The sequence below is a fragment of the Elephas maximus genome, chromosome 3 (assembly GCF_024166365.1).
Source record: "Elephas maximus indicus isolate mEleMax1 chromosome 3, mEleMax1 primary haplotype, whole genome shotgun sequence".
NCBI lineage: Eukaryota > Metazoa > Chordata > Mammalia > Proboscidea > Elephantidae > Elephas > Elephas maximus.
This window is the reverse complement of record NC_064821.1, coordinates 179,721,257-179,793,345: the sequence shown is the minus strand read 5'-3', so window position 1 is coordinate 179,793,345 and position 72,089 is coordinate 179,721,257.

Genomic DNA, 72,089 nt, shown 5'->3' with positions numbered 1-72,089 from the left:
CAGAAGAATGAAAAATCTATCTTGGAAGAAGTACAACCAAAATACCCATTAGAATTAAGGATAGGAGACTATGTCTCACATGCTTTGGACATGTTATCAGGAGAGACCATTCCCTGGAGAAGGACATCATGCTTGGTAAAGTAGACAGTCGGCGAAAAAGAAGATGACCCACAACAAGATGAATTGACACAGTGGATGTAACAGTGGGCTCAAGCATAACCAGAATTCTGAGTATGGCACAGAACCGGGCAGTGTTTCTTTCTGTTGTACATGGGGTCACTATAAGTAGGAACCGTTTCAACAACACCTAACAACAACAGCAACATGGTAAAGAAAAATGGTGAAATAAAGGAAAAAAGAAAGCATCCATCTGTGACTCTGGTAACATTCTGCCTTGAGTTTTACAGGGCCCTGACAATTTTTTCCTATAGAGAAGGAAATATAAACAGCACACTACTTCTCCCTTAAGTAAAAAAATAAAAAAGAGAGAGAGAGATTTAATCAGTTTCTGTATGATTTATGAGGACTTAACATTCTTTGATGGAGCCCTGGTGGTGCAGTTGTAAAGAGTTTGGCTGCAAACCAAAATGTCAACATCTTGACTCTACCTGCTTCTTCTTGGAACTGTATGGAGCATTTATACTTTGTCCTATAGAGTCACTTTGAGTCACAACGGTCTTGAAAGTAATAGGTTTGGTTTCGGTTTAATATTGGTGAAGCTGGGCAGTGAAAAAGGAAGACTGAAGAATTGACACATCATTTGAATTATGGTGTTGGTGAAGAATATCGAATGGACTGCCAGAAGAGCAAACATATTAGTCTTTGAAGAACTACAGGCCGAATGCCCTTTAGAAGTGAGAATGGGAAGATTTTGTCTCACATACTTTGAGCTTGTTTTTAGGAGGGACCAGTCCCTAGAGAAGGGCATCATGATAGAGAGCCAGTGAAAAAGGGGAAGACCTTCAATGAGATGGATTGACACGGTGGCTGCAACAATGGGCTCGAACATACCTACTATTGTGAGGATGGTGTAGGACTGAGCAACATTTCGTTCTGTTATATGTAGACTCATCATGTGTGACTCAGAACTAACTCAACAGCGCCTAACCAAAACAACAATGATAATGTAATGCAGATTTGGTCAACACTGACAAAATACAAGTACGGGTGTGAATATCATTGATAGAGAGACATAAGAAATAAAGGAGGATGAAGATGAAATATGGAAGCAAAAATGCCCTCATAAAGTTAGAAGAGAAGAAATATATGCCCTATGGTTGATGGAATAAAAAGTAGAGTATGGTATTTGAAGTTTTGAGGGAAAATTAGAGATCTTATCACAAACAAAACAGAACACAAAAAAGTTGCCATCAAGTTGATTCTGATTTATGGTGGTAAGTTTGCTCAAAACAGTACCATCTAGTCAGCACTGTCTTTTACTCTCAAAAGTGTAACAGTTTGGACAATACATAATATACTTTAGTCCTAAGTAAACTGAAAGAAATGGGGAAATGTAAAAGGTGGTTTTATATAAATGCTCTAAGTTATAGCAGAAATTTAAGTTGCCGCCAGAAGACCTGACAATGAAGTTATACATGACAAGCATAAACAGTACGCATAACTCTTAGAACTGGGTATTTTCGTTTTTAATTATAAACCTCTTTTTTTTTTTTTTTTACTATTTGATTTTTCATCTGTGACAATTTTTACTTTGATAAAAAATTTAAAAAATAAATATGGTAATTTTCAAGGTTATGGAACAAATAGAACTCTCAGACACTACAAACCAAATCAAATTCATTGCTGCCGAATCAATTCCAACTCATAGTGACCCGAAAGGACAGTAGAACTGCCCCCATCAGGTTCCCAAGGAGCAGCTGGTGGATTTGAACTGCCGAGCTTTTGGCTAGCAGCCAGTCTCTTAGATGCTGCCACCAGGGCTCCTCAAACACAGTAGATAGATATAGAAAACATTACAACATGTTTGGAAAACACTTGGTTAACCCAGTATGGTTAGTTTCTACTAAAAAAAAAACCCGCTGCCATCCAGTTGATTCTGACCCATAGCAACTCTATAGGACAGAGTAGAACTGACCCATAGAGTTTTCAAAGAGCACCTGGTGGATTTGAACTGCCAACTTTTTGATAGGCAGTCAAGCACTTAACCACTACACCAATAGGTTTCCGTTTCTACTAAAGCCAAATGTAAATATCTCTTACAACCCCAATATCATAAATATGGAACACATCAGAAATAGTTACAGAATATGGACAAGGATGTTTATAGCCATATTATTATAATGATCAAAAACTTGAAACCAGACTCCATCATCTTCAAAATGGATATATAGATTGGGATAGAATGTATTCATTTAATCAAATGTGACACAGCAAGAGAATAACCAAGTTAGAACTACCTGTACTGGTATAGATTAATTTCAAGAACATAATGGAAAGAAGACAGACACAAAAGATTACATAATCTATGATGCCATTTCATACGGAATCTAATCTGTGGTGTTAAACATTAAGATATGGCTATTTTCAGGGAGAAGGCACTAATTATTGGAAGAGGACACAAGTGGTGCTCTTGTAGGCTGGTACTATGCTATTTCTTTATTTGAGTAGGGTTCACATAGGTGTTTTCATGATGTGAAAACCATACCTTGCTATAATTTTCTGTGTGTATTAAAGATTCAATTAAATCTTTACCTAAAAATACAGTACAGCAACTTTTACATAGAAGGATGAACAAAGTTTTGACAGAGTATATGTCTGGAAGGATGTTCTAATAAGCAACAAGTAGAATTGCTCCAGAAGGACAGGGGTGGAATGGACACAAATCTAAACAGAGGGAATCATGTTCAAAGATTAATCATCAAGAACAAACTACTTTTAAGTTCATCAAGGTATCAGTAGCTAGGATCTGACTATAAGACAGATGGTCTGCAAAGAAAACTCAGGGAGTTTTCCCAGAAAATATTAAACTGACAATTTACTATAAACCAAAAAAAAAACCCAAACCCAGTGCTGTCGAGTCGGTTCTGACTCATAGCGACCCTATAGGACAGAGTAGAACTGCCCCATAGAGTTTCCAAGGAGCGCCTGGCAGATACGAACTGCCGACCCCTTCAGTTAGCAACCATAGCACTTAACCACTACACCGCCAGGGTTTCCTAATTTACTATATTTAATTTTTATTTATTTATTTTGGATTAAAAAAAAAAAAAAAACTAGAGACATGGCCATCACATTCCTCCCCAGTGAATCATACCTAACCTGGAATGTATTACTGTCAACTCGGAGTTAGCGTTCTTCACTATTGGCCCTTCAATAGGTCAGAAGTCTCTGGGGAATGAGGTCGAAAGAGCCTTAAGCTCCATTTTTCACTAGCCTAATGAAGTGAGTGATAGACTCCAAAGGAGACCAGTTGACTGATTTCTTGGCAAGCAGCCATTACAAACTCCTCATTAGAGTGTCTGTACTCAATCTTTCCTCAAGTGAGGTGATCTGAATTTTCAGACTGACTGCTTATAAGCAGTCTACTCATGGGGTGCTCACAACTAACATGTCTCTATTTTCCTCTTCCTAGTGTATTACTACAGTTATGAGGTCCATATGTTTGTGTTTCTTAAAAAGAATGGCTTTTCCTGGTAAGATTAACATATAATATTTGTATCTACAAACTAATCCATCAAGCATCTTCGCTTCAGAAATTGTTTCCGAATTTTTGAACATTAGAAGGAAACGCTGATTGGTATTCTTTTTTAAATACAAGTGAAGAAATTGAGAAAATGCAATTCTTAACATCTGTGAATTTATTAGTAATATTTGGCTCGTTCATCCCCTACATGAGGCCCTGGTGGTGAAGTGGTTAAGAGTTCAGACTGCTAACCAAAAAGCTGGTAGTTCAAATCCACCAGCCACTCCTTGGAAATCCTATGGGGCAGTTCTGCTCTGCCCTATAGGGTCACTATGAGTTGGAATCCATTTGACGGCACACAACAACAACAACATCCTCTACAAGGTGCTGGAATCCTATTCAGTCCGATGAGTGAAATCTGAAGGAACATAAAGAAATATCAGTGAGCATTTCTTATGGAGCTGGTGTGTTACCTCAAGAGGTCATTTAAAGCCATGTGGCCAAGGTTTCCTTATTTGTGATTAAATCTAATCACCATAAGCCCTTTCAAACTCATGTTCTAACAATAATAAAATTGTTTTTTTTTGTGTGTGTAATTTCTTACTTATCTGAGAGAAAGTATAGGTCCTTTTCCACCACTGCACCAGTCACAAAGCTAACACTGGGATGGAGAGGGAGCGGAGGAGGAAGGTCGAGATGAAGCTACACAAGGTATGACAATTTGCATTTTACTGAATAGGTCCTGTATCTACTTCCTTTTCACTGAGAGAAGGTAGAATGAATTTTTTTTGATGCCATCTTCTCTGTCAAATGATATAGTTTCACTTGGGGCTGCAACCAGTTCTTCCCCCAAATTCACCAGCCCTGTGGTAACTTCTTCTGGAAGCTTTAATGAGGTTTGACCTTCTCTTTTATCTTCTGTACTAAATTATTTTGTAGTGCTGTGAGCGGCAGTTTAATAACAGGTGAGTTTCACCCCTAGGCTGATTGTATTTCAGCTGAGGTTGAAGTGATCTCTGTATGTCAGGTTGTTAAAACTGTAAAAAGCTGCCGTGTGATCTTTCAAAATGAAAGTCAGTACATCAAGGCAATGTAGTTCCCCTTTTTTCTTTTTATGGACCTCTTTACATCTTTGGTTTTACATCTTTGTTATGGACAGCAGTGCAATACCAAAAAGTACCCCCCCACACACTCACATATGGCCATCAAATAGGCAAATACAAAAATTGTCAGAATAAAATATTCTTGTCTTAAGCTTTGCAACCTTTCCAAGGAACTTCATAGATTAGTGCCTCCATATGGACAAATGGGGGATTATTAAACTGTGATTACAATGCTTTCAAATAGATTCATAGTTAGTGCTGTTCTGGAGGCCTCATTCTAATCTGTTTCTGCAATATCCACCACAATTCAAGTTACTTGCATTATACATTAGTAGATATTTAAGGTCCCTGTGTGGTTACTTTAGGAATAAATATTCATTCTCTATGGTGGATACATGAACAAGACATTAAACTTGCTGAAAGGCTAATATTAATGCTAATATCATAAACAAACAGTGCTATAAATTATAATTCTATAAGCTTTTAAAGATGTTTACCATTGAAATAATCTTTATTCATAATTCATATACTAGTTTTTACTCAGATGATAGAGTAAGTTATAAAATCTTTTATTCTTCAAGGAATTGAAATTTTGAACATTTTCCCCAAGAAATTAGTTGTTAATTTTCCTTTTATATATATATATATATTCTCAATGTCTATTTTGTTAATAATTCTTGATAATGTTACAATCTCCTCTATTGTGTTACATGCTGTTAATGAATGCTTTGCATCTAAATTATAGTTTTGCTTTAGTTTATATAATCGTTTTGTCTCTGCAAGCAATGTCTTCACATGGGAGTCAACATTTTGTTCCCAGTCTGATGATAAATGTATAATACAGCTTAAGTCAGTGAATTGTGTTTTCACCACTTTGAAATTAAAACAGAAATGAATGGAAGTGCTTTTTAATTCTACTTATATGTATATGTAGATTAGACAAATTACAACTGCAACTTGTTACCTGAAGTACATATTTAATCATCATGCAATTATATGTATCAATTTGACAAATTATGATGGAGACTATGGACTCTGCTTACCTACATCAATTACAATTTAAATTGGGATTACATACAATATATTTTTTGACAGGTTGCTGACCAAGTCTTATACTAAGTGAATAATATGCAAAGAGTACACAAATATTCCCTGCTTTTGAGAGTGGTGTCTCTGCATAGCTGAACTTGTTTTGTGAGAGACAAGCATGGAATCTAATAATTATAGTACAAACCCCTCAGTGATTATGGTAGTGTGGGTAAAAACAAAAGGGCTGGCCTGGAGAAGACTTCACGACTGAGTTGATATTTGGACTGAATCTCAAAATATGGTAATCAAGTGTTCATCAGGAGGAAATGCACAAGAAGGACACCCCAAAACAGGAAATAGAAATATGCAAACTCATAAAACCATCAAAGAATGTGATACTTTTTATCACATTCTTTGGCTAGTTTGGAACAATGAATATAGAGAACCATGTAGTAAATGTAGCTGGAATTAGGGAAGGACTTAAGCTATCATGCTAAGTAAGACATCTGGACTTGATCTGGCATCTGAAATCTATTGGGTGTTTCTAAGCATGTTGTTGTTAGGTGCTGTAGAGTTGGTTCCGACTCATAACAACCTCATGTACAACAGAAAGGAACACTGCCTGGTCCTAAGCCATCTTCACAATCATTATGCTTGAGCCATTGTTGCAGCCATTGTGTAAATCCGTCTAGTTGATGGTCTTCTTTTTCGCTGACCCTTTACTTTAACAAGCATGATGCTTTTAGGCATAGTGGTTATATAATTTTTTATTTAGAAATAAAATTCTGGCACTATGGGGAATGGACTGATGAGAGAAGAGTACAGAGGATTAGGCCAATTAGAAAGTTTTGTCAATAATCCCAGATGAGAGATGGTGATAGTTTCAGTGGGGTGAGGAATGATTACTGAGACATTTAGTAAGCTATAATTTAGGTACTGACTAGATTAGATTAGTAACTGGGAAGTTGGGGGGGTTTCATAATTCATAATTCATTCAATTACTTAAAATCTTGAGCTTTGCTGTATGATAGATGCATGCCATTACTTATAATCAAGAAAAGGAAAGAAAGTCAAAACTCTAGCTATGGTTCTCATATACTGATATTCATGATAAATATTAAAAGGTGCTATTTAAGTTAGCAAATAATTCTATTTTTATAATTGAACCATTGTTGTTAGCTGCTGTCAACTCATCTCTGACTCATGGTGACCATACACACAATAGAACGAAGTGCTGCCAGCCCTGCACTATCCCCACGGTTGATTGTGAAGTAGACCAATGTGATCCATAGGGTTTTCACTAGCTGATTTTCAGAACTGGATCACCAGGTCTTTGTTCCTAGTCTATTGTAGACTGATGTTCCCCTGAAACTTGTTCAGGATCATAACACCATGCAATTCACCACTGATAGACTGGTGGTGACTGAGCAGGAGGTATACCGGTTGGGAATATAACTCAGTTCTTTCACATGGAAGGTGGGAATTCTACATCTTAACCCCCAGTACCTCAATTGAACTCTAGCTATAGTTTTCATTTATTAATTTGTTATCTGTTCTCCATTATAACTTGATGTTACAGGCATGAATACAATAAATAAAACTCGTGTACTGTCATATGTGAAGTGGTAGTGAGGGAGCTGACAGATTTCTATGTTCTAGAATGGTAGATCTAGATAAATTAAGACTTGTACCCTTTATTCGGAAAGACTAAGTGTAGCAGTTTTATGAGGAGGGTTTTTCAAGTCCTATTAGGAATGATTGGAGAGTAAAGAATAATTCGTGTCTTTAAGGGAGAGTGTTTTCTTTCATTTTTAAGGACAGATGAATGTGCTTGGAGTGTCACAGTGGATTATGAGAAGCTTTAAATCTCTGTAATGAGAGAAACTTTATTTACATTTTCTAAGTGCTGTGCTGGGCACCCAGATTCTTTTCAATCAATATTGCCAAAAGAAAAGAAAAGGGGAGAGAGGGAGAAAATTAGAAGGAAAAGGAGTGAAGAAGGACAAGAGAAAAGGAAGGAAAGATCTGAAGGGAGAAGAGACAGATGGAAGTTATAAGGTGAACATGTTACACACTTGTAACAGAGGATAATTGTTAATGGTGTACTTTCTATCTACGTGATTTTCTCATACATCTTTGTCAGTTATACTTTTGTTTCTGACTCCATTTGAAAATCTACTTTACCTTGGTGATTTTTGAAGAGTAAGTTTAATTCAATAGATTATGAAAGCATTCACCTACTAATGTCTGCAAATCTTATTAAAGAGATTTACTATATCACATCATTTAAAATTTAAATCTTTTTGTAGGAAGAATTACACTGTGTAATAATCTATCCCAACTATTTCCTTAGGATATATTTGTTAAATAGTGAAACATAGCCAGTTTTCTTATTGGAGTTGGTTCAGCAGAATAAAAATGAAGCTAAATGGTGTCATTATGATCTTTGCATTCTGGCTAATTTTCACTGTTAAGAAAATGCATAACCTTCATTGATTTCAGGCAGAAATTTTGACTAAACTTTCTCTACACTTAAACTGAAAATTGCTAAAAGAAAAAGGGGCAGAGTGAGTTGGAACGCCAACGTTCACCTTCAAGGGACCTCCAGAATACCCGCAGTGAGGTTAACCTAGCCACTAATATCGATGTCGTATCGGACTGCCTACACTGACAGGATTCACTTAGACCTGTGTTAAGAAAGGCTTCCAAATAGAATAGCAGTTTATGATTGAGGAACATTAGGGGGAAAGGTGTCATCACGACGTGAGTTTGTTCAATCTCACATCAGATGTCCAAAAGTGAATTTATTTGGATGGTTGAGAAAAGAAAGAAAGCAACTTTAATTTGCTAGAAAAAACTCACACCTGTATTTTGAAATATATCAAAGCCCTGAGAGACTGAGATTCTTGTTTTGGCTCTTCATCTAATGGACTATAGTTCACAAAGCTTTGCTTTTTCTTTTTTTTTTTTTTTTTTGCCACTGCTTTTAATGTTTTCTAAGATGATAACTTTACAAAAATATCTATTAAGGGTGCAGTGTAGGTGCTTTGTCTCACATGGACGATCTTGTTTGGAATCAATTTCTTTTGATGTAATTCCGAAGGAAGACTTGCCTTTACTGGATGCTAGATCTATTTTTTAGTGCAACAGCTTCTTTTCATCTTATAAGGGGAGCAATAATCTGTAGTGTAAAGATTTGAAATGTAAAGCCTTCTGCTTTATTGAAAAGAGGAGACTTTGATTTATAGCTAATCCAAAAAGCCTACCCTTGGCTATCATATGATTTTATTATTAAGAAATTTTAGATCTAAGTGCTTTAATAAGTAGTTTCATTTATTAATTTAAGCAACTTAGTGGATGTTCATTGTGTTGGAGACATATGTGCCTTACCTGTTCTCATATAAATATTACAAGTGTTTTCAATATAAAAAAGGTATTTATTATTTGGCTCAAATATTTATAAACACATATTACAGTATGTATGATGCATTTCTATACATAAAGTGCCTTACTGTATATTACCTTACTCTCTCTCTCTATATATATATTTAAGATGTAATATATTTGTGGAGGCATGGTGGTATGTTGGTTAAGAACTATGGCAAAGTATGGCTGCTAAACAAAAGGCCTGCAGTTCAAATCCACCAGCTGCTCCTTGGAAACAATATGGGAAAGTTCTATCCTGCCCTACAAGGTCTCTATGAGTCAGAATTGACTTGATGGTAATCAGTCAATATATTAGTATATATGTATATAAAGTGCAGAATATTGTAAACAGCTAAGGTCATATTTTCTTATCACTTCCCTGATGTGCCTTCATTAAGCTAAGTAAAAATCTCTCCTATATACTCTTCTTGTGTCCCTTAATTATAGTTTCTATGACATTAGGACTCTTTGAGATCGTTCCTATTTTTTTATGGGGTGGGTTTAAGAGCTGAGATTTGATCTTGTTTAATTTGTGGCCCCAGAACTCAACAAAATGATTTATCACTTAATAAGTCCTCAGTAAGAGTTTCTTGAATACATGAATACATGGTATAATGAATGAATAAATAAACGCATGGATTTTGAATTGTTTTATATGCGTTTCGTGTGTGTGTGTATGTGCATGTTGTGAGAGGGATAGATTTTTGTACGACTGATGCTCAACCCTATAAGCATATAGAAATATGCCAAAGAGAGGAGAAATTAACTTCTTGAGTATAATTACAGTTTACATTGCTTTATAAAATGGCAATAACTGGCGACTAAAGTCTATTCCTAAATTATTTTGTAGTTATCAAGTTTTTAAAAACTCATCAAGGGTTATCAAGAAAATCTCTATGTATTAAATCTGATCCGTTTACAGATCTCTCTATTCCACAGCCTGTGTAGGAGCATTCCCAAACTCAGGGGCTTGGTGTGGTAGAGGCCGCTGTCTGAAGTGTAGGCCTGACTCCGTTTTGTCTTAGGATTTCCTTCTGCTTTAACGTGTGATTTATAACTACAGGATGGAAATTTTTACAAGACATTGAATGAATTAAAATTAGGTTGTGCTAAAGAATGTGGCTTTGCTTGGCCTCGTTTTGCTTGCACAGATGTTCCAAGAAGCATGGGACTTTAATGGTTAGCCGATACTCGAAAATGTCTCTTGGCCCTCCTGGAAAAATGTTTTTACAACCTGGTGCTTTTCCATGGCTGTGTCTCAAGTGAGGTTGAATGTTAACCAATCATATTTTCTGCTGTAAAGCTCCTTTAACTTGTGGTGTTTTCCTTTATAACTGCATGTAAGATCAGCTTTTTGGAGCACTTTGTAATTTCACATCCTGCTGCCCAGTTGGCGAATTTCATTTTCCCTCAAATAATATTTTTTTGCTTTACTTTAGCAGGGATGAGGTTTCCCTTCTGAAAAATCAAATTTAAGTAATCTAAAAAGGCTATATACTATGTCTTTGTAAAATAGCGTTACGAGTGTGAGGTATGGTTTTCATTTTTGGAATAAATGGGTCTACCAGTCATACCTAAGTAAGATTCTGTCCAAGCATCTCCTTCATTGATACATGAAGACAGTAACACCTTACCATCAATAGCATAGTGCAATAGAAAAAACACTGTTTTAGAAGTCAGAAAATGTATGTGTACTTCCCAAGTAACTCTAGCATGTCATTTAGTATCTCTGACTCCATCGGTTGAATCAAGACGGGTTTGTTCTTGAATTATCTCTAGTAATCCCCTTCAGATGTATATGTGACTAGTTCATTTTTTTAATTTTTTGGTTGAATTGAATTAAATCTGAGATAGAGACTTATTTAGAAGAGAATAAGCCGTAGCATCACAAATAGGAAGCAGTAGAAAATTTATCTCTTTTCTGTGCACACTTCCCACTCAGTCCACCTCTAGCTTATACAGAAACAAATATACAAGTTTTCTCACGTAAAAATCAAAATGCAATACAAAGAAAGAAGACATTTTAGCCCTGTCTTTCTTGTCCTTAACTGAAGTGCCTGCATGTCAAAAAAAGAAAAAAAAAAAAAAATCATTCTGCCCCAGGATTTATGTCAATGAGTTGAAATAAACTGGACAGGTCTAACTATAACACACATTACTAGGTAGGTCTAACCATCCTTTGCTTGCATTAAAAAGAAAAAAAAAAAAAACTCTTTAGGCTAACAGTGCTATATGTTCATTTGCAATTCAGTGTCCACCCACTTACTGTACACTTTCTTTCATTTGTTTAAACATTACATTATCTTTTTATAAGTTAGCTTTTGCATTCCCAAATTCACACATGAATTTAAAGAAGGTTTATTAAGTTGGCTCATTGTCTCTGTGATTCTGGTAATCAATGCAAACTAAGGCTTTGCAACATATCTTTCTGACATTACCTTTCTCTCTGAAGCTGGAAAAGGGAACAGCCATGGTATGATTCGCATACAACTCTTGTGCCTTAACATATCTTTCTGGAATATATTCTTCATTTTCCCAATTTTTCTCTAGCTTAAACTTCTGATTGAAAACCAGGCTTTTAACTAGAAATATACACTCACACATGCGTGCATGTGTGTGTTTTAAGATTCCCTTCAATTACTCAGATAGATAAGACTATCTTACTGGGCTATAACCATCATTTGAGGCACTTTAGAAATATGTTAGTATCTCAGATGATAAATCTATATATTATGAAGACATAAAATGGTGGAGATATTTGCTTTTTTATACGCGTACGTCTTCATTTTGTTTCTACAAATTATACGCACACAGCTTAAGGTGCAAACAAAGAAAATCTAATCACGTTGTTTTTTCCAGTGTCAATATTTAAGTGCCATTTCAGAAGCTTAAGCCATAACAGCATCTTGAACCCAAATAAAAGAGGTTTTTATTGGCTGAACTGGAATACTGCTGTTATTACTACGGTGGGGTGCCTACAATGGTCAGGGTAAATATGTTATCCTCAGGTTTTGCTGATAACTCCAATCATGAGCTCCAAATGAAATGTTGAAAATAATGAATTGCATGTTTCAGCAAGTCTTGTTACAATGAACTCTCACTGTGTGCTTTAATATTTTAAAACATCTTTGCATGGATTTTTAGATAAGATTGAAAATAATTCAACAATATTTGAGACTCCATTGGCTAATAATAAGAGATTTGGAGTGCCGGGTTCCTTACTATCTGTTAAAATAGTATATTAAATGGAAAAGTGTATTTTTAAAGAGGTATTTTTATTTTCAGTTTTTCCTGCCTTTTCTGTTTATTAAGTTGATAGCAAATAAAATGGATATTTATGGTACTTAAGGTGTACTGAAAATATAAAAATTGCTAATATTTATATTTTTTCACAAATTATTCATACACTCTGCCAACACATGCCAGGCACTGTGCCTCATACTTGCTATGCTGTGATAAAGCAAACAGATAAAGTCCCTGACCTCATGGACCATGTAATATAAAAGTAAAGATAAACACGATCCTATCAATGGAGGAATGAAACAGTATTCCAAGTATTATAAATTGGTATTTGTGGTTGGGATACATTTTGACTAATATCAATATAAATAGAGCAAAAAAAATTCTGTAACTGAATTAACTTGGAAAGAACTGAAGATGATGGGTCTATTCTCAAATTTTCATCACTTCCCCAGCTAGAGATTAGAGTGCTTCAGGGCTCAGTGTTTCTCCCTCCTCTTTTCTGTCTACATTCACTCCCTTGATGAACTCTCCCATTTTCACAACTGTAAATACTAGCTATACATTGATGATTCCACTTTTATATCTCCAGCTTGGACCTACACTCTGAATTTCAGTCTTCTGTAGCCAACTACCAACTCAAAATCAATGCCTAATAGGCATCTCACACTCAACTTCTCTAAAGTGCCTCCGGATCTTTTGATCCAAATCTCCATCTCCCTCACTTATTTCATCTCAGAAAATGGCACCACCGTTCACCCAGTGCTTCATATAAGAAACATGGAATGCATCTTTGACTTCTTTCTTTCTCTCAGGAACAACATCTAATCTCTCATCAATCTTATCAGTACTGCTTCCAAAATGAATCCAGAATCTCACCACATCTTCCAAAAAGCCAAATCAGTAAACATTTTAAAGACTGTTATCATTGTGTGTTTGGCTTTATTAAACAACCTTACTGGAAGAAAAAGCTTACAGTGCATTCAGGCACATATGATACGTGCTACATAGGTAATTTACTAATGTTGTGTCTGCCTCCCCATTTATGCTGCCAATTTCAGAAAGTCAGAGACCTTAACTGTTTTGTCTACTACAGCATAAAAAAAAACAATGGCACAATCCCTAGAAAGTAGTGGGTATGGACTCTCAACCATTTGGTGATAACAGTTCCAAATAAGACTGTATCATAGTGCATCTCTGACTTCATCTCACACTATACTCTGTATCATTCACTTTGTTTGAGCTGCACTCATTTCCTTGAGGAGCCCTGGTCATGCAGTGGTTAAGAGCTACAGTTGCTAAGCAAAAAGTAGGGATTTTGAATCCACCAGCTGTCTCTTGGAAACCTAATGGAGCAGTTCTACTCTGTCCCATCAGGTTGCTAGAAGTCTGAATTGACTCAACAGCAACAGGTTTGGTTTGGGGCTTCCTTGCTACTCCAAGAACATACAAAGCACATCCCTGCCTCAGGTGTTTGCATTTGCTATGATTCTGTCCACCTGTTCCTTCCTCAGATATATAAATGGCTCCCTCCCTCATCATGCCAGATTTTTACTCAGATATCTCATTCTCAGTAAGGCCTTACCTCACCACCCCAAAGCAATCCCTATTGCTGATATGTTAATCACTCTTCCAGGCTTTACTAAAGCATTTATCACTACACATTATACTATGTATTTTCCTTATTTATCTTGTAATTTGCCAGTTTCCACGACTAGAGCATGAAGACAACAGATATATTTTTTTGGTTTTGTTCAGATTTTTGCCACATAATAGTAACTCAATGGATATTTATTGAATAAAAGAATGAATAAATCAATTACTCTTTCAAAATGTATTGAATGACTTAAAATATGGCTTTGCTGATATAAAGGCACTGATGTTTAAAATGCATGTGAAGAATTTTAACTATCTTATTGGGTTATTAAGTGGATTACATGACATGGTATGCATAAAGTCCATAGTAACCACTCAAAAAATGGTGGCTATTTTCAATAGAATATAAGCGTGAATATTGTTGCTGTTGTTAGTTGCCATCGAGTAGCTTCCAACTCAAGGTATCCCCCTGTGTACAGAGTAGAAGTACTCCATAGGATTTTCAAGGCTGTGACCTTTCAAAAAGAGATCACCAGGCTTGTCTCTAGAGGTACCTCTAGGTGGGTTTGAACTGCCAAGCTTTCAGCTATTAGTCAAATGCTTAACAGTTTTCACTACCCAGGGACTCCTAGCTTGAATATAGTACTACTTTTTTTATGTTTGGTTCACTAGCAAAGTTTAGAACTTGACCTTTTCATAGTAGATTCTCCATAAACATTTATTGACTTATTATTGGTTTTTAAATACTGAAAACAAGTCTTGAGATGTCAAAGTAAAATATTTTTAAAGTACATTTCAAAATTGTTAAATATTTTAAGAAGTAAAATGATTTAATCCACTTTTAATTTTGGAAATAAGTTTGATGGCTGTTGTATGACTATGGAGTCCCCAGGTAGCAAAAACAGTTAAATTCTCGGCTACTAACCAAAAAGTTGATAGGCTCGAATCTACTCAGAGGTGCCTGGGAAGAAAGGCCTGATAATCTACTTCTGCAAGATTGTAGCTTTTGAAAATCCAATAGAGCACAGTTCTACTCTGAAACACATGGGGTCACTATGAGTAAAAATAGACTTGATGTCATCTGTTTTGTTTGTTTTGTTTTTGGTATGTCTATGAATTATAAAAGGAGCCCTGGAGGTACAGTGGTTAAGCATTCACTGCTAACCGAAAGGTCAGTAGTTCAAAACCAACCAACTGGCCCACAGGAGAAATACGTGGCAGTCTGCTTTATAAAGATTTACAGCCTTGGAAACACTGTGGGGCAATTCTACTTAATCCTATGGTGTTGCTACGAGTCAGAATTGACTCAACAGCAACGGGTTTATGAATTGCAAGAGGTCATGAATAAGAACAGGAAGACCAGTTTAAAAAAAAAAAAAAAAAAAAACCTCTTAGAGTAGTCCAAGTAAAAATTATGAGAATAAATTGAAGAAGTGAGTTGGAAAAATTTTAAAATTATTCTGAAAGTATAACAAAAAATTATTGTATATGAAGTGAAGGAGATGAAGGGCTTCCTCAAAAGAAATCCCATTTTCATATGTTAGGAACTAGGTGCATGATGGTGCAGTGCACTGAACTGTGGAAGTCTGGAAAACAGAGAAATTGAAAAGTTGACTCTAATTTTTGACATCTTAAATTTGAAATGCCTGGAAGAATGAAGATATCAAGGAAACAGTTGGGTTGGTTGGTCTAGACTTCAGAAGTAAGATTTGAACTGGAGATATAAATTTGGGAGTCTATGATATATTTGGGAGAAGAGATAAAAGCTCAGGAACTGAAGGTGTCACAGAGAGATGGAATCACTAGCAAAAATCATGGAGAAGTGGCAGCTAGAGATGTGGAAGAAATCCAGAAGGTATAGTGTCATGGAAGTTGGAGACTTACTAGAATAATGCCAAGAGTCACCTAGATTTTCAACTCCTCTTTTATTTTGAGAATCAGAGATGATTTCATCACAAGGTCCCAGTGAATTATTCATTATTATCTGTTAGTCACTCTTGCCACATGAATATTATGCCTTTCGTTGGCCAACAAAGTCCAATCTACAATCTTAGATTAGCCATGACAATAATTCAAGAGTCCTGCATGGTTTTACCAGCGCATTCACTCTCATTTAATATTCAGTCTCCTATATCCATTTTCTCAAACTTAAGCTTTCTCATAAAACCTTTTATTTAAAACTTAATTGTCTTGATATTTCTAAGTGCTGTATACATTTAAACTTCAAATAAGCAAAAAAAAGAGGCAGTAAGTACCAAAAAAAAAAAAAAAAGAGGGAAAAAAGGAAGGTTCAAATTCTAAAATAGGGCAGTTTGATGTATCTCGTGACAACTTTCATTGTATTATTGGTTATTCTACATGATAACTCACATCCAAATACACAGTCTTTAATATATTGTTCTTATTCATGTATGATATTTTACAGAAAGTATAGTATTTTATTCAAACAAAAAGTTGGAGCATACATGCCTTCCAATGGTTAATGTATAGACCATTGATTTTATGCATGGGTTTCAATGAAATTAATAAATAGTTCTTAGTAAATTCTCCAAGAAGTTATGACATAATAGTTGTTATTCATGGGATTCTTAGTGATTAGATTGATTGACTGGTCAATTGAGCCAGTGTGAGGAATAACAGAACTCTGCCTGGAGACAGCTCTAGATATTCTTTGTAATACATTTCAGAGAAACATTCTGCTTGACCCAGTGTTGAACTCTGCTTTTTCTCAGGTAAACAATAAATGTCCTGAAAGGTGAATTTCCTCAGAGATTATTATTTGCAGTGAAAGAGTTTGTGATGCCTGGGAAGGACCAATTCTAACAATGACTTTAGCTTCTCTGGCAGAGTTTCTCAAATCACTCTCTTCAAGTTCCCCAAGGACAGAGAAGTGAGAATTTATTTGTATGCTTAGGGATTCTTTGAACATCTGCAATCACAAATATCCTTTGGAAGTTCTGTTAAAGAAAATATATATAAATTTTGAATTGTATTAAATATGTTTGCAGTAAAACCTATGTGCTTGGAAGATGTGCAGTGTTTATCAGAGTGGTGGCTGTGTGTCTTCCTGCAACATACTTATGTAGGCCCAAAAACATCACTTCATGAAAATAAAAGAATCATTTTAGGAAAAGAGCTGAAGAAAAGTGGAGAAAAGCCAGAATATAACCAGAGAGAAGAACGTATGCTTCCTAGACCAAACCAAAACCAAACTCCTTGCTGTGGAGTCCATTCCAACTCATAGTAACCCTATAGGACAGAGCAGAACTGCCCCATAGGTTTTCTGATGAGTAGCTGGTGGATTCAAACTGCTGACCCTTTGATTAGCAGCCAAATGCTAAACCACTGCACCACCAGGGCTCCATGTTTCCTATAGACTACAGCAAAAAGAAAAACAAACTCCTGCTTTTTTTAGATATATTCTTATGATTTCTTTAAAACTGTATTCCTTACTTTTCACTCCTCTTTAAACTTATCTATGTTGTAAGAGAGCTTATATGTTTGATGTTTATTGGCATAAAAGGCAAATATGTTTAATATAAGTTTAAGCTTGTTGAACATACTTTTCTCTCTACTCCCTCAACTCATTAAAATAATAAAAAAAGCTAGAAAATTCCAAGATATAAAGCACAACAGAAAATAAAATTTGTCAACAAAATTTTGCAAAATATAAATTATTTCAGGAGGATTAAATTAGTTTACTAGAAGAAAAGAAGCTAAAACCAGATGTGGTCAGAAGAAAGCCAGTTTGGTTGCAGAATCCTGTCTGTGGTCCATGTTCCCAGCTGCAGGCATTCTAGGAGCCAACTGGGGACACGTGCTGATAGTCCCACTATTTATTAAGAATGAAAATTTCTCTTAAACAGCCCCCCCAACTCTTTACGAGATATGATGAAATAATCTACAACTTCACTGGTTTCATTTCTCCTAATGTTGTGAGAAAAGGGTAGTTACCAGGGCGCTTGAGAGGGGATGAGAGCCCGGTGGATCTAATAATTCCTTTTATAGACCTTTACCAAAGTTTTTACTTGTTTCCCTGATCCTTCACTCCCATTCTAATTCCAGTGACTTTCCAGGATTTTGCAGGAGTTAATCTAAAATTAACAGGAGATATTACATCTGAACAGTAGGAATTCAGAAAAGAGAGGAAAGAAATTGCAAGAGAAATAAAGAAAAAAATCCCAGTATTGAAGGACATGAAAGAGGCATAAGCCAAAAAAAAAAAAAAAAAAATTCCCAGATCAAGGCACACCACTGTGAAATAGTAGAATACGATTGGTAAAGAAGAGACACTAAAAGCTTTCAGAGAGGAAAACAATAGATAATATAAAATATATAGAAAAATAAGGCCTAGATTACACAAAAGCAATATTAAAAACTAAAGAAAAAAAATGCCAAAAATATTCCTGAGGAAAAAAATATTTATAACCTCTAGTTATTCTAACAGCCAAATTATCAATCAAGTATGAGGATAAAAAAAAAAAAAAGAAAAGGATATTTTTTCAGAGATGCAATGTTTCAAATTTTACCTCCCATGCCTTTTTTTCATAACAATATATTGGAGCATGGGCCTCAGAAAAGCATGGTGTAAACAAAACAAAACAACAAAAAGAGAAGATATGGGATTGGGAAAACATAATCCTATAGAAGAGAAAAAGAAAAATACACACTGAAAAAAATTCCAGGATAAGAACCATGCAGCTGCCTAGAAAACAATATACCCCTCCTGGAGGAGAACGGAGGCATCAGGAGGGAAATCTCTATTTGTAACTTCCCCAATATATGTATGTGTCCATATCTTATATATCATTTATCTTTTAATTATATACATGTAATGAAGTACATAAGTATATACTTTAATAATTTTGAGTGTTTCAATAATCATAAGAAAAGTTACAGGAAAATTATTTATCAAGGCAAAATATCTAATGTTACTAAAAGACATAAATTCTTGTGACACAGACAACTCTTAGATGATGGCATGAGTGAGATAATGTACACCCATTCCTCATTTATTTACATGGCTAAGTTCCAAAAGCCAGGTCATTATGTGAAAATCGGCATTTTGTGAAAGTGAAGGATGACCACATTGGAGCGCAAAATACTATGTGGGACAGATACGTCCCTCTGGACCTGAGAGGCAGAAAATGTATATAGGCACTGTATGTCTCATTCATCATGAATGGGTTACTGCCAGACATACATTGTTAATGTGCAAAATAGGCAGATAGTAGAGTTTTTACTATTGTCATAAATGCAAAATGTTGAGTAACAAGATAGTCAATAAGTGAGTAGTAGGTATATATAATGATCAAGAATCATACCTGGTGCATGGCAGAATGTCAGTGATATTGATGTTCTACTTTCCTGTTGAAAAGTAATTAACTGCAACTAGTTGAGATTCATCTTGCTCCGTCTGCCTAGATAAGTCATTAGGTGTTCTATAGACTTTCATGAGAGAAGAAAAGTGAAATCTTAAAAGAAATTGCTGTATAAGAAAGGGTAGGTTTAGCAAAAACAAATACTTGGAATTTCTGATTTAGATTGTTACTGCTGAATGATATAGTGTTATTGAACTATGTTCTTAGCAGATCTATTTGCAGCTAGAAGAGGCGGTTACCTCATTTGTTCTCCCTTTTTTAGTTTCCATCCATTTTCCTTTTTTATCTTCTCAAAATTCTTTGGTCACTAACTTTTCTATACTGAGTGTTGTGTTTCCAAGTAGATACATATCTAACAAAATACCATTTTTTTTCTTTTAAATCAATACCTGATGTTTGCTTTACTATAATCCATTTCTTTCCACCTCTCCTTGAAAATTTCTACCTTGTAGCATTCTGTGCTTTTCTGAGTATCTGACAGTATCTGTTCATCTTTGTAAATGCTCAGATCTTTGTTATTTGGATACATAGTTAACAGAATTTCCATGAGCCACAGATACAGATTAGGTTTAAAACAATACTTCATCACAGTATAATTGTATAATTGCTCTATTTAGCTTTTTGTGTTCTTATTAATTTTCTTTGTTTTAATTGAAATGTCTGTCTCTGTCATCTATTTATTCATAATTTATTAGTAACGAGATAAGTGTTTTGTTTCTTTTATAATTAATTTCATAATCAGGTCAATTAAAGATATAGATAGATATGATATAGATATATAGATAAAGATATGAGAGATGAAAGACAGGGAGACAGAGGAGAGAGCTGACTTTTGCACTCATGTTGATAAAGATTATTACTTAATTACACAAGAATGAAAAACAGTGTCATCTCATGGAGAAAGTAATAAGCAACACAATTTTTGTTGTCCTTTTTAAGAAAGGCATGGTCAGAGCAGGGAATGCTGCAACATAATTCAAACTGAGGAACAAGGGTAGAAAATAAACAAAAAAAAGAAAAACCACCTCTGCTGAATAAGAGTATTGGAAAAGTACCAAAAACCTAAACCAAACCCTCTGCCATCAAATTGATTCCTACTCATAGTGACACTATAGCACAGAGTAGAACTGTCCCATAGGGTTTCCAAAGCTGTAATCTTTACGGAAGAAGTGAGCTTTCTTCTGCGGAGAGGCTGGTGATCTCAAATGGCCGATCTTTAGGTTAGCGGTTAAACTAACTGCACCACCAAGTATAAATAAACTTTCTCAGAGACTCAAAAAATAGAAATTTAATTGTGACTGTTGTGCAAGCCGAGAAGGTAGCATTGATCTTGGGTCTTAGCAAATAAGCAAGACTTTGCTAAGTAGAGAAGTTGAGAAAAAGGATCCCTAGTTGTTTCAACACAAACCAAACAAATGAAACCCATTGCCGTCGAGTCGGTTCCAACTCATAGCGACCCTATAGCACAGAGTAGAACTGCCCCATAGAGTTTCCAAGGAGTGCCTGGTGGACTTGAACTGCAGACTTTTTGGTTAACAGCATAGCTCTTAACCACCATGTTCTCAGGGTTTCCCTTTCAACATAAGAATCAGAAAATTGCAGACATGTCCCTTGAAAAATAATAGCAAACAGTTAAGTAGTACTTATTATACTCTAAGTGTTTTATACATATTAACTAAATTAATTACAAGAGCCCTTTCCAGTTGATGCTATTCTTATTCCCATTTTTCAGATGAGGAGCTTGAGGCAACAAAACTAATTAGTGATGGAGCCACGTTTCAGACTCCGGACGATTGGCTTAACATCTTTATTCTTAACCAGTTTTTTAGCCTACCTCCTTAATGAGGACTGAAACACGATTAGATCCTTCAGGAGGAATGGAAAGCATGTAGCTTGAGTGCTGTTACTTTGCACTGGGGTACTCTTGGAAGACTTCCACAATAAATATTGGTACGCTTTCCCACTGTAACCCAGATTCCTCAGTCAGCACAGCACAAAACCCATCCCCCAAAATGAGAACTCCCTTGGAGGGGAAAAAAAAGGACTTGTCTCAGTTATGTAATGCTTCTATAACAGAAATACCACAAGTGAGTGACATGAACAAACATAAATTTATTTTCTCACAGTTTAGGAGCGTAGAAGTCTGAATTCAGGCTGCCAGTTCTAGGGGAAATCTTCTCTCTCTGTGTTGGCTCTGAGGGAAGGTCCTTGTTTCTTCTCAGCTTCTGTTCCTTGGTTACTTGGAGATCTTCAAGTGGGGTGGCATCTCTCATTCCCCACGTGTGCTTGTTTCTCTCTGTGCCTACTCTGCTCTTTTTATATCTCAAACATGATTAGGTCTAAGACACACTCAACACTGTTATGGCCTCATTAATGTAACAAAGGAAACCCTATTCCCAAATGGAAGTACGTGGACAGTATAGGGGTTATGATTCCAGTAGATATTTTGGGGAGACACAAATCAACCCATAAAAATCCCATTGCCGTTGAGTTAATTTTGTCTCATAGTGACTCTATAAGACAGAGTGGAACTGCCCCGCACGGTTTCCAAGGAGTGCCTGGTGGATTCAAACTGCCAACCTTTTGGTTAGCAGCTGTAGCCTTTAACCACTAGACCACCAGGGTTTCCAAATCAATCCATAGCAAGACTTTATTACGTTACCCAGATGGAAAACAAGGTAACAGCAAGTATGTACAGAAGGGTGGGAATTGATGGACAGAAAGTGACGCAGTCCTGAATGTTAGTAGTTCTAGAATAATGTGCCCTATGCATAACTTCCTTCTGGTATTTTGAGAGAACAGAAGAGAGAAAGGAAACCTAAACATTAAAAATAATTTGGGCAGCTGTTATGCCAGTTAAACCATCTGTTCTATTTTATTCCTTCACAAATAGCTGTGACTGAAGATGCTTAGGATGGATGGAACAGGAAGGTATAAAGTGGAAACTTTGGTTCAGGAGAGAAATCATTTGTACCTTGCCCTTTCCAGGCTCTCGCATTATACAGAATTCCTACACAGAAGTTGTAAGATTTTATCAATGCTGTAATTTCAGGCCTCCTAATCAGTGCACAAAAAATGCGTTTTTTACCTGTTAAGGCAAATTTCGTAGTTGCTTTGTATATTTTATAGTTGCTTTATTTGGATCACATTTTACCATTTGAATCCAGAATGTTTAATGAAGGTATATTCTATCTTTCTATTTTTGTTGAATGTGACATGTTTCTGTACCCAGATACACATTTTTAATTTCTCCACATACTAATAAAAATCCGTAAAGTACTCTGTAGGCCTATAGTGCAAAGTATAAGCCATATAGCACAATGTTTAAGCATTTAGATTTTGGAGTAAGAAATAACACAGCATGAACCAGGATCTATCTCTTTTTTTATGAGTCAGATTTCCATAGGAAAAATTAAACATTTGTATTCTAATAAACAGACTATAAGGAAGGGATTAGCTACAGAGTGTGGGGTGGGTTAAAATGACCAACAAGAAATGTTGACGCATCCAAGACTAACAACAATAAGCCATTAATATCCTATGATCTTAAGATTCCACAGGAGCTAGAAGAAGGGAGTAGGAGGAGAAGACAGAGAAAAAGAAGGAGGAGGATAAACAGCTGGAGGAGGAGAAGGAATAGGTAAAAGAGCTGAAAGAGGGTCCAACTGGCAGAAAATGTAGTCATGCCTTTGAGTGGATTCGGACTCATAGCAACACTATAGGGTTTCCAAGGTTGTAAATCTCTACAGAGGCAGATTGCCACATCTTTCTCCCTCAGAGCCACTGGTGGTTTCCAACTGCTGACCTTTTGGTTGATAGTCGATTACTTTAACCACTGCACCACCAGGGCTCCTTGTGGAGAGTTACAGCCACTATCAAAGTGTCCCAAAGTAGGAGGGAGCAAGAAATAAATACATAAAACTTCCTTTATTCTGCACTCTAATCTGTGAGTTACTTCCATGATGGAACCCAAACAAATCTAGCTGGTAAGGTAGATGCACTCCATCGGGTTCAACGTCCTTAGGGATAAAGCAGAAAAGCGAAGGGTAGAGAGCAGATCTGGGTGAGGGAAGACAGACTGATAACAGGGTATCCATGTTACTTTTTGAGCGTTTTTTCTTTTTAAATATTATATTCTTATTTAAATATTTATTGTTTTTTATTAAGCTCGGTTACCACATCTATAAAAAAAGTACAATAAGAACGTATACACTGGAATTGTGATGATTAAATGCAACTAAATTATTGGGTACAAACTGTCCATGTTAGGCACTCAATAAAGATGCGTAGAGACTTCTAGACGAAGATGTCACCTTGACTTTTATATTTACTTCTTCTCACACCTAGGATTCAAGTAAAAATATTGTAAGAAATAACGTAAAATTATAAGTAAAAGATAATGGAAATAATTTCATTATTGACTACAGATTTCAACAAAGTTTTAGAAAAGCAAGTTGACAAGTGGTAACTGATTTAGCTGAGAAGTATTTAATGAGGTGATAAAGTCATATGTTAACTGTAAGGCTGCAAACAGGGGACTCATTTGAAAGATTATAATCCTTAAACCAGAACATCTTTGCTCTCAAAATGACATCAGCCACAGATATGCCTCTTAGGCAGGGAGCAGGAGGTTTATTCTCTGGAGAATTGAACAGGATACACTTACTACTAAAGATAGTAGATATGATGATACGGGAGATGGGAGAGAGGAGATTCATAAAAATCTGCCAACAAATCACCAATTCCTATCCTCTGCTCCAGATGCTGGACCCCAGGAGCAAAGCAGAGGGATGGAATGTTCATCTCTGAAGAAAATGGACAGCATCAGAGAAAAGAGCTATACAAACTGATATTTCTAGTTTCTTTAATGAAATGGTTTGCACTCACATTTAACCTTTAATGAAATGGTTTCCTCCCAGTCATCCAAAAATAAAGTCCATGAACCAGGAAGGGCATCCATATGAACTTTTCAAGTAGGTTTTCTTCTTAAATATGAAGGTTTAAGCAAAGATTCCTAAACATAAAGGAAAATCCTGAGAGAGAATAAAAAGTAGGAAAAATAAATTTTAAAAATTTAGAGGGAATAGACATGATAGAGAAGGCAGAAGTAAACTTAAGAGAAAAACTTGCATCCTCAGACAGACCATAAGACGTGACAAGCATCACACAATATCAGAGTGTTATTTAAAAAGCAACATTCAGAAAATAGACACACATTTATACATATATATGTTATATATAGTCAATTCTCATTATTCTTAGTACTTATGTTCTATAAAGTCCCTGAAAACACTGAATTAGCAAATACCAAGTCAGATTTATGTTTCAGGTGACTCAAATTTTTCATTGCCTTGTACATGCACATGTCAGAAAATGACTGCAAAAGAGCCACGAATATCGATTTTGGAGTTGCAAATAAATTTTAGTGAGTAGGCAAATTCATAAATATGGAATCCACAAAAAATGGGAATTGACTTTGTGTGTCTGTGTGTGATTATTGTTGTTAGGAGCCATCCAGCTGATTCCAACTCATAGCGACCCCATGTGACAGAGTAGAACTGAACTGCAGGGTTTTCCCATTTTTTAATCTTTGCTGGAGCAGAACGTCAGGTCTTTTCTCCTGCAGAGCAGCTGGGTGAGTTCTAACCACCAGCCTTTCGGTTAGCTGCTGAAACAGTGGTTAAGAGCTATGGCTGCTAACCAAAAAGTCAGCAATTGGAATCCACCAGTCCCTCCTTGGAAACCCTGTGGGACAGTTCTACTCTGTCCTGTAGGGTCCTTATGAGTTGGAATTAACTCAATACCAACGGGTTTGGTTTATATATATATATATATGAATGATTTTTGCAACATATATTTGAAATATTTGTATATTTTAATAAAAATATAAATATAACAGATTTATATATTTTATATATATATATATTGCAAACTTTATAATAGGATAAAGTGACACCATGGGCCTACCGTTGATTCACCATCATCGGCTAAAACTGTCAATCTTAAATTATGAAATAAATGATCATGTATCCAAACTGAGGTACAGTCTACAAAACAATTGTCCTGCAACATTCAAAAACATCAATCTTACAAGGGAAAGAAGGGTTTCTGATTGTTCTAGATTAAAAGAAACTAAAGAATCTTGGAGATCTGCAAAAAAAAAGAAAAAAAAAGGAAAACTAATTTGAAGTATGTCAGGGAAAATTGGGAAATTAGAATATAGACTTTATAGTAAAAAAAAGTATTACATTAATATCCTAGAAAATATTAGAATCAAATTAGCTATGACTTTCAGGGAAAATAATTTTTAACCCAGAATTCTATACCCAGCAAAACTACTAATAAATATCAAATAAGAATGAAATTATTTTAGGCACACAATTTTGACATGACAGTACTCATATATTTCAGTTCCCATGCACTCTTTCATAGGAATCCTCTGGGGGCCATGATTCCAAAATGGAGAGTGGTGATTAGTTCCAGGAATAGAAGATCCTTTTTTATAGAAGAGTGACAAAGAGGAGCCTTTACACCACAGAAAGTGCCCATTCAAATGGGAGCAGGAGTCCAGATGGTCACTAGAGGAAAAAAGTGGTATGTTAGGAAAGATTGTGTGGAGTGAAGTTATAGGACATGTGGAAAGAATTATGGACAGATATCTACAAAATTATGTAATTGAAAAGAGTTAAAGTAACTCAAGGGGGAAAAGCAGTTTTTTCAAAATGGAAGTATAGCACAACTGTCAGCTTTGAAGTGGACAGTACTGACATCATGATAAAGCTGTATATGTTGGTTACTAATTTAACCAAAAAGAGTGAAGCTGATATTTTAAGAAGAGGGGGAAGATGAGTAGAGCTGATTGTTCCAGTGATATAAATTTATTTTCTATTAAATGGGCCAATCAAAGGAAAGAACTATAAGAATATCATCCAGACATACGAAGATAACCATCAAAAGAAAGAGGCAAACATTTCAAAGCTTTGTTCATGAGTAGCAGGACTGAATGGTGTGCATTTTACAAATATGTTTGTTTTTGCTAGTTTCCCCTGTTAGCAGAGACTGAGACAATAGTGTATGTGTGAGTAATTTATGTTTGAATGTGATCCCAGGGAAAAGAATGAGGACCAAGGAAGTAAGCAGAAAATGAGTAAGATCCAATACAATTATTTTTGGCTCTTGCAATCCAGTACTCAATATATATCAACCTGGAAAAAATTATACCAAAATGCAGAGGTCAGTATGGTAGGCCAGTGTTACGGGCTGTCAAGTCAGTTCCTACTTACAGCAAACCTATAGAACAGAGTAGAACTACCCCATAGAGCTTCATAGGCTGTAATCTTTATGGAAGAAGATCACTAGGCCTTTCCTCCCAGAGCTGCTGGTGTATTTGAACCACCAACTTTTGGTTAGCAGCCCAGCTGTGCAACCAAATCTCCTTGGTAGACTAATAGTGAACTGAGAATCCAATGTTTAAGACTAACGTTGTTTGTTTAAATGACCAAAAACATCTTTCTTAAAAGAAACAAATTGATGTCAGTGATACTTAAGTCTGGGCCATAAATCTCCCTGCACATTCAGTTTTCTGGGACAACTTCCAGGGTAAATCCCCCCTTCCCACATAAACTTGTATATCCTATACATGTTTTGCCAACTTCATTACATTTCTGTTACAGAAAATAACCATAAATTGTAATCAAGAAACTGGGATTCTAGCTGCACATCTGTTAAATTCCTTACGCAATTTTTGAAAGTATTGAAACCAATTTTCTTATATTTTAAAAAAAATAGAGAGAGATTGATTTCTAATCTCACTCATGGCATAATTCTATTAACTAAGCAAGGGGATCTGAAAAATGCCTTCGGAAAGGGTTCACAGCTGTTAAGTCTTGCTTCATACATTTGAGGAATCTCATATAGGTGTTTTGGCAATAGTAAAATCAATCCTATCTGAAAACTGTGTTGGAAGCAATACCAAATTCCACTTACATCAGTTGTTCATTTTTCCATTTATTTTCATTCCAAATAATGCCAAAACTGACAATCACCATTTGCATTATTTTCCTCCACATCAGTGATATAAATTAACAAAAAGAAAGAAGTGTGACATTGAAAATTGACTCAATTTAGGGTTTGGATGACTGCCTATCAGTTCCAGCCAACCTTGGTTGAACATTTAACATAGCAATGCCCTATAGGTTTGCTTATATTTTCAACTTTAAGAAATCTATAATGTGCCCTGATCTTGCTGCAGCTGCTTCCTTTGCATGTATAATGTATTTTGATACATTTAAAAGTTGTTCTTGTGGCTTTATCTGTACAAAATGCTTTTTAACTATAAATGTGGTATAGTAGATATGGTCTCTTTAAGAAGTAAAGTTTAACATAATTAAACTGGCAAGATGGAAGAAATAACAAAATATTAAATAAACTGCTGGCAGATTTAAAAAAAAGGGTCTGTGAATAGGCTCAATCAAAAGTTCCATATAAATTAAAACAACAATAAGGTAATACTCCACCACTACATATGGTTAAAAACACCACTGTTGTTGCTGTTCAGTGCCATTGAGTCTGTTCAGACTCATAACAACCTTATAGAACAGAGTAGAGCTGCCCTGTAAAGTTTCCAAGGAGTGGCTGGTGAATTTGAACTGCCGACCTTATGGTTAGCAGCAGAGCTCTTAACCACTACACGACCAGGGCTCCACTAGACTGACTAAAACCCCCCAAACTGACAACACCAATCCATGACGAGTATTGGGAGCAAAACACACTCTCATTTCTTGCTGGTGGGAATGCAAAATTGTACAGCTAGTTTGGAAGACAATTTGGAAATTTCTTATGAAGCTAAACAGTCTTATCATGTTATCCAGCAACGGTGCTTCGAGGTATTTACTCGATTGATTTGAAAGCTTATGTTCGCACAAAAGCCTGCACGTTTGTTAATGTTTATAGCAGCTTTATCCACGATAAAAAAAACTGGAAATCACCAATTTGTTACCCAATAGATGAATGGATAAAAAACAAATAAAACTGAGGTACATTCATACAAAGCAATGTTATTTAGTGATTAAAATAAATGAGCTATCAAACCACAAAAAGGGATATTACTAAATACTGTATGATTCCAACCATAAGAGATTCTGTAAAAGACTAAACTATAAAAAAAAAAAAAAAAAAAAATTATACGGTCTATAAATAGATCAGTTGTTGCCAGGAGTTTAGGGCTGGGGAAGAGTTGAATAGGTGAAGCACAGCAGCTTTTTTAGGGTGATGAAACTCAACTGTATGATACTGTAATTGTGGATACATGGAGCCGTAGTAGCACAGTGTTTAAGAGCTCAGCTGCTAACCAAAAGGTAAAAAATAAAAGGTAGGCAGTTCAAATTCAGTAGCCATTCCTTGGAAACTCCGTTGGGTAGTTCTTCCCTGTCCTATAGGGTCACTATGGGTTGGAATCGACTTGATGGCAATGGGTTTTTTTTTTTTTTTTGGTTTTGTGGATACATGACATTATATATTTGTCAAAATCCATCAAAATCCATAGAACTTTATAGCTCTTCAAAGAGTGAATCCCACTCTATGCAAATTAAAAAAAATTAGGAGGTCCAGGGGTCCTTAGAATCAGAATTTTTAAATGCATTTTCAAACAGCTCTACACAGGCACACATGAAAAGAATTTAAGGCCTTTTCAGTGGCTTTCCCTGTGCTGTTAGATTAAACAAACCTAATTTTTTTTTTTTAACAGAATAAAGTGATTGCTTCTGCCAAAAAAAAAAAAACAAAACTGCTCCCAAACTCAGTGGCTCCTGATTACTCTGCACCCTTATGTTTCTACATTCACTCTGTAATTCTCTATAATCTAAAACTATTGACCTTAAAAAAAAAAAAAAAAAATTTTTTTTTTTTTTATTGACCTTACTTAGCTCTTAAATGGGCCCATCTTTCTTCCTACATTAGGACATTCGACTAGGCAGTGCCCACCACATAGAATACTTACTCTCTTTGTTTTGCTTAACGACTCAACCATTAGATTTCACATCAATTGTCAGTTTGTCAATACTTTAGGAAACCTTCCCTGGACATTCTTGATCAGGTCAAATCTTCTTCATTTAAGTAATCACGAATAAATATATCTCTCCTTGATAGGATTTGTTTTTGCTGAAATTTTACATTTATATGTATGGTATGTATGGTATTTGATTAAAGAGGGCAGATATCTCTTTTTTGCTCAATCGTAGTGATTAGCTCAGAGAAGCTGCTTATATATTTGGTTGAATGAGTTAAAATCTTTCAACTTCACTTTAGTAGCTCTATTATAATGCTAGTGATTTGGCTATCATCAAAGGCTTATGAAATTCAAGGTGCCTGGTTGGAAATATTGAAGCTGAGTGTGACTATAGTGAAAAAGAACAAGAAGGCTGAAGACAAAGAAAAGGGACTGGAAGCAGCAAATAAAAGCCAATGTCACATCATTGTCATGTTTAGGATATTGCCACCGGCCCTGCTAACGCTGAACTCTAACTAGAGGTGGTCTCGAGATTATAAACATCTGACAGTAGTTACAAACCAACCCCCATAAAGCCTATTACATTAAAAATTAGAAGTACATACAATGGTTCATAATAGCCAACAGACACCACTTTGCAATATGCACCAAAATATTATTATTCTTACTGCGTTATTATGTTAAAGATGTTTTAGTGTATCTGAAAGTATTTCTCTAATGTTTTTATGCATAGAAAGGTACAATATATACTGTATACCAATACAAACATTTGACTAACTGACATTAGATATGAACTGTACCTAACTGTTCTGATTTACATACAGACTCGACTTAAAGACAGACGTAGGAACAGAACTTGTTCGCAATCCAAGGACTGCCTGTACTGCTACCACCACTGGACACATAACTGCCACCTCAGTGAATAATCTTCAACTGCCATTGCTTCACTAGACCCTGGTGAGAGTATCTGACTGGGGGAACCTAGATGAAGTCTAGTGTTTCAGCTACCACAGATCAGAAAGAGGAAATGCATAGAACGCTTCCGCTTTCCCAGTGTGAGATGGGGCTGTGCCTCCTACAAAGACCTACTCAATAGGGTACTCTTCCCATAGGAGAGAGAACATCTCAAAATATTAGCAAATGAGTAGACATCCAGGATAAGTCTATTTCAAAATTCCTCTCTGCTTCCTCAAGGCCCAAAACACTTAAAACAATTATTTTATAACAATATATAGAGTTTTATTTTGTCATTGTTTTTCAGCAGTTTATTTGCTGCCATATTGCTAGAACATAAAGTATAAGCACTCAACAAATACTTGTTGAATGAATATTTTCTAACAAATAATGAAAAGATGACAATCCTTATATCAGTGTTTACTGCATGTTAAGTACCATTTTAAATGCTTTAAATATATTAACTATATTAATTCTCATAATAGCCCTACGAAGTATGTTTAATTACTATCACAATCTTAAATATTAAAGGCCTGAGTTCAAGAAGGAAAAGTTACTTTCCCAAGGTGAAACCAAAAAACCAGTGCCATCGAGTCAATTCCGACTCTTAGCAACCCTATAGGATAGAGTAGAACTGCCCCGTAGAGTTTCCAGGGAGCACGTGGAGGATTCGAACTGCCGACCCCTTGGTTAGCAGCCGTAGCACTTAACCACTATGCCACCAGGGTTTACACAATATTAAATCGCAGATCTCAATGTCTATGCTTTTTGTTACATTTCCAGGTGGCCTAAAACATTTACTGTAAAATTTTGTGCTTTATTATTTTCAACTCTAATTCAAGAAAAACTTGGGGTGATTGATTGATTAGGAAGCCTAGTATAGTATTACAAGAAAATCAATATTTGTAAAACTAAGCTCTGCTCAGAAATTTCAATGGCTCAAAATTTCCTAGGAAGATCTTAAATCTTCTCGTTTTCTGGTGCTTGGTACACTATTCACCAGTGAAAGGAACTGCTACACCTAATAAACCGAAACCAAACTCACTTTCAAGTTGATTCTGCCTGATAGCAACCTTCTAGAACAGAGCTGAGCTGCCCCATAGGGCTTCCAAGGCTGCGACCTTTACAGAAGGGAAACCCTGGTGGTTTAGTGTTTAAGAGCTCAGGCTGCTAACCAACAGATCAGCAGTTCAGATCCACCAGGCACTCCTTGGAAACTCTATGGAGCAGTTCTACTCTGTCCTATAGGGTCTCTGTGAGTTGGAATCGACTCGACGGCAGTGGGTATAATCTTTGTGGAAGCAGACTGCCACATCTTTCTTCCTCGGAGAGGCTGGTGGGTTCGAACCGCCAACTTTTCAGTTAGCAGCTAAGCGTGCCATCAGGCCTCCTGTTCTACTTCTAATAGTGTCATTATCATTATGACTTTCATTTCCCACTTCAGCTACACACGCAGGTTTCGGTCATTATTTGGATATATGTATTTCTGAAAAATCACAAAAGTTTTGGATGCCCTGTGTTGTGTCTTGGCAGCGGAGGCATAGGCAGCAGCAACAACAAAGACATTTTCTTGGGTCTTAGTAAATTATCAAGGATAGTGGTGGTTCAGCAGCAGAATTTGCACCTTAATGAGGAAGACCCAGTTATATTTCTGACCAGTGGTCTTCAGTTGCAGCCACCACTTGTCTGTGAGTAGAGGCTTGCATGTAGCTAGGATGCTGAACAGTTTCTGTGGAGCTTCCAGATTATGTTAGCCCAGGAAGAAAGGCCTGGCAATATCAACCAATGAAAATCCTGATCACAATGGTCAGATCCCATTGTGCATGGGTGTACCAGAGTCAGCAGCGGACTTGATGGTATCTAGCAAAAATAAGTGAGCCACCAGATTTTAGGAGTGTGGACCTCAACAGCTACATGATGAGTATTCTTTCTCCTAACAAGTGACCACCTGATGGGCCCATGTATAGCATATCATATCAATCTTTCCCCAGAGTGCTTTATAGAATGGGGGCCAGTGCCTGACTGAGACATGTAACAAACCATCACAAGTCATTTCACTGAGCCTAGTGTTCCTCATGATTTATGCTAGAATTGGGACACACAATTTAAGACACACAGATAGATACAGATCGAGTCATACAACCCAAGGTCAGCTTAAGAAGGATCCCAATAACAAACTTCTGTCCCTAAAGGCCAGTTACGCAAACTTCCAGTTTTGGTCATTTATAACAGAGGCTTGGTAGGATTCAGCAAATACAGAACAATGTAGCACAAGGAAGCACAGTTCCAAGTAGAAGCTCATCAGCAGGCAGGGGCACAACTCCAAGAGCACACTAGCCAGCAAGCAGCAGTTCCAAGTGTATACTCCCCAGCAGGCACAGAACCAGTTAACAGGTCAAAGCAAGAGAAAAGCGAGCCCCTGTGGTGGTGTTCACAGGCTAGTGATCCTGCTCACGGCACCAATCGTTAAGATCCATCATGCTTGCTTTTGTTGCATGAACACATCACCATGCTTTTTCCTTTTATGAGCCCCCATTGCTCTTCTTATCTGCTTTTCAAAACCCATGTTTCAATAAACATTTCATGAAACCTTTGCTGAAACTCACTTGGTGAAAGAATTTCACTCTTCTGAAGTAGCACAATACTTTGTATGTACTATTAAAATGCCATTAATAATGTGCTGTGTAGATGTATTTACAGCTTTGGCTATACAGGAAGCTCCTTGTAAGTAGAACAGAGAGCAAAATGTCTTATATTGTTATCACTCTTGATGTATAACCTATTCCAACTAAGTAAGTCTCAATAGCATTTGTTAAACTCATGGCATTTTTTAAACTAGATCAGCAAATGTATATATATTTTAAACAATTCTCCAGGGTAATACATATAAAAATACATATAGACACTATTAAAAAATATTTACACTGAGATATTAAAAATAAAAAGAAATAATCAGCTTCCATGACTTCTCAAAACATTATTATAGTTCTTGGATTCCAAAAGAGAAAAAAAACTTATTTTTTGAATCACGAGAAAGCCAACATTTCTAAAGGTAGCAAGATTTTTTTGACATCAGCAATTTTTTATTTTTACCTTTCTGTCTCTGATATTGATACACACACACAAAAAAAAACTCTTCTTCCAGTGAAGCAAGGTTTTGTAGCTAGCTCCTTGGAAAAAGTCAATGGGCTCAATTCTATTCTCAGCCCCACTACTAAGGGGTTGACTGACATGGGGCAAAGCAGCTAATCTGGCTGTGCCTTCCTCTTAGCTCTGGGAGACGAGACAGCAGTAGCCATTCCTTAAAATTTCGGTGAAATTGTGTGAATTAATGAGAAAGATCTCTGAAGGACTTTGAGTGACTTAGAGAATGATTTTGTGTAAATATAAGCTACTGTTATTATGTTTGATTCTGAATTCAAACTGGTAATGCTGAAGGAAAAAAAAAACAGCATACACAGAACAAATAAAATAAACAAACAGCAACAAAAATGAATCCCATATGATAATGAACCATTATGGCACCCTTGAGAGCAGGAGTTACTACACGTAAACCTTTTTAGTTTTTACTCTAATAACACAAGTTTTGATACGTACTCATCACACATAGTTAATATTATTTTATTGTACAATCTTGTATTTCTATGAACAATAAAACCCAAAGCCAAACCCATTGCCATCGAGTTGATTCTGAACCATAGCGACTCTATAGGACAGAGTAGAACTGCCCCATAGGGTTTCCAAGGAGAACCTGGTAGCTTCAAACTGCCGACCTTTTCGTTAGCAGCCTTAGCTTTTAACCATTAGGCCATTAGGGTTTCCATGAACAAATAAGGACTTAAATATTCAAAATATCCATGCTGCAGTCTCACAATCACCTCTCAATGAGACCCATGGTAGTTTAGATACAAATAGCTTTGTTATATGTCTCTAGAACAAGATAAGTGGATGCTCATAATTTCTGGGTATCTTCCCTCATGAACGTGGATAGCAGACTAGAACTGGAGAGAACTCTGATAGCATCAAAGCTATGAAAATAAAATTGCCTACACTGTCTATAGCAGACACTGTTGCTCAGCAACAGAGAAATAAACTACCTTCTGAAATGAACAAACTACATTTCACCTCACCACACACAGATCTCTGCTAAAATTCCACTTTAGAGAGAAGCTGTACTTGAGCGCTCTAGCAAAAATAGCAATGGCTCTATCTTCTCCATCTCTCTATATCTGTTTTACTTCATTTCATTTTTCTTCATACTCCTGTTGACATTTGACATTACCTGTGTGTGCTGTATCTGTTTCCCCCAAATAAATGCAAGGTCCCTGAGAGAAGGGGCTTTGCAAGTTTAGTTCTCTTTATTGCTTTATACCCCTGGCCTTCGGAGCATATAACCAGTTGTCTGTCGTCAAGCTAATTCTGACTCATGGTGATCCCATGTGTCTCAGAGTAGAACTGTATTCTGTAGGGTTTTGATGGCTGAATTTTTGGAAGTAGATAGCTAGGCCTCTCTTCTGAATTGAGCACACAAAAGGTGCTCAGTAAATATTAACTTAATGAATGACTATTCAGAATTGACTCGATGACAACTAACAAATCCAGCATTTTATTACTGATTCCTCAAGTTATCAAAAGTACATTTTCAAACATAGATGAAGCATGGGGCTTATCTAGTATAAGTGGTGAATCGTTAAAAATTCTAATCATAAGAAAATTTTTTTTTACATTTGTGCTATTCTTGTATCCTGAAAATACAAGAACCAATTAAGAATAATACTGCAGAAAAGGCATTTTAAAATTCACATACTAAGAGGCTGGTTGATTGGAAGAAAGAGAAGTCTATGTAGTTCTGGTATTGTTAACTCATTTAAAGTAGAACTGTTATGTTTATAATTATCTTATTTAAAGTTCAATTTCATTCAATCAAAGGGTTTCATGGCTTTAAAAACTTGAAATAGCTCATAGGGAGGTAGCATAAGATAGGATATCATTTTTCACACAATTATTATTAAATTTAAACATAAGACAAGTATTTCTTAAGAATAGATGTCCAGTACTATTTCACACTCAACAGCCAACCTAAAATTTGATGGTTCAAATACACCCAGTGGTACTGTAGAAGACAGACCTGGTAATCTGCCTCCACTAAGATTACAACCAAGAACACCCTGCAGGACAGTCCTAATCTATAATACATGGGGTCACTCTGAGTCAGGACTGACTCAATGGCAACTAACAACAGCAGCAATAATTCTATGGTTTAAAAATAAAGTAATGATTAAGTAATGAAAAGTGTAATGCTTGTTATTAAGGTGTTTATGATCTGGTTGTAATTAGAATGTCAAAATTAATATGCGTAACATACTATAAGCAGTACAAAATATCGAGTTAAGAACAAAATTTAAAGTGCTGCATATGTCGTATGGCTTTAAGAAAGGACAATATTAAGGAAGATGAACACAGAGAAATGAACAAGGAAAATTTTACATGGTATATTTGTTTAAAGTCTGAATTAAGGATGGTAATGAGAATGGACATGATGATGAAAAAATAGATGTTTCAAAATAAAGAAAACTGAAAAGTTGAGCCATATTTAGCAGACTTTAGTAAAAATTGAAACATATGAGAAAACTTAGAAAATTAACACTTAAATGGCTATATTATGGTTATTTTCCACTTAAAATGTAATAAATTCTAGGAAAAAAAATATTCACAATCTCCTGTGATTCTGAATGAATCAGATTACATTTTCTGGTATATTAGACTAAGTGAACATTACCAGTCGGAATCGACTCGAAGGCAATGTTTGTTTTTTTTTTTTTTAAGTGAACATTATAAAGTTATGCATTAGAAGCACGCTTATTTTCCATGTCTTAATTATGAATAAAATACTATATTTGCATTATCAATCCTTTCAAAATAATTATGTAATCATCCCACCATTAAGCGTATTTCGAAGGATATTATCAAACTGATTGTTGACCTGAGATGTTTGAGATTTGAGGTTTAACTCTAAGGTTATCAGGTTCTGTAAAACTGTATCTCTGTAGCCACATGATGGTACATTAGGAGAGGGCCGAGGTTTAGATGACTATGTCTTCCACCATATAATCACAGTGATACTCATGCCATTTATTTAAAGTTCGTAGTGGATGTTTTCAGTCTCTTAATCTTTTCGCTGTTTGCCATCTCTTCTTTCTTGCCAATGTGCTTGCTTCTACAAAGTTCTAACTTCAGCGTGTTTCTAATTTTACTTCTTTTGAATTACAGGGTGAAAAAGCTAAAAAAATAGACAAGCTCATTCTGTTTGTGACAGATGGCTATCATATAGTAAAATATATTAGCAGTATAAAATGCATGTTACAAAACAAGTCTCAGCTACTGAGAGATTCCTTTGTTTCCTTTGATATTTTTGACATTTTGGGGAATGTCATTCCTTGATATGTGACCTGAGGAAAAGTGGAACATTTAGAAAATACAAAAGACACAGAGGCTAAAAATTAAAGTTCCTTACTAATGAAGTTGTTTTTAATATAATAAAACAATAGCTATAAAGAATTAACAATCATTTTTGGTGCAACCCATTTATAAAATTAATTTCTGGACTTTAAATGAACATGTAATGAACATATAACGCGAAAGAAAAAAAAAAGTAATGCTAATAATATACTTGGTTTTAAGTTGCACAAAATTTGTATACTAGAACTACCACATATATATGCTAATAACCTTTGCAATTAGAAGTTAAGTAAAGAAACCGCAGGTGGACTCCATATCTAAAAAAATGTACACATAGTATACTAGAAAAAAAATAGTTCAGAAGTATCTACAACTCTCAAACTCCTATTCCTGAATTGCAATATCATACATTTGGATCATAATTCTAATAAGCTTCTCAGAATATATTTGCCTGTCTTTCTCAAGATCTTGACACTATACCAGTGACTAAAACAAAGCTTGTAGGTTAACAATATAGACTTGATTAATGAGTGAATTGTTAGATGACCGAATAAGCGTTAAGCTCAAGAAAATAGAAAAATAAATTGTTGGTATTGTTTTTCTCTTTGTTCAACCAGTGACTTGGTCCTAGTATTAGGTGATTGCCTTTTCTGTAAGAGCAGAACCTCAAGAACAAAGTTTTGTACCAGGTGCCTATTTAAGAATACGATCCCAGAGAGAAGGAATTAAAAGGAAAAGGGAATGAAACAGAGGAGGTAGAGACAATAGAGGGATGAGTTACTGAATTTTACACCAAAGATTAACTCTTTGTGCTAATCAAGAATAATTACCAATTGCCCCTCCATGAGTAATCACTGTTTGTGTTTTGCTGTGTTGTGTTCCCCTGCTGCTTCATTAGACTAAGATTTTTATTCAAGCAGAGCCTGTATTTTGAAGCACAAATCTATAAATGATTTAGTAGACATGATGAGTAGGGGCCAATCATACTTTGACATTTTTTTCCCAGCCCCGCGTATTCTAGATACTGGGGAACACGGCACCATATACCGGGCATTGGTTCAGCACATATACGTCATTCTGAAGGTCGATGCCCCAGTCCTATAGCCTCTTAAACCTTCAGTGAACATTTTCAAACAACAATTTCATCATTTCTTTAGGACCAGTTCTTCTGGATCCCATTATCATGTGTCCATTGTTCAATCATCTTTACTGAAATATGAGACTTTAGTCTGAGACAATGTTGTGTGGTCTATCATACCAATACATGAATCACCATACAGGCCCTTGAAAAAGAAAGTTGGAAAAGGCACTGAGTTAATGGAAGTCAAACTCAAATTTTTATTAGCTGTCAGTTCCAACAAGGAAGAATCATTGGAAGGAATCTTATATGATATACTTACCTTAAAGTAGTTGGAGGGTCTTCCTGAGTGATGGTGTTTTCTCAGTATCTGTTTCTACTGTTGGAAGATTGGACAGTACTTGTGGTACTGTAGCTTACAGTCTGTATGTGACTATTGGGCTCATGTATAGCCTCCATCCCTTGCCATTGCCTTTCTCTGGAACCTTGGGGGTCACTACGTGTGAGAATAGACACCAAGGCAATTTCTTTTTTTTTTTTTTAAGAACCTTAGGAGCCTTCCTGGAACTCTCCTATTGGGGTTTACCAGAGACTATACCCAACATCCTTATACAGCTAAGCTAACAACATCTGTTTCCTAGTCCATAAAGCACAAGAGGGAAGTCATCTTGTACTTCAACCTGAGTCTGCTGTACCAGTACCAGTACCAGTTGTTAAGTTTGTTCCAACTCATGGTGACCCCAAATGAGCAGAGCAGAACTGCACTCCATAATGTTTTCGAGGCTGTGACCTTTTGGAAACAGATCTCCAGGCCTTTCTTCTGAAGCCTCTCTGGGTGTGTTTGAACTGCCAACCTTTCAGTTAGTAATCCAGTGCTTAACTGCCTGCTGTTGAGATCTCTTTTCTTTGCACCCCAAACATGCTGACTTCTTGGTCACATAATAAGTAGGTTGAAAACTGTATCTTCTATTTTGGTATATGTTGCCTCCAAAATACAAAGAAACTTACCAAGAAAATTTTAATGATAGGGAGTCACATGGGCACTATTTACTTACTTAATTTATGTATGCATTTATCGCCACATGCCCCAGATCGTTAGACCCTTAAAGCTTCACCACACTCCACTTTTAAATATAGGCATTTAAGGTATCTGCGAAGTGCTGCTCACCAAGTCCAATTAAAATCATGTCATTACTGGAGTATCCTAGTGAGATCTTCTGACCAAAGTCAAGCCATGTTACTGTGAGTACTGAAGAGCCCTGTGAGAGCTGAAATAAAGTCCCAAGCAAGACAGGCAATGCATACTCCTACTCTTCCTATATAAAAACAAAATACCTTTGATTCCTTTTACTAATCAGCAAAATTTTAAAATAAGTTGATTTTTGGTCGTGCAATTACCACTGTATAATCTTTCTTTCTCAGAAACCCTGGTAGTATAGTGGTTAAGTGCTACAGCTGCTAACCAAAGGGTCAGCAGTTCGAATCCACCAAGAGCTCCCTGGAAACTCTAAGGGGCAGTTCTACTCTGTCCTATAGGGTCACTATGAGTCGGAATCAACTCGACTGCTAGAGTTAGTCTTTCTTTCTCAGCAGTGTGTTGGCTATTTTAGGCCTTTTCTACAATATATAAATATTAAAATCAACTTTCAAGTTTCTCACAAAATCCTTTAGGATTTTGATTGGAAATGCCTTATGCTTATAATAAATTTGAAGGCATTGGCATCTTGTTGATGTTTAATGTTCACATCCACGAATATTCAGGTTTTCATAAATGTCTTTCAAGAACATTTTCTAATTACATATATATAGGTCTTGAAAAATGTTAGGTTTATTCATGGATAATTTAATTTTTTGGTACTTTATTTTAAACAAAATTTTAAAAATATATTTAAATTTCTATTTGCTTATTCTGGTACATAAAAATGAACTTAAATATAGAATATTGACTTAAATTTGCATCACCTGTGAATAGTACACTACTTCTTCCATTTCAATGCCTGTACGTTTTAATTCACTTTTCTTGTTTTATCTACTGGGAGGTACCTAGTGTACAGTTTTGAATAGGAGTGGTGTACATACCATTGATTTTTTCCTGACTTTAAAGGATCACATGTGCTTTCTTTGTTTCTAATATAATTATGAACCATAGAAAATTAGGATGAATTTGTAGCTTCAAACCACATTGCACAGGAGAATAACAAAAGCAAATAATTATATAATGTTGATTACCTGCCAAGAAATGTTCTAAGCACTTTGTACATATTTTCATGAAAAACTATACAGGGTGGATACTATTATTAACACTATTTTCGAGAAGAAGGAAACATGGCACAGAAAATATTATTGAAATCACATAGCTAGTAAGAGATTGATCACGACTTCAAAGCTGGCTAGTCTGTCTCCTGAATCCATAGGCTTAATAATCTGCTATTCTGTTCCACAAGGTAATCACAAGTACAGTGCTTACTTATCTCCAAAGATACAAATTATAAAGGTTTTCTTTTACTTTGTTTTATGAACATTTAGCTAGGAGTTTATTTTTAACAATGAAATGGACACAAACACACAACACAGGATATTTACACATATGATAGAAAATTAACACATATATGAAAATATATGCACATATTCCAGTTGTACAAATTTCACATATTCCGGGCAATTATTTAAATCAGATTTAATCAAAAGTTAAATGACCAGTAAACAGAGATAGTAAGTTTTGACTGTAGAACTATTTTTAAAAATATGTTTGGTTCCAATGTGGCCTGTAATGTAGCTACATGTACTTTTTAAGAAAAAAAAAAAAAATCAATCTAATAGCACTAAATTTTTCACACTTCAATCTGATAAGCAAGGATTCAATCACAAAATGTTCTCTGGGATCTGTAACCCAAAAGTCATAGTCTCACATGGCTGCACAACCTGATGGGATAATGCACAGCTTGCTACAACTGACTCAAATCAGTGTTTAATCATTATTTTATATGCTCTGAATGGCATGTAAAAAAAAATGGCATTAAAAAAAAAAAGCAACACCAAGTTGAAAGTGAATCCTAAAATGTTCAGGGTTCAAATACATAGCAAGAAATTGTTAATAGTAAAAAAACTGTTAAAAGTGCCTTCACTTTCAAGGTGGAAATTGGTGCCCACTAGTAAATGAAAAAATAAATACACAATTTAATGTTTGTACCTGGAGAATGCCTTAGCGTTGCCTTAAAGGGCACATGGTGTATGGGTGAGAAAACAGACAGGTTTGTTTGGTATGCGTATCAGATTTTCTGGACAACAGCTTCATGGTGGAGGGGAGGCAGAGGATAGTAGGAAAGAGATTATTATTTCTGGAATGAACATCTAATGAAAATAGATGTGTTTACCCCATGCAAGTTCAGGAACACTGATGGTCAAAAAACAATCTCAAAGGAGAATTAAAAAAAAACAGAAGAAGAACACAACTAATCATTTATGGGTACAATCAAAAGAATGAAGCCAGATTTACAAATATTAGCTTCAAGTCTCAACAATTCCATTTAGTAGCCCATATCTTTTAGAAAAGTTTCTTAAACTCTGAGATTCTGACTTCTTATCTGCGATGTGAGGAAAATGGTATTTGGCTACAGAATACTCTGAATATGATTTACACTACTATAACTATCTCAAAGATATTCCAGAATATTTGGTTCAAATAACAGCATATCAGTAGCAATAATAAGAATAATAGACACTCAAAGATACATTTGAATTGAAAATCAAGTAGTATAATTGTAACAATTAAAAAATCATAAATATATTCACTCAAGTTCAGTTTGACTCATTGAGACCCTGTAGGACAGAGTAGAACTGGCCCATAGGGTTTCCAAGGAGTGCTTGGTGAATTTGAACCACTGTTCTTTTGGTTAGCAGCCATAGCTCTTAACCACTACGCTACCAGGGTTTCCATATATATACATACAAATATGTATATCCAAAACCAAACCCTTTGCAGTCATTTCCAACTCATGGTGATCCCATGTATTACAGAGTAGAACTGCTCCTTAGGGTTTTCTTGGTTGTAATGTTTACAGAAGCAGATTGCCAGGCCTTTCTTTTGCAATACCACTGGATGGATTTGAACTGCCAGCCTTTGCTTTAGTTGTCATTGCCGTCAAGTCGATGCTGACTTGTGATGACCCCATGTATGCAGAGTAAAGCTGCTCCATAGGATTTTCAAGGCTGTAATCTTTCATAAGTAGATTATCAGGCTGGTTTTCAGGGGCACTTCTGGGTGGATTTGAACCACCAACCTTTATGTTAGCAGTCGAGCACTTAGTGGCACCTGAGTCAATAGGTGGAATAATTTCACATTTTGTATCTCTTAATTTTCTGATTATAAAAGAATTTTTTTTAACTTTAAAACAATTATTTGGCAAGAAGAAAGAACAAAAATAAACAAACAATATAAGGCTACCATTAAGGAAAATTAATATATTTTTGTAAATATATTTTTTTTTTTCTGTGTGTGAGTGCATGTTTGTGTACATATATCAGTTGTTCTGGCCATAAATATCCAGAGTTAGGACAGCTTAAGAAGCCCTAGTGGCACAATGGTTAAAGTACTCAGCTGCTAACTGAAAGGGCCCTGGTTCAAACCCACCTATCTGCACCTCACAAGAAAAGACCTGGTAATCTGTTCCTGTAAAGATTACAGCCCAGAAAACCCTATGAGGCAGTTCTACTCTGTCAGATGGGGTTGTTCTGAGTCAGAATCGACTTGACAGCACACAACAACAACAGGACAAATTTCACAAGAGCACAATCCTTCAGAATAACAAGCCTGCCTAAGACCCTAGACACCAGCTGAAAGAAAACTCAGGGGTTCTCAGGCCACCCACACTTCTAAACAACTGACTACAAATTTGGTAATTCACAAGAATACAGGAAAGCACTATACTAATTATTACAGTTTTTTTTTTTTTTTGTAATAGCATAAAAGGATAAAAATTAGAAGCAACCAAAAGAAGAGATAATGAAAGGTCTGAGGGGGTCCCAAACGGGAAGCTTCCATGTCCTTTCCCTGTGGAGTCAGATCGTATTATCCTTATTAATCAGAGAAGCTTAGCTCATCTTCATTATCCGGAGTGTTTACTGGGATTTCTTTACATAGGCAAGACTGATTGATTCATTAGCCACATAATTGAACTCAATCTCCAGCCTCTCTCCCCTTCATGGAAGTCAGGTTGATGTCACTTGGTAGGGTTTCCTAAGTCATCATGTTAGCAAAATATATAAGTGTGGATCAGTGGCTATCCAAGGTCCATAAATAATAGCAAAGACACTGTTATCACTTAGGAAATTCAAAGGGTTTTAAATGTTACCTCCTAGAACCAGGAACAAAGGCCAAATTCTTTGGGTAAAGTTTATTCATGTATGTATATATATATATATACACACACACACACACACACACATATGTATATAGAAAGAGAGAGAGTTAAATAATGGCATAATTTAAAGTCTGATATATATAGAGAGAGAGAGAGTTAAATAATGGCATAATTTGAAGTCTGATATAAATCATGAGGAAATTACTATAACTAGTGTTGTAAGAGAATTTTTTTCTGGTAACTTTGAATAAGCTACACTCAAAATAATGAAATTTTCTACAGCTTCTTGACATACAGTATTATAGCCTTTGCTTAAATTATATCAAAGCCAAGAAACTCGGTATCTACAAAGAAAGCTCATTATATGTTTTAATCACTTTTGATATTAATTTTTTATTTCATACATTGAACCAAATTTCATCAACATTTATCTTCCTCAGAGTATTCCTAGCCCCACCCTTTGGAGTGATTCAAAATGCCACAGTTGTTGATTTCTGTTTGGCAACGCGGAAAGCTGGATAGAGTGATGCTTTCACTCTTACAATAAGGAGCAGAAAGAAAAAAACTGAAAGTTCACACATTTTTGTGAACTTTTCACAAAGCTGAAACTGCAGGACAAGCAACTGGCACAAAATCTAAGAAGAGACAGATATCTTATGTGAGAGAAGGGCTGCAAGCTCTTGCATTCTTGGAGCAAACCCAGACAGCAGTAAGAATAACTCAGCAGAAAAGTTAACAAACTAGTGGAAGCTGAGTGTTAGCCGAAGACAACCAGAAGCCATAGATATGAGCCTCTTTCAAGTGTTTTGTTCATGGACACAACTCGATAAGAATTCTGAGAACATGTCCTTTGTGGTGTAAGCCTGAAGGAGGAAAACAGTAGCCCTGTGTCCCTTATTCTCATAACAAAAGTCTTATTCTGTGGGAGAAAGGCAACATTATTACAAAGACACTTCTGAGAATACATTGCAGATGAAGGAAGGAAACAGATAAAAATACCTCTACCGCTGGATTGAGTATAAGAATATGCACTGGGCCCAGAACTGCAGACAGGTAAAGGTCAGGAGCCCCCAAAAACCACATTCTTGAGGCACAAGAAGATAGTGACTGAAGTTTAAGGAGAACAAAACACAATGCCCTGCAGTCCCTGTCCCACTGGGCTAAAAATTTCCAGTACCAAGTAACAGTGAATGCTACTAGGAGAGCTGCTAGAGCTTGGAGGTCGAACATCATTGAGGTACAGGTTAAAAAAATAGAGCTAAAGCTGAAGTTGGGAACGACTATGAGAAAAATCCTTCAGCAAGCCAGGCATCACCCTAAATGCGAGGTATCAGTAAAGGAACTTGAAGGCTGAGGTTCACTGGGTATAACCAGAACAACAACAAACCTCAACTCGAGCCCAAATCTTAAGTGGATTCAAACCTTCACTGTAAAAACCAAGCAAAGAGAAAAGATTGCCCATTTTCAGGAATGAAAGTATTTACCTCAGTCTCTATCGTTCTATACAAGATGTCCAGTTTTCAACACAAAATTATGGGACATTCAAAAAGACAATAAATAAACTTTAAAAATAATTAAAATAAGACAAAAAAAACACTTTCAGAACCAGACTTGAAAATTAACACAGATGTTGAAACTATCTAACAAATAATTTAAATAGCTATATAAATATGATTAATATAAGAAGCCCTGGTGGCACAAGAGCAAAGCACTTGGCTGCTAATGGAAAGGTGAGCAGTTCAAACCCAGCAGCTGCTCCACAGGTGAAAAGACCTGGTATTCAGCACCCATAAAGATTACAGCCTAAGAAACCCTATTGGACAGGTCTACTCTGTCATATAGGGTCACTGTGACTCGGAATCAGCTCCACAGCATACAACAACAACAACTTGATTAATATGTTAAATAACTAGTGGAAAAAATATAAGATTTTACAAAAATAAGTGAAAAGCACTGGCAATGGAATAAATGAAGAAGAGATAAAATTGATATATTCTCATTTTAATTGTTTTAAAAGATGACTCATTGTCTAAGGCAAAAATAGCAGCAATGCAAAGTGTTTTTTTAGTTCTTTTGTATATGTAAAATAAATTACATGACAAGAATAGCTCAAAGTAAGGAAGAGAGGAATTAGGAGAAACTGTTACAACATTGTTACACTAAATATGAAGTGCCTTAATATTATTTGAAGGTAGAATCTGATTAAAAAAAGAGGTATGCTATCAATTCTATGGCATCTACTAAAAATGTTTAAAAAGTCAATATTGGAGATAATTTGAAAACATAAGAAATGCTTAACAAATTAAAAACGAAAAATGTTAAACAGCCTCAACAACTACATGGTAAAATTTGAATACAGCTAGCAAGTTAGTATATTTGAATCAACCATATCAATAATCATATAAATGTTAATGATCAAAAAACATGAAATAAAAGACAAGAGATGGCCAGACCGGGGGGGGGGGGGGAATGGCAACACTTATCCATACGCTGCCTACTAAAAAAACCCATTTAAATTTAAAATCCCAGCTAGGTTAAAAGTGAAAGTACTGAGGAAAAAAAATGTTGTGCAAATACTAATTTAAAGAAAGCTGAGGTACCTTTATTAATATCAGACAAAATAGACTTCAAAACAAGGACTATTTTTTCCCAAGAAGATAAGGAAATTCCAATTGTGTATGCACTTAAAAGCTGAGCTTCAAAATACAAAAAGCAAATCTGACTTAATAAAAAGAGAAAAGGAAATATCCACAATCATAGTTGGAGATTTCAACATTTCTCCTTTAAAAACTGGTCAAAGACAGAAAATCAGTAAAGATATAGAAGACCTTAAAAAAAAAAAAAAAACTCTCAGTAAACTTGAGTGTATTTATACAACAGTCCATCCAATAACAGCAGAAATAGATTCTTTTTGTGCTGAAACATGCTTTAAGATAGGCCCTATTTTGGCCCATAAAACAAGCCTGAACAATTCTAAAGTAAAAGAAATCATACAAAAAATAGTCTCAGAAAGTGATGGATTAAATGAAAAATCAATAACAAAGATTTCTGAATCTCTCATTTAGCAATTAATCCACACACTGGTTTGCAATCCACGACCAAAGAAACCTCAGGGAAATTTAGAGCGAATATATATATATATATATTTATAATATATAATATGTATATATACTGAATTTGTATAAATATACATATATATGTGTATATATATATATGTGTGTGTGTGTGTGTGTGTGTATATGCCTGTAGCCATCCAGTTGATTCCAATTCATAGTGACCCTATAGAACAGAGTAGAATTGCCCCATAGAGTTTCCAAGGAGTGGCTGGTGGATTTGAACTGCGGACATTTTATTTAGCAGCCATATCTCTTAACTGCTGGACCACCAGGACTCGCTCTCTCTCTCTCTATATATATATATAAACACATACATATAGAAACACCAAACCACTGCCGTGGAGTTGATTCCAACTCACAGCAACCTTATAGGACAGAGTAGAACTGCCCCATAGTTTCCCAGGAGGGCCTGGTGGATTCCAACTGCTGACCTTTTGGTTAGCAGCCATAGCACTTAACCACTATGTCACCAGGGTTTCCATATATATACACACACACACACACACATATATATATATACACACACACACATATATACACACACACACACACACACACACATATATATATACTGAATTGAAACAAAATGCATAGTCAAATCTATGGGACACAGCTATAGCAGTGCTTAGAATGAAAATTACAGCATTAAACGCTTGTATTAAAATAGTATTGTACCATATTTTTCACAAATAACATGCCCTTGTAAATAACGCACACACACGTATAATGCGTGGGAAATGAGGACGTTAAATAAAACAGTTCTGCCATAGGGCACTCATACATATACTGCGCATGTCTTGTGACATTTCCAGAAGTGAATTTTGGCGTCATTCACCCATCCTCCATATTATAGGCAAATTATACCGTTTTGTTCATTTTCTCTCCTGTTCATTTTTTAAAAAGTCTCTTGCTTATGTATGTAAAAATAGCCTGAAAATATTACTTTTTTTGTTCCTCCTGCAATAATACTCTGGTTTCCACACGACATCGCATTGCTCCATTCACGAGAATGGCGACAATATTTTATCATGAAACTACAAAAGTTAAGTTTTGTATGTCACTTCTGATGTACCGGTAAATTCTTTTGTCTTGAATTTCAAGTAATATAAAATCAATACCTACCTTAAGTGAAGTTTCCATGTGAGCAGAAATAGAAAGAGAAGTCAGCAACTTGTTTTAAAAAAAAAAAAAAGGTATAGCGCTCTTATGAAAATAACAGGTGGGGTGGTGGGTAGTGGTGTGGGTTCTGTGGTTGGCAAAAAAATGTATAATTCGTGCAATATTTCAGAAAAAAATATGATAGTCTTCTAACTGATTACCCACTCCCCTATAGTCAGTTATCAAGGTAGAAGACAATGATTCTTTTCTAGGATAAAATTAGGTCATGTCAGATATCTGGCTCTCATCTCACAGAGAATGAAATCCAAAACACTTATATAGAGAGCTATCGAGGCTACGTATGATACAACCCTCTGGCCTAATTTCCTCTTACCGTGGACTGGTATTTCAGCCACACTAGCTCTTCCTCAAAAACAGCAGAATACTCCTGCCTTCAATCCTTTGCAATCATTTCTACTCTGGCAGCGGTATTCTGCTCTTGATAAACACGTGCCTTAGCCTCTTGCTTTATTAAGGCCTCCCTAAAAAAAAAAAAAAAAAAATTCTCTAACCACCCTATATAAAATTCCACTTGACCTACTTTCAGTAACTGCAGTGGTATAACAAATGTTAAGTGCCTCAAAAACAAAGAAAGCTTATATTTTGCTCAATTATAAGGAGCACGCCAGTATGTCAGTAGTATGACTGTCCTTCACATCAGAGTCTCTGGCTGAGTACACCCAGGCTACCACTTTCAAAATATCGCTTTAAAGTTTTCTATGGTCCTCTCCATCCCAGCTAGCCAGAAAATAAGAAGGGCATGAAAAGAGCAAGATCATAGCATGTGTTGTCCTATTTGTTCTTTTATGGGTCAAACCTGTGAATTGTATGCATAATTTCTGCTAATATTGCATTGTTTGAAACTCAGTCACAGGACTGTAACTTAAGGAAGGCTAGATGTAGTCTAGCTATGCGCTCAGATAAAAGAGACCATGGTGAATTTTGGCAAAATTTAGGAGTCTCTGACTTGCTTGATATCATAGCATTTATTTGCTCCTAGGTTTTTAGGTAGTAAAGCATTTATTTATTTCTTCTTGTTTAGCCTAAATAGAATGAAAGTGTCATGAGAACAGACACTTTGGGTTTATTTCCTTATGCTGAGAAATAATCATAAATGCTTTGTTTTCACATTTAGATACTGAAATAGGCTTAATGAAGCTTTCAGAATGAAATTCTGAAGATATTGAACGAAAGTGAACATCATCGATCCATAGCACCACAGATCTATTACAAAATCTTATTGGGAAAGACAAGGTAAGTGACAAAATAATTGTGAGGCAAATTAGATATATTTTATCATTTATATTTCTTACCAATGAGCACTAGCAACCAGAGTTATAGATTTTCATCCAATGTGTAGATTCTACATAAACTTCCTGCTGTTGTTGTTGTTAGGTGCCATGGAGTCGGTTCTGACTCATTGCAACCCTGTGTACAGCAGAACTAAACACTGCCTGGTCCTGCACCATCCTCACAATTGTTGTTATCCTTGAGCTCATTGTTGCAGACACTATGTCAATTCATCTTGCTATTTCCTCTCAAATATTCATAAAAAATATTCATAACCATAAAAAAAATTCTAAAGAAATCTTTCAGCCAGAAATAAAGTCATTATAAATATTCTGGTAGTAAAAATTCAGGCTTTCAACAATAATGATAGTCTCCCAATACTCTCCCTACCATATGAGAAAAAATTAAGTAATACTTCCAGTTGACAGCAAGGAGCTATGAAAGGGATGCAAGTAAGGGAGGAATGGAAGTTATATGAAGTCAGTTACAAAAATAACAAGGTTCAAAAAAAAAAAACTACATATGGTATTAAATCAGTATAATAGAGAATATGGTCTTTACAAGTTTAACCATATAATAAAAGAAAATTGAAAAATTTCAGAAAGACTAACCCTTAGCAGGTGTCCAAGGTATATATAATGCAAAGTGGTAGGCGGTGGAGAATAGATTGCATGGAAAAGGGACAGAAGGGGATTAAAACTGAGAAACCACAGTAGTGCCTTGCTACTGCCTTTCCAAGTGACATTAAAAATGCATACATACCTTGATAGAGTGTCCTGCTTGCATTGTAGGGTAATAAGTGTAAATGCTTTTACTGCTGATATCACTAAAATCCTATCAATGCTTATGCAATCATATTTACCTGATATGAGAAGAAAACTTCAAAGAAAATTACAGTGTTTTAACAAGCCAGGAAGATAAAAAGTTGACATAGAATTGCATTAATAAAGTACACTTCTTTTTTCTTGTTAGAGTCAAAAACTTACAGGTACATAGGCAATTCTAGTAAAATTGAAGATATACATTTATATTTTATTTCATAATATCCTAACAGCAAAACATGTTTCTTCAAAATTGTAAGTCTTATGTTTATTTCCAAAATGGAATCTATATTCTTATTGCATGATGTTGAAGATTTGCAGAATGCTGTTGAGTTTTGTGCTCTTCCAAATGATTACACACCCCTGTCCACTATGTTTCAGACACTGTACTAGTTTCCAATAGCTGCTCTAACAAATTACCACAAACTTGAAGCCTTCAAACAACACACATTTATTCTTACAGTTCTGGAGATCAGGTGTCCAAAATCAGTTTCCCTGGGCCAAGGTCAAGGTGTAGGCTGGGCTGCGCTCCCACTGGTGACTCCAAAAGAGAATCTGTTTCCTTGTCTTTTCGAGTTTCTAGATCTGTATTCTTTGCCATGTATGCAGTTCCTTCTCTGACTTTGCTTTCCTCTCTCTACTGCTGTTACATTCTTATGGCCTTCTTCTCTCCTCTGTCAAATCTCTCTGTCTCCCTCATATAAGGACATCTGTGATTACAATTGGGGCCCACCTGGGTAATTCAGAATGATCACCCAATGCCTAGATTCTAAGTGTAATCACATCTACAAAGTCATTTTTCATGTAAGGTAGCACTCATGGGTTTTAAGAATGAAGCCCATTGCCGTCCAGTAGATTCTGACTCATAGCACACTGTAGGACAGAGTAGAACTGCCGCATAAAGTTTCCAAAGCTGTAATCTTTACAGAAGCAAACTGCCACATCTTTCTCCCTTGGAGCAGCTGGTGGGTTAAATAGCCAATCTTTCAGTTAGCAGCCAAGCACTTTAACCAGTGTGCCACCAGGGCTCAATTTTTAAGAATTAGGACATGGGTATATTTGGGGGCCATTATTCAGCCTATCATGCTGGTCAAGATATGGTATATTAAGAATTATTTGGGAGGTGGAGCCAAAATGGTGGAATAGACAGATGCTTCCAGCGAGCCCTCTTTACAACAAAGACCTGAAAAAACAAGTGAAACGAGTATATTTGTGACAAGCTGGGATCTCTGAGCTTCAAACACAAGCTTAGAAAACAAACTGAGGGGCGGGGGAGGAAGGGACCGTTCAGAAGCAGAGAGGAGTTACCAGACCTGAATTGCGGGGAGCCCTCAGGCACCAATCTCTGAGCAGTGACGGCAGGTTGGTACTAGTGTTCGGCTGCAGTTTCCTCAGGGAGAAGCAGCCAGCCACACAGCCTACTCACACCTCCAGAACCTGAGAAGAACAACACTCTTGGCAAAAGTTAAGTACTTGTGTATATTTTACCGGGTCCCCCCCCTCCCCCGCAACCTCAAGCTGGCTTCAGCGGCTGAATTCCCTGGGCCTGAGACAGGCGCTGTTGAGTGCCTAGAGCCATCCTCCCAGCCTTGGAGAAGGAAAAAATTTGTAATTGAGGGAAAAGATAATTTGCCTGCTCCACTAATCAGGGAGCTCAGGACAGAAGCAGCTCCTGTCCAGGCATAAACTGTCCATGGACTTTGAGCAACATTCCCTTCTGCACGGACATGTGTGGGCCTATTTTGGGAGAACAGGCCCTTGTTGGCAGACTCCAACCAGCTGTGTGGTGGAGAGGTGGGTGTTCGATGTTTGACGTCGCTTTGCCTAATCAACAAAGTCCTCACCTAACCACATCAGGGACCTGAGGACTGGTAGCTCCACTCAGATCACCCAGCCACCCACGACAGGGGTCAAAGGATAACAGGTACCTCCCAGTCCTAACAACCAAAAACTTTGGGTACCCATGGTCTGTCAGCAGAGCCCACCTACCTGCATGGTCTAGAGAACAAGAACATGCTTTCCTCAGAGACACTTGGGGGTCCATTCTCAGACCCCTGCCTTGTTCAGGGTGTGACCCCCTTCTGCAATCAGATAACTGTACATACATCAATCATCCCTGCCTGCCTAAGACTGTAGTACAGAGCCTTTACCACACACTTGATGATCAGCTACCTGGAAACCTGAACTGAATTCATACAAGAAAACTGAATGGACTCCTAGACTGATATACCTGATAACAGCTCTAGCCATCTGGGGACAGAACGTCAGAGCTCCAATGGTGAAAATAATCAAGCTAGCTCATTGAAAGAACCCATTTGGGCATATCAAAACAAAACAAAGAGAGATGCTATGACACAATAAGCAAGCATAAACTAATACAATAACTTATAGATGGCTTGGAGACAACAGTCAATATCAAGTCACATAAAGAAACAGACCATGATAACCTCAACAAGCTCTCAAAACAAAGAACCAAGGGGTTGTCTAGATGAAAGTGCATTTCTGGAATAACCAGAGCCAGAATACAAAAGTTTCATATACAGAAACCATCAAGACAAGAGGAAGGAAATGAGGCAATACACAGAAGAAGCCAAGGAACACACAGATAGAGCAATTAAAGAAATCAGAAAGATTATTCAGGAACATAATGAAAAATATAATAAACTGGAAAAATCCATAGACAGACTAAAAAAAAAATAGACAGCAATCAGAAATTCAGAAGATTAACAATAAAATTACAGAAGTAGTAGACAACTCAGTAGAAAGTCAGAGGAGCAGAATTGAGCAAGTAGAAGCCAGAATTTCTGAACTCGAAGATAAATAACTTGGCACTAGTATATATGAAGAAAAATCAGAAAATAGAATTTTGAAAAAATGAAGAAAACTTAAGAATCATGTGGGACTCTATCAAGAGAAATAACCTATGAGCGATTGGAGTACCAGGAAAGGGAGGGATAACAGAAAATACAGGGAGAATTGTTGAAGATTTGTAGGCAGAAAACTTCCCCGATATTGTGAAAGATGAGAAGATATCTATCCAAGGTGCTCATCGAACTCAACATAAGGTAGATGTTAGAAGAAAGTCACCAAGACATATTATAAACAAACTTGCCAAAACCAAAGATAAAGAGAGGATTTTAAGAGCAGCTAGGGATAAATGAAAAGTCACCTGCAAAGGAAAGCGAGTAAGAATAAGCTCAGACTACTTGGCAGAAAAAATGCAGGCAAGAAGGAAATGGGATGACTTATTTAAAAAAATTAAAGGAAAAAAAATGCCTGCCAAGAATCATATATCCAGCAAAACTGTCTCTTAAATATGACGGTGAAATTAGGACATTTCCAGATAAACAGGAGTTTAGGGAATTCGTAAATACCAAACCAAAACTACATGAAATATTAAAGGGATTTCTTTGGTTGCAAAATCAATAATATCGGGTATGAACACAAGACTAGAACACTGGGCAGAGCAATCAGAAGTCAACCCAGACAGGGAAATAAAAAAAAAAAAACAAGATTATAAAAAAAAAAAAACAGGGTAGCAGCGATGTTATTATATAAAAGAAGACAACATTAAAACAATAAAGAGGGACTAAGAAACATAATCATATATCTTCCATATGGAGAAGCAGATACGGCAATACAAAGAAATAAAAGTTAGTTTTACATTTAGAAAAACAGGGGTAAATAATAAGGTAACCACAAAGGAGACAAAATATCCTACTCATCAAAATAATACACAAGAAAAAAATAGAGACTAAGCAGAAACAAAATCAACAACAACGAATATGAGGAAAGGTTGATATATAAAGACAATCTACTCAGCACATAAAATTAAGTGGAAAAAACAAACAGTCAACAAGGCACAAAAAAAGACATCAAAATGACAGCACTAAATTCATACCTATCCATAGTTAACGCTGAATGTAAATGGACTAAATGCACCAATAAAGAGACAGAGAGTGGCAGAATGGATTAAAAAACAAGATCCGTCTATAAGCTGCCTATAAGAGACACACCTTAGACTTAGAGACACAAACAAACTAAAACTCCAAGGATGGAAAAAAATATATCAAGCAAACAACAATCAAAAAAAAAGCAGAGTAGCAATATTAATTTCTGACAAAGTAGAGTTTAAAGTTAAATCCATCAGAAAGGATAAGGAAAGGCACTATATAATGATTAAAGAGACAATACACCAAGAAAATATAACCATATTAAATATTTATGCACCCAATGACAGGGCTGCAAGATACATAAAACAAACTCTATGAGCATTGAAAAGTGAGATAGACAGCTCCACAATAACAGTAGGAGATTTCAACACACAATTTCCATGAAGGACAGGACATCCAGAAAAAAGCTCAATAAAAACAGGGAAGATCTAAATGCCACAATCAAGCAACTTGACCTCATATACATATACAGAACACTCCACCCAACAGCAACCGACTATACTTTTTTTTCTAGTGCACATGGAACATTCTCTAGAATAGATCACATATTAGATCATAAAGCAAGCCTTAGCAGAATCCAAAACTTTGAAATATTACAAAGCGCCTTCTCTGACCATAAGGCCATAAAAGGGGAAATCAGTAACAGAAAAAGCAGGAAAGAGAAATCACACGCTTGGAAACTGAACAAAACCCTGCTCAAAAAAGACTGGATTATAGAAGACATTAAGGATGGAATAAAGAAATTCATAGAATCCAATGAGAATGAAAAGACTTCCTATCAGAACCAGTGAGACACAGCAAAAGCAGTGCTCAGAGACCAGTTTATATCAATAAATGCACACATCCAAAAAGAAGAAAGGGCCAAAATCAAAGAATTACCCCTACAACTTGAACAAATAGAAAGAGAGAACCAAAAGACCCTCAGACACCAGAAGAAAACAAATAATAAAAATTAGAGCTGAACTAAATGAAATAGAAAACAGAAAAACAATAGAAAAAATAAACAAGACCAAAAGCTGGTTCTTTGAAAAAATCAAGAAAATTGATAAACCACTGGGCAAACTGACAAAAGAAAAACAGGAGAGGAAGCCAATAACCCAAATAAGAAATGAGATGAGCAATATTACCACAGACCCAACTGAAATTAAAAGGATCATATCAGACTACTATGAAAAATTATACCCTAATGAAAAACTAGAAGAAATGGATGAATTCCTAGAAAGACACTACTTACCTAAACTAACACAAACAGGTAGAAAAACTAAATAGACCCATAACAAAAGAAGAGATTGAAAAGGTAATCAAAAAACTGCCCGCCCCCCCCCAAAAAAAGGCCTGGTCCAGACAGCTTCGCTGCAGAGTTCTACCAAACTTGTGGAGAAGAGTTAACACCACTACTACTAAAGGTATTTCAGAGCATAGAAAGGGACTGAATACTACCAAACTCATTTTATGAAGCCACCATATCCCTGATACCAAAATCAGGTAAAAACACCACAAGAAAAGAAAATTATAGACCTATACCCCTCATGAATGTAGATGCAAAAATCCTCAACAAAATTCTAGCCAATAGAATTCAACAACATATCAAAAAATAGCTCACCATGACCAAGTGGGATTCATATCAGGTATGCAGGGATGGTTCAACATTAGAAAAACAATTAATGGAATCCACCACATAAATAAAACAAAAGACAAGAATCACATGATTTTATCAATTGAAGCAGAAAAGGCATTTGACAAAGTTCAACACCCCTTCATGATAAAAACTCTCAGCAAAATACGAATAGGAGGAAAATTCCTCAACATAATATAGGGCATTTATACAAACCCAACAGCCATTATCACTCTAAGTGGAGAGAGCCTGAAAGCATTCCCACTGAGATTGGGACCCAGACAAGGATGCCCTTTATCACCGCTCATATTCTACATTGTGCTGGATGTCCTAGCCAGATCAATTAAGCTAGATAAAGAAATAAAGGGCATCCAGATTAGCAAGGAAGAAGTAAAATTATCTCTGTTTGCAGACGACATGATCTTATACACAGAAAACCCTAAGGAATCCTCCAGAAAACTACTGAAACTAATAGAAGAGTTCAGCAGAGTATCGGGATACAAGATAAACATACAAAAATCAGTTGGATTCCTCTACACCAACAAAAAGAACATCGAAGAGGAAATCACCAAATCAATACCATTTACGGTAGCCCCCAAGAAGATAAAATACTTAGGAATAAATCTTACCAGAGATGTTGAAGACTTATACAAAGAAAACTACAATACACTTCTGCAAGAAACCAAAAGAGACCTTCACAAGTGGAAAAACATACCTTGCTCATGGATAGGAAGACTTAACATTATAAAAATGTCTATTCTACCAAAAGCGATCTGTACATTTAATGCAATTCTGATCCAAATTCCAACGATGTTCTTTAATGAGATGTAGAAACAAATCACCAACTTCATTTGGAAGGGAAAGAGACGCCGTATAAGTAAGGCATTACTGAAAAAGAACAAAATGGGAGTCCTTATTTTACCTGATTTTAGAACCTATTATACCACCACAGTACTCAAAACAGCCTGGTACTGGTACAATAACAGATATATAGACCAATGGAACAGAATTGAGAATCCAGACATAGATCTGTCCACACATGAGCAGTTGATATTTGACAAAGGCCCCAAAACAGTTAAATGGGGAAAAGACAGTCTTTTTAACAAACAGTTCCTGCATAACTGGATATCCATCTGCAAAAAAATGAAACAAGTCCCATACCTCACTCCATGCACCAAAATGAGCTCAAAATGGATCAAAGACCTAAATATAAAATCTAAGACGATGAAGATCATGGGAGAAAAAATAGAATCCCTAATACATGGGATAACCAGTGTACAAAACATTACTAACAATGCAGAAGAAAAACTAGATAACTGGTATCTCCTAAAAATCAAACACCCATGCTCATCCAAAGACTTCACCAAAGAGTAAAAAGATTACCTACAGACTGGGAAAAAGTTTTTAGCTATGACATTTCCTATCAGCACCTGATCTCTAAAACCTACATGATACTGCAAAAACTCAACTACAAAAAGTAAAGTAACCCAATTAAAAAATGGGCAAAATATGAACAAACACTTATTAAAGAAGACATTCAGGTAGCTAACACATACATGAAGAAATGCTCACAATCATTAGCCATTAGAGAAATGCAAATTAAAACTACAATGAGATTCCATCTCACTCCAACAAGGCTGGCATTAATCCAAGAAACACAAAATAATAAATGTTGGAGAGGCTGTGGAGAGATTGAAACACTTATACACTGCTGGTGGGAATGTAAAATGGTACAACCACTTTGAAAATCGATTTGGCACTTCCTTAAAAAGCTAGAAATAGAACTACCATATAATCCAGCAATCCCACTCCTTGGAATATATCCTAGAGAAATAAGAGCCTTTACATGAATAGATATATGCAGTCCCATGTTTATTGCAGTACTGTTTACAATAGAAAAAAGATGGAAGCAACCAAGGTGCCCATCAGTGGATGAATGGATAAATAAATTATGGTATATTCTCACAATGGAATACTATGCATCGATAAAGAACAGTGATGAATCTGTGAAACATTTCATAACATGGAGGAACCTGGAAGGCATTATGCTGAGTGAAATTAGTCAGTTGCAAAAGAACAAAAATTGTATAAGACCACTATTATAAGAACTTGAGAAATAGTTTAAACTGAGAAGAAAACATTCTTTTGTGGTTACGAGAAGGGGGAGGGAGGGAGGGTGAAGAGAGGGGCATTCACTAATTAGATAGTAGATAGGAACTACTTTACGTTAAGGGAAAGACAGCACGCAATACAGGGGAGGTCAGCACAACTGGACTAAAACAAAAGCTAAGAAGTTTCCTGAATAAACTGAATGCTTCGAAGGCCAGCATAGCAGGGACAGGGGTCTGGGGACCATGGTTTCAGGGGACATTAAGTCAATTGGCATGAAAAAATCTATTGAGTGAGCTTTCTTCACCCCACTTTGAGGGGTGGCATCTGGGGTCTTGGACCCTAGCAAGGCACCATCTAAGATGCATCGACGAGTCCCAGCCCACCTGGATCACAATGATACCCCCTGAGGGAGCAGGGCAGCAGTGGGATGCAGACCCCAAATTCTCATAAAAAGACCAGATTTTATGGTCTGACTGAGACTAGAGTGACCCCGGTAGTCATGGCCCCAGACCTTCTGGTGGCCCAAGACAGGAACCATTCCCGAAGCCAGCTCTTCAGACATGGATTAGACTGGACAGTGGGTTGGAGAAGTACGCTGGTGAGGAGTGAGCTTCTTGGATCAGGTGGACACTTGACACTATGTTGGCATCTCCTGCCTGAGGGGAGATGAGAGGGTAGAGGGGGTTAAAAGCTGGCAAAACGGACACTAGAAGAGAGAGTGGAGTGTGGGAGCGGGCTGTCTCATTGGGGGGTGAGTAATTGGCAGTATGTAGCAAGGTGTATGTGAGTTTTTGTGTGAGAGGCTGACTTGATTTGTGAACTTTCACTTAACGTGCAATAAAAAATTACTAAAAAAAAAAGGATTATTTGCCCATGATGGGACCATAAGTAAGTTAATTTTGTCTCAGGTCTTCAGTTTTTATAACAATGTCAGCCTGATTAGGTTTAGATTTATAAAACTAACATTTTCCCAGAAATTCAGATGATACTAAATCTAATTTGTCTGTTTTTTTTTTTTTTAGAAAATATTTACTTCAACTACCACTGACCTAAGCATCCTGCAGTTGATGACTTAAAGTCCTGGTGACTTCCACTGATCCATCTTTAGGAAAACAAAACAAAGCTTCTAATCGTTTTCTACGTTCAACAAGGCAGTTTGGCATCAAAGCAGCATTCATTAACCAAATGGTAAAATAAGACTGGAAATAATATTACCAGCTTTCCTTCCTTTATCGTTAGGAGTACATTATTTGGGGGTCTTTTTATTTTGCTTGTTTAAATTAAATACAGTTTTCATTTCATGCAGGAAAAAATTGCTGCCAGAAAGATGAGCAATAGCAACAATTTTAGGAAATGTATGTGATTTTTCTGCACATATCATCAAGGATTTTAAGACTGGTAAGATGGAAAAAAAAAAGTTTCTACCTGAACCACATATGAATTGAATATTTTTAATTCAAGATAAATATTTGACCACTTCTTACTGACTTAATACCTTTTAGGGTCTCTATTTGACATGTTTTTTATTAGTAATCTGGAGAAAAATTTACAAAATAAATACAAAGTTATATTAAAAATAAATCAGACTGCTACTACCTATACAATCACTCTTAGATGTGTTACACAATAAATGAATATTTAAAGAAGAAATCTACATACACAGATCCAGGAAAGTTAACTTCCTAGAGTATTGTGCCTTGTATAGTCTACATAATATATCTGTAATAATGGTTTCTACTGTGTTGAACACTGTGTAACAATGTAAATTGCTGCAGGAAAGTACCTTGCTATAGAAGATAGACAAACAACAATCTTTTATTTAAAAACAAACTTTCTTTGCTTCCAAGAGCTTATTAAATCCTAATACAGCAATTTATAGAAAATCATCTTACCTAGAAAAGTACATAGATAAATTTTATCAGACTAAACCATCTCTATTTTTTGAAGTAGGCTTGGAATGAATTGAATCATTTTATCTCGTTATGCGTTCTCTATTTAAAAAAAATATAGACTTACAAATTCTTCTTGTTCAATTTTTCTACCATATTTATAACATGTGTATGTGGTAATGAAGGAGGCCTGGCAGCACAATGGTTTATCAGTCGGTGGTGGGTAATCAAAAGGTTTATGGTTTGAATCTACCCAGTGGCTCTGTGATAGGAAGACCTGCTATCAGTTCCCACCCATAAACAGTACAGCCTAGAAAACCTCATGGGGCAGTTGTGCTCTATCACGTAGGGTCACTATGAGCTGAAAATCTACTCCACAGTACCTAACAACAATATCAACATATGTGGCAATAAAATTTTTATTAAAATTCAACAACTTCTGGAGAACAAACATTATTTTCATAGTTAGGTATAAAATAAAATTAAATTTGTCTTAAGGCCACTTAGTACAGTGGAAATAACTATAGATTTTATATATATATATATGTGTATATAATCCGTGGTTGCATAGTGGTTAAGATCTAATTGGCTAACCAAAAGATAAGTAGTTTGAATCTACCAACCATTCCTTGGTTACCCTCTGGGGCAGTTCTTCTCTGTCCTATAGGGTTGCTGTGAGTTGGAATTGACTCTACACAGCAACAGTTTTATGCATACATATTATCTAGGTTTTAGTCTTGACACTTCCATTTAGGAGTTATTTTAACTGAAAGAAAACACTTGAAATTATCACAAATATTTAGAACGGGAATGGTACAGTTGTGTTCATATCAAACTGTGCTGCCAAGTTGGAGTTGAGTTGGAGGCAATATGCATTTGTCCATTCATTCACTGAACATATTGTTTTGTATTTATTAAGTTACTTCTAGGAATAAAACATTGTTCTAGGAACTGAGAATACCTCAGTGAAAACAATATACAGACAGTGATATCTGGAACTTATAATTTAGCCTGTGGGTGAAGGGTGGGAAAGAGAGAACAGTCCATAAACACAATGAATACATAAGCCATATGTTATGTTATAAAGCAATGACTATTTGGAGAAAAATACACAGACAAAGAAGAAAGGAACAATAGCAAATCTGAGGGTCAGAAGGGAGGACTACAACTTAAAAGATGGAAAGAGAAGGCCTTAAGGAAATGATGTTTAAACAAAGTGTAGTGGAAGGGAGCAACCTTTGTGAAAACCTTATGAATAGCAGCAGAACATTGTCTGACATAGTGCTGGAAGAAGAGCCCCCCAGGTTGGAAGACACTCAAAAGATGACTGGGAAAGAGCTGCCTCCTCAAAGTAGAGTCGACCTTAATGACATGGATGGAGTAAAGCTTTCAGGACCTTCATCTGCTGATGTGGCATGACTTAAAATGAGAAGAAAGAGTGGCAAACATCCATTAATAATCAGAACATGGAATGTACAAAGTATGAATCTAGTAAAATTGGAAATCATCAAAAATGAAGTGGAACCCATAAACATTGATATCCTAGGCATTAGTGAGCTGAAATGGACTGGTATTGGCCATTTTAAGTGTCTGGGGCCATTTTGAATTGGACAATCATATAGCCTACTATGCTGGGAATGACAACTTGAAGAGGAAGGGTGTCACATTCATTGTCAAAAAGAACATTTCAAGATTGAGAACAAGTACAACGCTGTCAGTGATAGGATAATATCCATATGCCTACAAGGAAGACCAGTTAATATGACTATTATTCAAATTTACGCACCAACCACTAGGGCCAAAGATGAAGAAATAAAAAAAGAAGAAATAGAAGATTTTTATCAGCTGCTACAGTCTGAAATTGATTGAACATGCAATCAAGATGCATTGATAATTACTGGCGATTGGAATGCGAAAGTTGGAAACAAAGAAGAAGGATCAGTAGCTGGAAAATATGGCCTTGGTGATACAAACAATGCTGGAGATTGAATGATGGAATTTTGCAAGACCAACCACTTCTTCATTGCAAATACCTTCTTTCACCAACATAAATGGTGACTATTTTTTTTTTTTATACACATGGACCTCACCAAATAGAGCACACAGAAATCAAATTGACTACATCTGTGGAAAGAGGTGATAGAAAAGCTCGATATCATCAGTCAAAACAAGGCCAGGGGCTAACTGTGGAACAGGCCATCGATTCCTCATATGCAAGTTCAAGCTGAAACTGAAGAAAATCAGAGCAAGTCCATGAGAGCCAAAATATGACCTTGAGTATATCCCACCTGAATTTAGAGACTACCTGAAGAATAGATTTGATGCATTGAACATTAGTGATGGAAGCCCAGACGAGTTGTGGAATGACATAAAGGACATCATACATGAAGAAAGCAAGAGGTCATTGAAAAGACAGGAAAGAAAGAAAAGACCAAGATGGATGTCAGAGGAGACTCTGAAACTTGCTCTCGAATGTTGAGCAGCTAAAGCAAAAGGGAGAATTGGTGAAGTAAAAGAACTAAACAGCAGATTTCAAAGGGCAGCTCAAGAAGACAAAGTAAAGTAGTATAATGACAGGCACAAAGAGCTCGAGATGGAAAACCAAAAGGGAAGAACATGCTCGGTGTTTCTCAAGCTGAAAGAACTGAAGGAAAAATTCAAGCCTCGAGTTGCAATAGTGAAGGATTCTATGGGGAAAATATTAAACGATGCAGGAAGCATGAAAAGAAGATGGAAGGAATACAGAGTCATTATACCAAGAAGAATTAGTCAGTGTCCAACCATTTCAAGAGGTGGCATATGATCAGGAACCGATGGTATTGAAGGAAGAAGTCCAAGCTGCTCTGAAGGCATTGGTGAAAAACAAGGCTCCAGGAATTGATGGAATATCAATTGAGATGTTTCAACAAACAGATGCAGTGCTGGAGGGGCTCACTCGTCTATGCCAAGAAATATGGAAGCCAGCTTCCTGGCCAACTGACTGGAAGAGATCCATATTTATGCCTATTCCCAAGAAAGGTGATCAAGCCGAAAGTGGAGATTATAGAACAATATCATTAATATCACACGCAAGCAAAATTTTGCTGAAGATCATTCAAAAACAGCTGCAGCAGTATATTGACAGGGAACTGCCAGAAATTCAGGCTGGTTTCAGAACAGGATGTGGAACCAGGGATATCATTGCTGATGTCAGATGGATCCTGACTGAAAGCAGAGAATACCGGAAGGATGTTTACCTGTGTTTTACTGACTATGCTAAGGCATTCGACTGTGTGGATCAGAACAAATTATGGATAACATTGCAAAGAATGGGAATTCCAGAACACTTAACTGTGCTCATGAGGAACGTTTACATAGACCAAGAGGCAATTGTTAGGAAAGAACAAGGGGGTATTGCATGGTTTAAAGTCAGGAAAGGTGGGAAAGGTATTCTTTCACCATACCTATTCAATCTGTATGCTGAGCAAATAATCCAAGAAGCTGGACTACATGAAGAAGAATGGGGCATCAGGATTGGAGGAAGACTCATTAATAACCTGCGTTATGCAGATGACAGAACCTTGCTTGCTGAAAGTGAAGAGGACTTGAAGCACTTACTAATGAAGATCAAAGACCACAGTCTTCAGCATGGATGGCACCTCAACATAAAGAAAACAAAAATCCTCACAACTGGACCAGTGATCAACATCATGATAAACGGAAAAAAGATTGAAGTTGTCAAGGATTTCATTTTCCTTGGATGCACAATCAAGAGCCATGGAAACAGAAGTCAAGAAATCAAAAGATGCATTGCATTGGGTAAATCTGCTGCAAAGGACCTCTTTAAAGTGTTGAAGAGCAAAGATGTCACCTTGAAGAGTAAGGTCCGCCTGACCCAAGCCATGGTATTTTCAATCCCATCATATGCATGTGAAAGCTGGAGAATGAATAAGGAAGACTGAAGAATTGATGCCTTTGAATTGTGGTGTTGGTGAAGAATATTGAATATACCATGGACTGCCAAAAGAACGAACAAATCTGTCTTGGAGGAAGTACAACCAGAGTGCTCCTTAGAAGCAAGGAGGGCGAGACTGCGTCTTACATACTTTGGACATGTTGTCAGGAAGGATCAGTTCCTGGAGAAGGACATCATGCTTGCCAGAGTACAAGGTCAGTGGAAAAGAGGAAGACCCTCAGCGAGGTGGACTGACACAGTGGCTGCAACAATGAGCTCAAGCATAACAATGATTGTAAGGATGGCTCAGAACTGGGAAGTGTTTCGTTCTGTTGTGCATGTGGTCGCTAAGAGTCGGAACCGGCTCGACGGCACCTAACAACAACAGAACAACAATGAGAGAGAGGAAACCCTGGTACTTTTTTTTTTTTGGTTTAATGACAAAGAAGGACTAGGAAGAAAGGTCTCGAGATCTACTTCTGAGAAGCAGCCAATGATATCTATAAGAATCCCAATGGCTCAGTCTGTAACTAGTCGTGGGGATGACACAGAAATGGGTAGCATTTCATTCTGCTGTGCATGGGGTCCCCATGAGTTGGGATTGATTTGATTGCAGCTAATGGCACTAGTAACAAAAAGAAGGGAGTTGGCTGGGTCAATGGATTGGACGTACATGTGGGGGTGGAAAAAAGTTGGAGTCGTATACCAGAAGAACTTAGCTTGTAAGAAATGAGGTGGTGAGTAGGGGGGTAATTGAAATTGAAGGTAAGGAAGAGTTACAGGTATTAGTTTTGGCAGATGATTACCATTTGTAAAGGCTACAGGAGAATCAGTGTTCTTAAGGGGGGATCAAATTTGGGCTAGTTTAGGTAAGTAAAGAAAGCTTTCAGAGAAGAGGATGAGGATGTAGGTTTTTTTTTTTACTTATATTAGATCATATACTTGAGAGAATAAGAGAAAGGGCTGCAGGAAAGGTGAGTTTTGAAAAATGGAGAAAGAATAAAGGATGAAACAGCCAGGTAGAAATTAGAACGCAGAGTATGAGATAGTGTCCTAGGAATGTGAGGCTTCTCCTGGTAACTAATAGAATTAGGAATAAATACAATTATTTATGTTTGTTTCAACTCGTAATATAGGATAGCTCTGAAGGTTGGATGTAGAGAGGGATAAGTGTCTGGGGCCTCTTCTTTACTTCCACTACAGAGAGAGGACTGGGAAATGGTGGTGCACCCTGAGCACATCATCAATAGCTGATATGGTGGAGGCCTCTCATAAAATATTAAAAATCAGAAAACCAAATTCATTGCCTTTGAGTCGATTCCAATTCACAGCAACCGTATAGAATACGGTAGAACTTCCCCATAGGGTTTCCAAAGAGTGATTGATGGATTTGAACTGCAGAACTTTTTGGTTCATAGCTGAACTATTAACCACTGCGCTACCAAGCCTTCCACAAAATATCAAGCAGGTAGAAATAATGGATTAGATGTATATATAACATACGTTGTTGTGTGCCATCTAGTAGAACTGCCCTATAGGGTTTTCTATGCTGTAATCTTTAAGAGAACAGATTACCGGGTCTTTCTCCCACAGAGCTACTGGGTATGTTGAAACCATCAACTTTTCAGTTAGCATCTGAGTGCTTAACCATTGTCCCACCAGGTCTCCTTGCATAACAGGAACAGGTATACATTTAGAGCATTTGGTAAAAATATTAAGACATAGAATGAAATATAAAATGACACTCTTTCCATAAATTGAAAATGCATGTTCACACATGCATACAAACAATACAGAGAAGTAAACATAGAAGAAATTTGTTTATGGCTTTGAAGTAAATAAGTAACGAGATCTCAGCTATGACATAATAACACGAACAATAAAAGAAAATAATAAATTAAACTTCATCAAAATTAATGAAGTTTACTTTTAAACAAGAAACACTGGTAAAAAGAAAAAAAATGAAAAAGACCAACATCCCTCATGAACTTAGATGCAAAAATTCTTAAGAAAATTCTGGCCAATAGAATTTAACAACATATCAAAAAAGTAATTCACCATGACCAAGTAGGATTCACATCAGGTGTGCAGGGATCGTTCAACATTAGCAATCAACATAATACATCACATAAGTAAAAACAAAAGACAAAGACCACATGATCCTATCAACTGATGCAGAAAACTCCAACACCAGTTCATGATAAAAACTCTCAGTAAAATAGGAATAGAAGAAAAATTCCTCCACATAATAATGGGCACTTAACAAAACCAACAGCCAACATCATCCTAAATGGAGAGAGCCTGAAAGCATTCCTCTTGAGAACCAGAACCAGACAAGGATACCCTTTATCACCACTTTTATTCAACATTGTGCTGGACGTCCTAGCCAGAACAATTAAGGCTAGATAAAGAAATAAAGAGCATCCAAATTGGTAAGAAGAAGTAAAAGTATCTCTATTTGCAGATGACATGAGCTTATACACAGAAAAGCCTCAAGAATCCTCAAGAAAACTACTGAAACTAATAGAAGAGTTCAGCAGAGTATCGGGATAAAAGATAAACATACAAAAATCAGTTGGATTCCTCTACACCAAAAAAGAGAACATTGAAGACAAAATCATCAAATCAATGCCATTTACAATAACCCCCAAGAAGACAAAATACTAGGAATAAATCTAACCAGAGACATAAAAGACCTGTACAAAGAAAACTACAAGACACTACTGCAAGAAACCAAAAGAGACCTACATAAGCAGAAAAACATACATAGCTCGTGGATAGGAAGACTCAACAATGTAAAAATGTCTATTCTACCCAAAGCGATCTATAGATACAATTCAATTCCCATCCAAATTCCAGTGGCATTTTTTAATGAGATGGAGAAACAAATCACGAACTTCATATGGATGGAAAGAGGCCCCAGATAAGTAAAGCATTACTGAAAAAGAACAAAGTGGGAGGCCTCACACTACTTGATTTTAGAACATATTATACCACCACAGTGGTCAAAACAACCTGGTACTGGTACAGCCACAGATACATAGACCAATGGAACAGAATTGAGAATCCAGACATAAATCCATCTGCATGAGAGCAGCCGATATTTGACAAAGGCCCAAAGTGGGGGGAAAGACAGTCTCTTTATCAAATGGTTCTGGCATAACTGGATATCCATCTGCAAAAAAAATGAAACGAGACCCATACTCATACCATGCACAAAAACTAACTCAAAATGGGTCAAAGACCTAAATATAAAATCTAAAACGATAAAGATCACAGCAGAAAAAATAGGGACAACATTAGGAGCCCTAATACATGAGATAAACAGTATACAAAACGATACTAACCATGCAGAAGAAAAACTAGACAACTAAAAAAAAAAAAAAAAATTTTTTTTTTTTTTTTTTTTTTTTTAGGAGCTCCTAAAAATCAAACACCTATGCTCGTCCAAAGACTTCACCAAAAGAGTAAAAAGATTACCTACAGACTGGGAAAAAATTTTTAGCTATGACATTTCCGATCAGTACCTGATCTCTAAAATCTACATGATACTGCAAAAACTCAACTACAAAAAGACAAATAACCCAATTTAAAAATGGGCAAAAGATATGAACAGACACTAAAGAAGACATTCAGGCAGCTAACAGATACATGAGGAAATGCTCATGATCATTAGCCATTAGAGAAATGCAAATCAAAACTGCAAGAGACTCCATCTCACTCCAACAAGCTGGCATTAATCCAAAAACACAAAATAATAATTGTTGGAGAGGTTGTGGAGAGACTGGAACACTTCTACACTGCTGGTGGGAATGTAAAATGGTATAACTGACTTGAAGATTGATTTGACACTCCCTTAAAAAGTTAAAAATATAACTACCATACGATCCAGCAATCCCACTGCTTGGAATATAAAATTATATCCTAGAGAAATAAGAGCCCTCACACGAACAGATATATGTACACCCATGTTTATTGCAGCACTGTTTACAATAGCAAAAAGATGGATGCAACCAAGGTGCCCATCAGCAAATGAGTGGATAAATAAATTATGGTATATTCACACAATGGAATACTACACAATGACAAAGAACAAGAATGAATCCATGAAACATCTGGTAACATGGAGGAATCTGGAAGGCATTATGCTGAGTGAAATTAGTTGCAAAACGATAAATATTTCATGAGACCACTGTTATAAGAACTCAAGAAAAAGTATAAACACAGAAGAAAATATTCTTTAATGGTTACAAGGGTGGAGAGGGAGGGAGAGGGATATTCACTAATTAGATAGTAGACAAAAAACTATTTTAGGTGAAGGGAAAGATAACACACAATACAGGAGACATCAGCACAATTGGACTAAACCAAAAGCAAAGAGGTTTCCTGAATACAACCAAACACTTCAAAAGCCAGAGTACCAGGGGCAGTGGTCTGGGGACCATTGTTTCAGGGGACATCTAGGTCAATTGGCATAATAAGATCTATTAAGAAAAAATTCTGTATCCCACTTTGGTGAGTGGCGCCTGGGGTCTTAAACGCTAGCAAGCGGCCATCTAAGATGCATCAATTGGTCTCAGCTTACCTGGAGCAAAGGAGAATGAAGAACACCAAAGACACAAGGTAATTATGAGCCCAAGAGACAGAAAGGGCCACATAAACCAGAGATTGCTTTCGCCTGAGACCAGAAGAACTAGATGGCGCCCGGGTACAACTGATGACTGCCCTGACAGGGAGCACAACCGAGAATCCCTGATAAAGTAGAACAGAGGGATGCAGATCTCAAATCTCATAAAAAGACCAGGCTTAATGGTCTGAGACTAGAAGGAGCCCAGAGGTCATGATCCCTGGATCTTCTGTTAGCCCAAGACTGGGACCATTCCCAAAGCCAACTCTTCAGGCAGGGATTGGACAGGACTATAAGACAGAAAATGATACTGGTAAGGAGTGAGCTTCTTGGCTCAAGCAGACACATGAGACTATGTGGGCAGCTCCTATCTGGTGTCGAGATGAGAAGGCAGAGGGGGACAGGAGCTGGCTGAATGGACACGGGGAATACAGGGCAGAGAGAAGGAGTGGGCTATCTCATTAGGGGGAGAGTAACTAGGAGAACATAGCAAGGTGTACGTAAGTTTCTGTATGAGAGACTGACTTGATTTGTAAACTTTCACTTAAAGCACAATTAAAAAAATAATAATAACAAAAAAACCAGTTGCCTTTGAGTAGTGACCCCACGTATGCAGAGTAGAACTGTTTGTTCTTCACAGGGTTTTCAAGGCCGTGACCTTTTGGAAGCAGATGTCCAGGTCCTTCTTCCAAGGCACCTCTAAACCAAACCAAACCGATTACTATAGAGTCAATTCCAACTCACAGGAATCATATAGGTCAGAGTAGAGCTCCCCCCATAAGATTTCCAAGGAGTGGCTCGTGGATTTGAGCTGCTGACCTTTTAGGTTAGCAGCATGGCCCTTAACCACTGTGACACCAGGGCTCCAAAAGCACCTGTGGGTGGGTTTAAACCACCCACATTTTGGGGTAGTCGAGCACTTGGCCGTTTATGCCAACCAGGGATACCTCATATAAGAAAAGTTTGTGGAAAAGTTATAAATTTATTTCATTTATTGAATAATTAAATATAATAAAAAATAAAAACAATAAGAAAAAGTTATATACACAGTATCATCCGAGACCCAAAAAAAAAAAAAAAAATTGAAAAAATTCGTTCATTAACATCTGATGACCCTCTGCCTATATCGTTACTACTCTTTTCCTGTTTTGACAGAGTTTATTAGTCTGAAATACGGTGGAAGCCACAGGCTGTCATCAGTAATTGGCTGAGCATAGACACAGGTTTTTTCTCATTGGGATCAATCTGCACTTGAAAGCCATGTGGTTTGTTCATGCATAGCAAGTACTCCCCTGTCCTTACTGCATTTGAATATATGAGAGTTTTAAATTCCTCTCATGTGATACATCCAAGACAGGCAGTTTGTTAACAATAACAGATTAGTGAGAAATTGCCAACAAGCATGACTATGTTTGTGCAATTAGAAAAAAAAAAAAAAATTCAGTATTTCTCTTAAAAAAATAACTGAGTTAAAGTTCATCAATCATCCCTGCTAAAGCCTAATGTTGGTTTCACACAAGAAAAGTCATTAAAACTTATATAAATTAATTGACCAGAACCTAAATTCATATTGTGTACTGAGCTGACATGATAAACAGAGCATTTTCAACCAATCTCTTCTTTTTTTTAACCTCTGTAATAGTAAGACATATTAACAAAGTGTTAGTCATTTAGCGTAGGTCAGAGTTGCCAACTACTGTATACTATCCATCGCAGCAGGAAGAGTGATCTACACCGTAGCAGTCTCTGGCAATCAACACGGAAGCTGATAAATTTACATCATTGGCTTCTAAAACACAATTAATTTGTGCATGTTTTCCTAGCAGCAATTAACAGCAGGCAGGAGTTTTAATGAAATAAAGTTGTGATTCCCACAGGGACTATTTATAATGAACATGACAAAGCAACAAGACCTTCAAACTGTTTACATTAAGAATTGATTAATAACAAAACCATTAAGCTACATATTAGGTTACACATTGTGCCAGTTTAAGGGATACTGCTAATTAAGTAATCATAATCATTTGCATGTGCCATATCTAATTAACTTTTTATATCTTTTAAGTTTTTCCATCAGGACCAATAGTATTCAAGTGGCATTAGCAAAAGGAACATTTAGGCCATTTCTTGGAATATTGTTTTCCAATAAAGCACATTTCTATGAAAACACTTAGGGAGTGTAATCAGAGTAAGTGGCTTTTCATTACAATTACTTTAGGCAGCACTAAGAGTTAGCGCTTGAAGGAATGAATTAACGTTAGGTTAGGGTTAAGTAGGACTTTAAAATGTTTCTATGCAAATTAAACTTGGAACATAGTTTAAAAACTTCTGAAAAAGTTTATCACCGGAGTCTTAGTGCCTAAATGGATTATATTGATCTATTTCTTATGCTTGTAATTTAAAGAATGCATCCTGAAAGACTTCTAAAGATTTTTTATCTTGGTAGTAAGGAAAACTTTAATAACCAAAACCGTTGCATTGAGTCGATTCCGACTCACATAGGACAGAGTTGAACTGCCCCGCAGAGTTTCCAAGGAAAGCCTTGCAGATTTGAACCGCTGACCTCTTGGTTAGCAGCTGTAGTACTTAACCACTATACCACCAGGGTTTCCAGAAAATTTTAATAGACTTCTCTAAATCTAACCTAACCCATTGCCGTCCAGCCAATTTTTTAAAGGAAGGGCAGAGTAGAACTGCCCCATAGTGTTTCCAAGGAGCTGCTGGTAGATTTGAACTACTGAACTTTTGGTTAGCCACTAAGCTCTGAACCACTGTGTCACCAGGGATCCATAGACTTTTCTAGTATTTATACTTGCCTCATAGAAAATCATATATTTCAAATTGTCCTATCTTTACAAATATATCTCACAATTCATTCTAATGGTTTTTTCAAAGTAATTGAAACTTTCAAATTAATTTTTAAAGTTTTCAAACTAATTTCTTTTTTAAAAAAATTTTGTAGTAAAATATATATAACATACAATTTGCTATCTTAACCATTTTTAAGGGTATAATTCAGTGGCATTAATTATATTCACACTGTGTGCAACCATCATCACTATTTGTTTCCAAAACTTTTCATCACCCTAAACTCAAACTCTGTCCCCGTTCAGCAATCACTCCCCATCCCTCCCTCTCCCTAGCCCGTGAATACCACTAATCTGCTTTGTGTTTCTATGCATTTGTCTATACTAGATATGTCATATAGGGCTCTGATGGCTCAGTGGCTAAGCGTTTGTCTGCTAAACAGGAGATCAGCAGTTCAAATCCATCAGCCACTCCTTGGAAACCCTGTGGGGCAGGCAGTTCTACTCTGTCCAACAGGGTTGCTATGAGTTGGAATCAACTTGATGGCAAATGGTTTTAAGTAAGTCACATGACTGGAATCATACAATGTTTGTCATTTCATTTCTGGCTCATTTCACTCATAATATTTTCAAGGTTTATCCATATTGTAGCATGTATTAGAACTTCATTCCTTTTTTTTTGGCTGAATAATAGTTTCTTGTATGTGCATATTGATTTTGTTTATCCATTGATTTGTTGATGGACATTTAGATCATGTCTACCTTTTACCTCTCTTGCATGATAATCATTAGTGTTACCAGTATTTGCTTGCTTCCCTGCTTTCAGTTATTTCGGGTATATACCTAGGAGTGGAATTTTTGAGTCGTATAGTAATTCTATGCTTAACTTTTTGAGGAACCGCAAAACTTTTCCACAGTGAATATACACTCCCACAAGCAAGGCACAATGGTTGCAATTTCTCCACATCCTTGCCAACATTTGTTACCCCACCTTTTTTTTTTGACAATAGTATCTGATATATATGGCTGTCCTTAATCCTATCCTTATGCCATTACCATACCATTTTAATTATTGTAGTTTTACAGTATGTTTTGAAATCAGGAGGTATAAGTCTTTCTTTTTTCTTCTTTTTTCAAGATTGGTTTCGCTATCCAGGGCCCTTGCAAATGCATATACATTTAAGTACCAGCTTTTCCAGTTCTACAAAAAAGCCTTTGGAATCTGTGGATTGCTTTTGGTAATATTGGCATCTTAACAATATTCCAATCCAAGAACACAGGGTGTTTTTCATTTGTATAAAGTCTCCTTAATTTCTTTCAGCAATGTTTCGTAGTTTTCAGGGTAAGTCTTTCACTCCCTAGGTTGAATTTATTCTTATGTGTTTTATTCTTTCAGATGTTGTACATGGAATTTTTTTTTCTTAATTTCCTATTCAGTTTGCTCATTGCTGGTGTATAGAAATACAACTTATTTTTATATTAATCTTGTAGC